Below are 72,089 nucleotides of genomic sequence, written 5' to 3' on the forward strand. Positions count from 1 at the left end.
TTTCTCTCCAATCCCCATGGCTCCAGCATCCAGCCACCGTGAGCACCAATGGATTTGCAACCTTGTTCGAGGTATATAAGGCTATGGCATGGATTATCTGTGTGGTTCCACTCCATTTGGACTGTCACAGATCAGCTACTTCACTCTCCAAAGGCCTCAAATGCCTCCCTTCTGCCCAACCAATTGCCCTGAATGCTGAGATCTCTCCCCTGCTTCAGCTCCCTGACCCCGTGGTGCAAATTGGTTCTGCTTGCTTTCCCTCCTCCTTCTTCCCTTCATCCTAGTGAGTTTTGCATGAATCTATGATTTCCTTTCCAGTGGTCAGGAACTCCTGATACATCTCTAGAGGTACTTAAATGTGCATTAATTTCTTTTTTTAACACCATCCTGTAGAGAAGGGGGACAAGAAAAGGCAAATGAAGAAAAATACGGGAAACCTATTGAAAATGTGTTAATTTCTCATTTCCCCAGTATCCCTCGACTTCCCCATCCTGCAACACAAATTAGTGCAGCTCACGTTTCCCTAGACTTTTCTCTAGGTGCAGAGAGTTGGGGACAGTCTCTAGGTGCAAAGAGTGGGGGACAGTCTCTAGGTACAGCATACGGGGTTTCTCATTGTAGTGGCTTTTGTTGTTACAGAGAACGGGCTGTTAAGTACACAGGCTTCAGTAGTTGTGATATGTGGGCTCAATATTTGCAGTTCCTAGGCTCTAAAGCACAGGCTCAATAATTGTGGTACATGGGACTACTTGCTCTGTGACATGGGAGATCTCCAGATCAAGAATTGAACTCATGCCTCCTATATTGGCAAGCTGATTATTTACCACTGAGCTTCCAGGAAAACTCTGTACATGAATTCTAGATGCATCCATGGAGAGAGATGTACTCCATGTCCACCTATTCCTCCACCATCTTGGTGTCCCCAATGTATGTATGTTTTAGAAAATATTTTCCTTTTCTATTGAGTTCAGTAACAAAGCCATCACCTCACAGGTTTACTGTTTATTTTTTTGTAAAGAATATATATAAGCTCCATTATCTTAGGCAATTTCAATTATACAGCACAATCTTATCCCTTATAATCACCACGCTCTACATTAGAGCCTCAGACCTTATTAAATGAGAATGTGTAACCTTTTAGAAATCTCTCCTTATTTTCTGCACCCTCCAGCTCTTGGCAATCACCATCCTGTTCTGTTTCTGAGTTCCAATATTTTTTAGATTCCAAATAATTGAGATCATATGGTATTTTTCTTTCTCTGACTTATTTTACTTAGCATCAGGCTCTCCAGTTTTATCCATTTGCCACAAATGGTATAATTTCTCCCTTTTTTAAATGGCTAAATAATATTCATACACACACATATATATCATATCATATTATTTTAATCTGTTCACCTGTTGACAATATTGAGACTGTTCCTCTATCTTGGCTACTGTGAATAATGCTTCAATGGACATGGGAGTACAAATATCTCTTTAAGATAATGATTTCATTTCCTTTGAATATATATCCAGAAGTAGGATTGTGGTTTCATTTTAGTCATTAAGTTGTGTCTAACTCTTGCAACATCATGGACTGTAGCCTGCCAGGCTCCTCTGTCCATGGGATTCTCCAGGCAAGAATACTGGAGTGGGTTGCCACTGCCTTCTCCAGGGAACCTTACCAACCCAGGAATCGAACCTGGGTCTGTGAGGTAAGCTTTGAGCTTTGAGGTAAGCCAGAAGTAGGATTAATGTATCATATAACATTACTCTTTTACATTGCTTTAGGAATCTGCACAGTTGCTTTCCATGGGAGTTGCACCAATTCACACTCCCAGCAACAGTGCACAAGATCTACTGTTTCTCCATACCCTCATCAACACATGTTATTTTCTTACTTTTTTGCTAACGGCCATTCTAACAGGTACGGGGTGATTTCGCTTGTGCTTTTGATTTGCATTTTCCTGGTAATTATTGATGTTGAGCATCTTGTCATATACCTCTTGGCCATCTGTATGTCTTATTTGGGGGAAAAATGTCTATTCCACAAAACTGTAGCATGTATTTTGTTTACTGTATTCCGATATACAAAACTCAGTTGCCTATCCATACACCAACAGCAAACTATCTGAAAGAGAAATACAGAAAAGTATAAATATATAAAGTAATCAAAACAATGTCATTTGCATAAAACATATACACAGGTCAACAGGCCAGTACAGAGAATCCAGAAAGAAGCACACACCCATGTATTGTCAATTAATATATGACAAAGGAACCAAGTATATCCAATGGGAAAGGATGGTTTCAATAAATGGTAATGGGAAAACAGGATAGTTGTATGCAAAAAAATTAAGCTGTACCAAAAATGGATTTAAAAATTAACATAAGACCTTAAACCATAAAACTCCTAGAAGAAAACATTTGAGAGAATCTCCTTGACTTGTGTCTTTGCAATATTTTTTTTTTGTTTCACACAAAAAGCAAAGGCAGCAACTGCAAAAATAAACGATTGAGACCACATCAAACTCAGAGGCTTCTGCACAGCAAAGGAACCCATCAACAAATCAAATGGCAACCTATAGAATGAAAGGAAATATTTGCAAATCACATATTTGATAAGGTCTTAATATCCAAAAATATATAAAATTCATACAACCAAAGAGCAAAAAAAAAAAAACATAAATAAAGCAAATTTTAAAAAAATCAAAGGAAGAATAAGGGTTTTGTTAAATCTGGAGGTTAGAATGTAGATGAGAGACACAACAAGCTTTTCCTACCAGAGCAACAAAAGCCTATGTCTTCCTTGCATTGCTTCCTTTCATGTCCACTCATCTTTTTGGCAATTATAGTTCTCAGTTCACATCCTTCATCAAAAGCAATCACCCCACAAGGAGCTGTAATATGTGCTAGTTTGTGTGCTACTGTACAAAGACTAACATTTACACAGTTACTAATTAGAAGCACAGGCTGGAATCAAGATTACTGGGAGAAATATCAATAACCTCAGATATGCAGATGACATCACCCTTATGGCAGAAAGTGAAGAGGAACTCAAAAGCCTCTTGATGAAAGTGAAAGAGGAGAGTGAAAAAGTTGGCTTAAGGCTCAACATTCAGAAAACGAAGATCATGGCATCTGGTCCCATCACTTCATGGGAAATAGATGGGGAAATAGTGGAAACAGTGTCAGATTTTATTTTGGGGAGCTCCAAAATCACTGCAGATGGCGACTGCAGCCATGAAATTAAAAGACACTTACTCCTTGGAAGGAAAGTTATGACCAACCTAGATAGCATATTGAAAAGCAGAGACATTACTTTGCCAACAAAGGTCCGTCTAGTCAAGGCTATGGTTTTTCCAGTGGTCGCATATGGATGTGAGAGCTGGACTGTGAAGCTGAGCGCCAAAGAATTGATGCTTTCGAACTGTGGTGTTTGAGAAGACTCTTGAGGGTCCCTTGGACTGCAAGGAGATCCAACCAGTCCATTTTAAAGGAGATCAGTCCTGGGTGTTCTTTGGAAGGACTGATGCTAAAGCTGAAACTCCAGTACTTTGGCTACCTCATGCGAAGAGATGACTCATTGGAAAAGACTCTGATGCTGGGAGGGATTGGGGGCAGGAGGAGAAGGGGACGACAGAGGATGAGATGGCTGGATGGCACCACTGACTCGATGGACATGAGTTTGAATGAACTCTGGGAGTTGGTGATGGACAGGGAGGCTTGGCGTGCTGCAATTGGTGGGGTCACAAAGAGTCAGACACGACTGAGTGACTGAACTGAACTGAACTGAACTGAATGATATAAAGGGCAAGGTAATTAATTGTCAGTGTTTACCACTCCATTGTTCTCTATATTCTATCTCAAAATTGAACCAGTTAGTAATGAAACATGAATTAGGGGATCTCAATAATATTTGGGTAGAATATCTTTTAAAAGTGGGAACATTTATGGATATTAATTTGGGGAGATTGATTATTACTATTTTGATTGTATTCCTATTAATTATCTGCTACATCAGGTTAAGAACTTATTATAAGTATTAATACCAATATAAAGACACATAGTACTGAAGTTACAGCAGCTAGAAAAAGACAAAATATGAGGCAGGAAGTGAAATTCTAGAAAGTCTGCAGTGGTATCAAAATAAAGGGCAGTATTGCATAGAGAGAAAGCTAATGTCTCATAGTTGTTTGAGGCACCAAGAACAGCCAGATGTGAAAATCTAGATTAATTTGAATACCAGAAACTGGACCAAAAGGAAAATGAAGTTCAGAAAAATATGGTGATGCTAAAAGCCAAAATTTAGACAGCAAGAGGATACAGTAGGACAGCTGTAGATACTGAAATTCAGGAATATATGACAGCAAATACATTAACAAGCATCAGGAAAAACAAAGAAAAGGGTCTGAAAAATAAACCATCAAGAGGTTGGGTAGTCTGATTAAAAGAACAAGAGAACTGATAGGAAAACAAAAGTACAAATACTTGTGTAAACAGGAGAACCAGATGATGCTCAGGAGAGAAAGCCTGGGACTTAGTGGACCAGAGAACAGAAGACACCAGCATCAAGAACACAAACTCTGGAGCAGGGCTCATCTATGCATTTCTGGGAAGAGCCCCAATTTCATTGCTTGGGCACAATAGCACCTAAAATTGTTATAGGCAGAGAATATAGCTTCCTGGGAAACAGTGGCTGACTTTTTTTTTTTTGGGGGGGGGGGTCCAAAATCACTGCAGATAGTGATTGCAGCCATGAAATGAAAAGACGTTGACTCCTTGGAAGGAAAGTTATGACCAACCTAGACAGCATATTAAACAGCAGAGACATTACTTTGCTAACAAAGTTCCATCTAGTCAAGGTTATGGTTTTCCCAGTGGTCACGTATGAATGTGAGAGTCAGACTATAAAGAAAGCTGAGCACCAAAGAATTGATGCTTTTTGAACTGTGATGTCAGAGAAGATTCTTGAGAGTCCCTTGGAATGCAAGGAGATCCAAGCAGTCCATCCTAAAGGAGATCCATCCTGGGTGTTCACTGGAAGGACTGATGTTGAAGCTGAAACTCCAATACTTTGGCCACCTGATGCTGATTCACTTAAAAGGCCCTGATGCTGGGAGAGATTGAGGGCAGGAGGAGAAGGGGATGACAGAGGACGAGATGGCTGGATGACATCACCAACTCAATGGATATGAGTTTGGGTGCACCCCTGGGAGTTGGTGATGGACAGGAATGCCTGGCATGCTGCAGTTCATGGGGTCGCAGAGTCAGGCATGACTGAGTGACTGAACTGAAGTGAACTGAACACTGAGAAAAGGACAAAAGTGTTTATCAGTTTATTTTGCTCAAGCTTCAGCAACAGTCCTTCCAATGAATATTCAGGACTGATTTCCTTTAGGATTTACTGGTTTGATCTCCTTGCAGTCCAAAGAAGTCTTCAAAAGTCTTCTCCAACACCACAGTTCAAATGCATCAATTCTTCGGTACTCAGCTTTCTTTATGGTCCATTGCTCACATCCGTACATGACTATTGGAATAACCACAGCTATACTTATTGTCTCCTATATAGTTTAATTTTGAAAAAGCACAAAGTTCCATGTAGGAATTAGGTGCATATTTGTCTTTATGCGTAACACATGCATATACACACAGAAATATACGTACACAAATATGCCTGTGTTATATGAACTATTATTCTCCTTGCTTGTCCCAATAAGCTTAGATGTTCAGAGATATAGTCCCACAATTCTCCAACTTAATTCTGCTTTTTGAGAGTCATTTCTTTTACTTTCGTCACTTAATTTTATTTTTTTTTCTTTATGTTATTTTTTATTATTTTTTTTTTAGTTTTTTATTTTTTAAATTTTAAAATCTTTAATTCTTACATGCATTCCCAAACATGAACCCCCCTCCCACCTCCCTCCCCATAACATCTTTCTGGGTCATCCCCATGCACCAGCCCCAAGCATGCTGCATCCTGTGTCAGACATAGACTGGCGATTCAATTCACATGATAGTATACATGTTAGAATGTCATTCTCCCAAATCATCCCACCCTCTCCCTCTCCCTCTGAGTCCAAAAGTCCGTTATACACATCTGTGTCTCTTTCCCTGTCTTGCATACAGGGTCGTCATTGCCATCTTCCTAAATTCCATATATATGTGTTAGTATTCTTAGATACCATGGCACTATATGACTAAGAGAAGAAAAAACCTTAAAAATTCTAACGTTCTACTTTTTCTGTCCCTAAGTCATGTCCAACTCTCTGCAACCCCATGGACTGCAGTATACCAGGCTTCCCTGTACTTCACTATCTCCTGGAGTTTGCTCAAACTCTTGTCCATTATGTTGGTAATGCCATCCAACCATCTCATTCTCTGTTGCCCAAATCTCCTCCTGCCCTCAATCTTCCCTAGCATCAGGGTCTTTTCCAATGAGTTAGTTCATTGGATCAAATTCTGCTCAGGGCAACGGGGAGAGATTAGGCTTCCCTGGACAGGATGGCTTTTGCTAACCTCAGGCTAATACATCATCTCAGAGTGGTTCATGTTTTTATTTATGCAGGGTCCCGCCTGCTTCTGCTGCTGGTGGTGTCAAATCTAATCTTGTGCCAGGGTCAGGCACAGCATCCACCATACTGTCGAAACCAACCTGGAAACTGCCAGATTCCCCTTCAAAGCCTGTTTGACAGAGCAACAACGGTGGCTAACTACAACTCTAAGCTCGCCGGGGAAATGGTCAACAGATTTGTAAGTACTGTACTTCTTGCTTATTTCCATAAGAAACCTTGGTGAAAGTGAGTGGGCTATTTTATCCTTGAAACAAAAAGGCTGCATCAGCCAAACTTCAAATAACACACTTCCTAAGTCAAACAAGGCATCAACTCATAAGATGTGTAAATCAAAGAAAGGATCAATTTCACGAAATCTCAAAGATTCTTAAAGAGTGAAATATCTGCTTCAATTTTCTTTTAGTCATTTTAAGTTAAAATTTTTCCAATTTAAAGCACCTGTTTGTCATCTTGAAGGTGTGTGTTAGTTGCTCAGTCATGTCCTACTCTTTGCAACCCTGCGGACTGTGGCATTCCAGGCAAGAATACTAGAGTGGCTTATCATGCTCTTCTCCAGGGGAATCTTCCCAACCCAGGGATTGAACCCATGTCTCCTGCATTGCAGGCAGATTCTTTACCATCTGAGCCACGAGGGAAGCTTGGAGTCCCATTAAATAATACCATTGACTCAGTGGATTAAACAACAGAAACGTATTTCCTCACAGTTCTGGAGACTAGAAGTCCCAGATCAGGGTGCTAGCAAGGTCTGGTTCTGATAAGAACTCTCTCTTCCCAGGTTGGCTTCTTCCTGTGTCCTCAGAGATTGAGGGAGTGGAAAAGAGAGATAGAGGCAGAGACACAGAGACAAAAGAGAAATCTCTCTGGTGTTTATCCTCATAAAGACATGAATCCTATTGATCAGTGTCCCACCCTATGAGGTCATTTAACCTTAATTAATCTTCATAAAGGCACTTTTCCAACCACAGTACATACTGAATCCATGTCAGGAAAACAAAATGATGATAGTTTTTTAAATGCTACTAAACATTGTCTTGTGTTCCCTGATAGCTCAGTTGGAAAAGAATCCACCTGCAATGTGGGAGCTCCTGGTTCAATTCCTGGGTAGGGAATATCCCCTGGAGAAGTGATAGGCTACCCACTCCAGTGTTCTTGGGCTTTCCTTGTGGCTCAATTGGTAAAGAATTCGACTGCAATGCGGGAGACCTTGGTTTGATCCCTGGGTTGGGAAGATCCTTTGGAAAATGGAAAGGATACCCACTCCAGTATTCTGGTCTGGATTATTCCATGGACAACTCCATGGGGTCGCAAAGACTTGGACACAGCTGAGCAACTTTCATTTCAAACATTGTTCTAAGACTGGCCATGAATAGGTTTAGAAGTACAATAGAAGGATTGGTTTAGAATTGGAACCAATTATTCTCTTTTTTTAATATAAATTTATTTATTTTAATTGTAGGTTAATTACTTTACAATATTGTATTGGTTTTGTAGCCCACTGTAGAGCAGACACTGATAAAAAAATTGTGCTCATGTTTCTATTTGTGGTAATTTTAGCATTTCCTGTCCTAATATTAACCGGAAAGGATGAAATTAAACCTGGGAAGAGCAAAGAAGGGAAGAGTTTCAAGTTTAGAAAAATTAGGTGAAAAACAATTGTTTATAGCAATAATGGGGAAAAATAGGGAAAAGAATGACATTCAATTGTTATGTAACCCTCATTAAAAAAATTATACATCTATCAGCTGTGTTAATATTCTGGTAATGAATTCATTTATTGAGTGCCAAAATAACCCTACGGAATTTAATGTGCTTGATCACTCCCAGGATGAACAGTATGGCCAGGGCATAAACTCCGAATCCAAGGTCATCAACTGCCACACTTCATCCATCACCACCCCTAATAACAAAGCAGAAGCTATAAATACAGAGGTGAGGATTTTACCTGGGTTTTTCACTCGAGCAACTGAGACAGTTCACTTGTGTTACTAGGCTTTAGATTATTAGAGTAATAGTAACTGCACATGTAGAGAAATGTGGAGGAATACTAAGCAATCAAAGAGAAATTACATTATGCAGTTGATAACGTATGAATAGAATCAAGTGATGACTAAAGATCTTAGTAGCAAAAAAAAAAAAACAAAAAAACAAAAAACAGATCTATCAATTCCCATGCAGATAACCTTAGTTTAACCAACGCATTAGGCCCAGGATTGCAGCTATTATACTGTATGAAAGCATGGGTTGAATGAAAATTCTATGTGTAAAATATAAGATTGGCCGAATTCATGGATATATAAGAAATACAACCACAGTTTTGAGTAATCCCTGTGACCAATGATGCCTACATACGAGTCACTCCTACACTGCACCATCTGAGACATTGCTTCTGACTTTCAAGGCTCTCCTGATTCTTCTGCTTCTCTGAAACCTACTTCATTATCATTCTCAATGATTCCTCTGTCACTTTTATTCTTAATTATGAGTCTCCTTCCCAAATGTCCTATAAAATATCATGTTTTGCTTCCTATGGTTGCAACAATTGTCTCTGTTCTGATGAAAACACAGTCTACAAATCAAGCCTCGATCATTTATCCCAGCTCAAACTTTTTTTCATTTTAATTATTCCTTTCTGATTCCCACATTAACCACAATCCTAACATTATTTAAAATATTTTCACATACATCTTCTCTTAAATACAATCTCTTCTCTTACTAAAACTTTGTTAATAATAACATTCTTTCCATCGGCTCAGCATCTTAATAATGGAGATGATAAAATGAAGGAAGAAGGTCAAGGAGAAGAAGGATGTTTTTAATTAATTTAAAATAAATTTAAAATTTACTGAGGGCTGTTACACTGCCATATAATTTATAAAGTGCTCTGTGTTCATTACTATGCTTAATCCTCACAAAAAATCCTGTAGCACAGTGACTGTTATTACACTTCCTGAGATGAAGAAACCAAGGCTCAGAAAAGTTAAGGGATTTGCACCCATCACACAGGTAATAAGCAGTGAGTCTAGCTTTCATCCAACTCAGAGCTCTCACTCTTCATCTTTAAGCTACAAAGTCCCCTTGAAAACTATGCTGCTCTCACCCTAGACTCTGTATTTAATTACAGCTCCTTAGTCTCCCAGTATATTTCTATTGCAATGTCTACTTGTCTCTTCTCTGCTCTTCATTTCCTGTACCACTAAAGTATTTCATGCCCATAAAGAAATCAAGACTTTTGATTAGAGATATTCAGCCCCTGGGAGTTTCACGCCCAATCCTTGTAGTAGTGGACTGAGTGGAGTGGACCCTCCATTGTGAATCCCACTGATGCTATTACTAAAGACAATACTGTGCCATTTTCTGCCCCTACACATGTCAATAGAAAGACTGCTCTGATAGCAAATGGGACTGGTGTTGGTATGGATTGAGGAAAATGTGTTTAAGAATGTCATGTCTTCTTCATTATCTTTGTTCAAATATCATAAAACTACCAATCAGAAAATGAATACATTAATGAATGGTTTGATTCATTAATACAAATGAATCATTGGGTGAACATGATGTGGGCACGGGTAGGATCCACGTTTCCTGGGTCCGGTACTCTTGGCACATATTGAGTTCCAACAAAATATTTAGATTTCTCTCCCTAGACAAGCAAGGCATTCAAATATAAAAGAACTCACTGAGCATATGGTCTAATTTCAGAGGGGAAAAGAAAATATTTCATGTTCTAAATTAGAATTCATCAAAAGGATGATTTGAGTGACAGTTTTTTTTAAAGAATTTCAGCAAAGTATAAACTAATAATATACATTTTATAATTTTATATCCTTAACATCTTTAAATTTTTTTGCATACACAGAGGAATAATAAAGGGTTTTTTTTTATATGCTCAGCCTCTCTGAGCAAAAATCACATGTTACCAAGCCCACTGAATTATGTTTATTTTAATGAGATTGTTTCCTGTGGTTGTTTAGGACAAAATCCTGTTTAAGTTGGTTATCAGTTTGCTACACTCATGGGATGAACCTCTGCATCATGCAGTCACAGAGCTGGCAAACTCAAAAGGAACCTCACCTGCTCTCTTGACAAAGGCTCAAGAGATTAAGGAAAAGGTCAAAGTACTTGTAGAAGGTGTGGAAGTGATACGAAAAAGGGTGAGCCATCTCCTGAAGCCTTCTTTGCTTTCCTTATGAAAGAAAAAAGATGACCTCTGAATTGAGAAATGAGTTTTGAAACATCTCACTTTGTAAGGACAAGATTCAGGCCTTCTATATTCTAATTGCTGTTATATAAAGCAAGAGCCTAATCATTCATAATGCTAGATTCTATTGTAAGTGAACTAGAATTCAGCTACAATTTTTGACAGGTGCAGCATTCCTTGCATGGCACACAGTTCCACCAAAAGCTAGCCTCTTGCTGGGCACATGTGGTTGAAATACTTTCATGGGTAAGAGAACTGGAGCATGGAATTTGTAAGATCAATGTTTTCTTAAAAGCAACCCAGGTGATCTGCTACTGAACATCTGCTCATATTCTTTCTTTGTCCTCTTCAAAGCAAAGGATGAGAGTGGAAAGGAAGGAAAGATAAAGTCAAAACCAAACTCGTACTTGAGTTCTGCTTCTTAATTTTAGATTGCTAACAGATTTTCCATACACTGGCTCCAAATCCATGTCTAGAGAGTTTCATAAGTCTTCCCCAATCTTAATTTAATAATAAGAGGGAACAAAGAAGAGCAAATACTAATAAAACTCATAAAATTCATTATCTTTTGGGTGCTTAGATTCATCCTGGAGAGAAGAACGAGCCCTATCCAGTGTGGTCAGAACAGTCCTCCCTGACATCACAGGATGAGAATGTGCGCCGAGTTGCTTTTTATAGACTGTTCCACTGCCTACACAGGGATTCAAGTAAAATTTACACCTACCTCCGGATACTTAAGTGCCGATTGACCTCATGCGAAACCTAGAATTAACCCAGCCAATCCTGAGATGGTTAGTGATGATCCATCCTGTCAAAAGCTTCTTTGAGTTTTATAGCTATTTAATGCATGTTTGGGTCTTATCTGAAACAAAATAAGCACAGATTTTGTAGAGATGTCAAAATCTAAGAAGGAAATTTGTCAATGTCTTTATCTTCATTTAATAAAAAATCTAAAGAAAATCCATCCCTACCTCTGAGAGAAAGAATTTCCTATTAAAATTGGTCACAAATAGCTTGAACTGACATGACTAAGATCATTAAACAGCTTACTAAAGAATCACACAAAATTATTCTGGGTCAAGTTATAAGAATCAAAGAATTAGATAATTACTCATTGTGCTGGTCATGCTACCAAGAAGACTGAATTCTGAGAATTCTTAATGAAAGCAAGCCACAAACTGTCAGCCGATTCTGCTTTGTCACAGTATTACAAGTGAGTGAAGTCGCTCAGTCGTTTCCGACTCTTTGCGACCCCGTGGACTATAGCCCACCAGGCTCCTCCGGCCGTGGGGTTCTCCAGGCAAGAATACTGGAGTGGGTTGCCATTTCCTTCTCCAGGGGATCTTCCCAACCCAGGAATCTAACCCACGTCTCCCGCATTGCAGGCAGACCCTTTAACCTCTGAGCCACCAGAGAAGCCCTACAGTATTACAACAGACAATACAAGTGCTTTGCACATGGCTACCTAAATAGCATGAGGTTTACTGAACTGCCTAAAAATTGTTAGGATGCTGTCTTAGTCCTTCTGGGCTGCTGTAACAAAACATCATAGAATTATAAGCAATAGAAATGGATTTTCACAATGTGATCAGATAAGGCCCTCTTTCCATCTCACACTTCTTACTATATCCTCACATCAGGGAAAGGGCTAGAGAAACTCCATGTGTCTCTTATATATAAAAGCAGTCATCTCATCCAGGAGGCTCCATCCTTCATCACCTCCATAACTTCATCACCTCCCAAAGGCTCCACCTATGAAAGACCATCACCATGGGAGTCAGGATTTCAACCTATGAAATTTCTGGGGGACACAAAGGTTGAGACTAGAGCAGACACGAAGGTGAACCAACTCCATCCTCCTCCAGTGGCTGTCTTTACTCACACTCCACTGCATCCTCATTTCCTGCATCGTCTTGCAAAAATTCCATACATTCTATCACTCTGGATTTAACAAGTCTAGCTTAGTTAAGTATTAATTGTCCCCCACCTAGGGAGTCTGGACAATTGTCCAATTGATCACATAGAAACCAAATAGATAAGAAAGCTGGATTCATAAACACATTTATCTGAGAAGTGAGATACCATTCTCTCTTACTTTTAGAGTAACTATCCTTGTCATTAATTATTTGGCCTTACACACATGCCCTAATAGGTCCCCAAAATTATAAAATCATCCAAACAGACTGAGCCTCTATTGAGACTAAAGCAATGTGATTGGATTAGGGTTGCTCTGCTTATTCAGTTGCCTCCAAAAACCTGGTAAGAAGGCCAATCTCTTGACTGGCTCTCCTAAGATTCAGTGATGTTGCTGGGCTGGTTTATAGCATCCTAGGGCTTTAGCAGTAATTCCTAGTAAACAGAAAATGGAGGGAGGGGAAGGTAGAAGGGAAAGGGGGGTGAATAAGAGAGAAGAGAAAGACAGAAGGAAGGAAAAGCAGCAAAGGGAAAGTGAGTCAAGGACTTGGGTAGTGAAGGATGAAATGCTGCTAGAACACTTTATTTTTAAGGACCCAAATATATATGATTTTTTTAATGTCCTAAAAGCAAATATCTCATATTCCCTTTTATTTCCCTTTTATCTTCTTACCTCTTTTTTCTGAAATTGTCCTTTATATTAGGAGTACTCTTTTGTTGCTACTAATTGCCATAGTTCTAGAGATGAACAAAGCTTGGCAACTCTTCAGGGCAGAATCCAGGCAACTTTTCTTCTGTTATGCAAACAGAAGGAACTTTCATCCACATACAGAACACTGTCCAGCAAAACCAACCTCTTCCTCATAGTCAGGGTTATTCTTGCCTGAATCCTGCCCCTGCCTCTACCTGGGATGACCAAAACCTTTCAGAACATGACAGAATACTCTGCCCCAAACCAATCTATCAATCCCTCCTTTGGCTCCTTCATGCATATAAAGTGTCAGCTTTTGTGTATTTTCACTTTCTTCTTACAAAAGGCAAAAGACCATGAAAAATCCTGAATGCACTTTCTAAGTCATTTACTGCCAAAAACATCTAATTCTATTGTGTTACTTGCTTAACTGTCTTTCCTTCAGTGGCTAGATATTTCCAGCAGAGAGGATGGTATTTATTAGAGGGGAAATTTGGCAATAAGAGGGACAATGCAATTGGAGAAAACATACACTCACCAATGGACCACACACATCTTCATGTATTTGTCTCTTATAAATTTATTTCAAGCATAAATTTAGGATTTTAGATCAACGACAGTGGTGGTGACATTGAAAGCTCTCTCCTTGCTTGCCTGTGACATATAAACTGAATACTGTAGATTTCAGACAATATTGAAGACAGCCACAGATATTCTACAGAGTCAGTCAGGAAAAGCCAAAGAGGGGATATTTTGACAGGATTTAACAATCAATCCTTTGCCATCCAGAATGCATTGATTTTTCCCTCTTTCACATATGTCCATGTAAGATTACATTTGAAGAAATGGCCCTGCTATATCAAGAATAGTAGCAGTGGTTAACGAATGGAAACAAACAAATGAAGTACCTTTGAAGTTCACTGACCTTATAGATTAGTAAGTCACATCCTGGATACAGTGAGGACTTAAACTGAGGTTTAAAAAATATCTATTTTCCAGAAGTAGTCTCTCTAGTGGTGGAGAAGAGGGGGTGATATAAACACACAAATTACCATTTTAAGTGGTAGAGTAAAGTAAGGATAAGAGGTGATGCCAACACAGTGCTACAGTTGATTGAAGTAAAGCTAGGAGCCATCTGAGTATGTAATAGGAGTGATGCAAATGGGATGGCTAATGGTTGATGGGACCTTGATGTGCAAAAATAGGAAGACAGTATATCTGTCAATTCATTTAGGCTCACCCTATGAAGTAAGGATCTCTGACATCCTAGATCAAGGAAACTGAGATATTAATACATATAGCATTATAATGTATCAGTGGAAAATCAAGTCTGACAAAAACAAAATAAGAAATGCTCATTTTTTAACAGACATGCTGTATCTCTCATGATTATGCTCCAGTGATATGTTGTATATATTACTGTAGGATTAGAATGGAGAATCATTTATGTCAATTTGGAGAGTTTATGTTTATTCTACAAAGCAACAGGAAATGAAGAAATTTTGGTGCAAGAGAACAGTATGTCCAAAATTAGAAAAGAGAAACCTTAACCTGGATTGAGGAGTTGTGGCTGTTGGAGTTGATAGAGAAAAAGAAGCAGACCCAAAAGAGCTGGGAATATTTTGACACTAATCAAAGAGGGCTCTGCCAAGTGAAATCAAAGAGGGCTCTGCCAAGTGAAAAGAAGCAAAGGATGTGAGAGATACAGGAAATGAAGCAGACCTTGACCACATGCAAGGAATGAGGCAGACATAAGAGTCAAAAAAAGTCATCCAAGAATATGGGACTAGTTGAGTAAACAGATGACTGAAAAGTCAGAGAGAAGGGAGGAGATAAATTAAGGTTTTATCCAAAAGCATCTGAACTCTATTTTCCTGTATTTCTTCGATTTAGTACCAGAAATAATAATTTTTAAAAAGTTTCTGCAGCAAATCATAGAAATACATACTTTAAGAGCGTCTGCTGCTGCTGCTGCTAAATTGCTTCAGTCGTGTCCGACTCTGTGCGACCCCATAGACTGCAGCCCACCAGGCTCCCCCATCCTTGAGATTCTCCAGGCAAGAACACTGGAGTGGTTGCCATTTCCTCTCCAATGCATGAAAGTGAAAAGTGAAAGTGAAGTTGCTCAGTCATGTCTGACTCTTAGTGACCCCATGAACTCCAGCCCACCAGGCTCCTCCACCCATGGGATTTTCCATGCAAGAGTACTGGAGTGGGTTGCCATTGCTTTCTTCAAGAGCCTCTGCTAGACCCTATCAAATACCTGAACCAAAGCACAACTACCCAGTGATAACAAGCAGTAAGTCACTAGTCACTTTCAACACTTAAATAAATGCCGGGAGCCGCCACGGGAGATCCCACCCATGACAGGGTCATGTGGAAGAGAACTGTTAAGCAAGGCTTCAGAACTCAAGGGGCTCCCTAGGCTTTCTCGAGCATCTACCCCAAAACCAGAATCTGTCTGTTTTACTGTTTCATGACTTTCACCAACTCCTCTGACATTAACAGGGGGCTAACCCTGACCACCTTTCTCTGGAGAAAATCAACTTAGGGCTATAGCTAATAAGTCTCCTGGACATGAGAGGAATATTTCAAATCAAACCCCTCTGTTAGCATTCTAGCTTGCTCGGCAGGTATATCCAGACTCTTACAGCTACGCATGTGATGTATAGCCTCCCAACTGTGAGAGGCACAGAAAGCCTAAAACATAGAGCCTTTGAAAGAGTTAAAAGTTATTAGAGTAATGCTAGTGCTGATGTAGGATTTCATTACTGGGCCAATGCTTGTTGCTAAGTTCCCATATCCCTCATCCACTGTGCACCTGGGAATGCATTAGTTAACATAGTGAGAATGCTAGAAAAACAAGTGTAGCCTTGAATTTAACCATATCAGACTTCTGAGCTAATTGGTTCTTTCTTGTAACTCACTGCACCTTTGCTCTGTGAAAAAACGTTAACTCTGTTTGGCATTTTCTGAGGCTGACATAGATTAGAAATATAAAGAAAAAACACTTTGAGAGAAAATAAGGTTTCTGGTTAAGCAGCCTTTATCAAAAGAGGGTCATAAAATGTTCACAGGCCTCCAAGGCCAGAAGATACTGTACACAACATCATTTGTGAGAAAGGTATGCAGAAAAAATCATGGTTTCGATAAGGCCAAAACTGCTGGAATGTTGGGCTGACTCTATATGACTTTGCATCTTTCATTTCCCTCTGTGTACAAAAAAAGTATATAAGTGTCATTTAAAAATAAAGCTATGGATCTCGCCCATCAAAGCAGCTTGATCTCCTCTTGTCAATCATTTTCCTCCTCTTACTCTCTCCTTCAGGCTAGTTCCCATCTGGAGTACAGAGATCCGCCATGTCTACTTATTTGCCTGGGTTTCTAAGACCTGAACGGGAAGGCACCCTGTGCCTTCACTCCCTCAGGAGACCAGGAAGGCACCTGTGGCTTCACATAGACGGTGCAAGTCTCTTGTCTTGAGACTCTATTGATTTTCTGTATAAACCAAGGAACATCAGCCTCTTTTCTTCTCTCCTGTTTTCTTATCTACAACATTCTTAACTGTCTCTCTCTCTCTAAATGAATTGCAATAGCCGACACCGTTTCTCCTTCGGGTTTCCCTGGATCCTGTAGGGGCTGGACCCCGGCGAATAAGATAAACGTTGTAAAGCATAGAGGATGAATGGAAATAAAATGGAAACAATCCATACCTTTACAAAGCCAGCCTAAACAAAACCTTAAACGTAAACAAAATAGAGGTTATGCTCTCCCTAATAATGTTTCTACTTCCTCCAAGAGTTTCTCATTCCTTTTGCCTGAATCCTCCCTTGTTTACTATCCCTTCACTCCCTTACTCTTAGAATATGGTCGGCTAATCACTAATCAAATAATTAAAAAGTGTTCACTCCTGGAATAATATTCGTATTGATGGACTCTTCAAACAGAAAAGATTTCTAATCCCCTGAAAGTAAAACTCTCATACTAGAAAGACTCCTTCCCAGCCTCTTTCCAAAATGCCTGCAGGGATGTAATTGTGACTCTAGCTACTTAGACTTCTTGTGTTGTAATTATAACCTATTTGGATAGCGAAGACAGGAGACAGATGAGGCAACGAAGGATGTTGAGAAAGAAATGCATGGACAAGTTGAAAAGATAGCACAAGCCTTAAACACTGATCTCTACCTGTACACGATACCATGTGTGATGGAGCCAGGTGGGCCTAATCAGGGGTGGTTTTTTCAAGAACTTTCTGTATGAATTGGCAATAAGAAGTTTTATTCAGCTCAACTGTTTCAACATGATTCTTTGATTCTAAGACTCAGAGCCACTTGTCTCATTTAACTGCACTAAGTCAAAAAGGGAATATATTTATTGCCTATTTGTGCTAAGAGATTATAAAAGCTCTCATCACAAGAAAAAAATTGTAACTATTTCTAGTGACGGATGTTCAACAGACTTATTGCAGTAATCATTTTTCAATATATAAGTGTAAGTGAAACTCACTCAGTCATGTCCCACTTTTTGCTACATCTTGACTGTAGCCCACCAGGCTCCTCTGTCCTTGAAATTCTCCAGGCAAGAGTACTGGAATAGGTTGCCATTTCCTTCTCCAGGGGATCTTCCTGATCCAGGGATTGAACAGGGTCTCCTGCATTGCAACTGGACTCTTTACCATCTGAGCCACAAGGATGTATATATTGCAATATATACACATATCAAATAATTAAGTTGTACACCTGAAACCAAAATAGGTCAATATTATATATGTATAATTATACCTGAAACTAAAATAGCATTATATGTCAATGTTACATATGCATAATGACCATATAGTCATTATGTTTTATACATAACACTTATGCATAGGTTCAGTTCAGTTCATTTCAATCAGTTCTGTTTCAATTTCATCGACTGAGGCACAGCAGGCTTCCCTGTCCATCATCAACTCCAGGAGCTTACTCAAATTCACGTCCATAAAGTTGGTGATGCTATCCAGCATCTCATCCTCTGCCATTCTCTTCTCCTCCTGCCTTCATACTTTTCTAGCACCAGGGTCTTTTCCAGTGAGTCAGTTCTTTGCATCAAGTTGCCAGTTATGGATCTTCACCTTCAGCATCAGTCCTTCCAATGAATATTCAGCATCAGTCCTTCCAATGAATATTCAGGACTTATTTCTTTTAGGATTGACTGGTTTGATCTCCTTGCAGTCTAACGGGCTATCTGGAGTCTCTCCAACACAGAGATCGAAAGCATCAACTCCTCAGTGCTCAGCTTTCTTTATAGTCCAACTGTCATATCCATACATGGCTACTGGAAAACCATAGCTTTGACTAGATCGAATTTTATTTATATATATAAACATATATGTACACACACCTATGTAAGGGAAAGTTTTTGAAAAGGAATATAATTATATATTGGATAAAGAAAATAAATCAACTACTATAATTTTTTTCAAATGTACATTTCAGCTAGCATGTTGGGTCTAAAACCTTATCTTCAAATGTAGTCTATGTTTATGCTGATAAAGGAAACAGAAAAATGTCTTAACCTGTGACAGTAATTGCAGAACAGCTTATTTTCAATAGCTATTCGAAACCACAAAATTCTGAAACCTATAGGCCTGCCCAGTGCTCTGCTATTGGTCATTTAACCAATTGATCATTGACTTAATTCCTCCTTGACTCAGAAACTCTTATAGGTGCTTAGTTTACATCAGTAAACAAAGCTGGCAGACACTTGTCTTCACAGACCATATAGTTAGCTGGGAGAAGACAGATAATCTGCAATAAACATGAATCCAAGTATATTATATGGTATGTTAACAGGTGATCTGTACTATCGGAAAAGAAATAGCAAAGTAGAGGATGGGGCTTAGGGAATAAAAGTGAAGAAAGTATACTACTCAAAGCAATTTACAAATTCAATGCAATCCCTATCAAGCTACCAGCCATATTTTTCACAGAACTAGAACAAATAATTTCAAGATTTGTATGGAAATACAAAAAACCTCGAGTTGCCAAAGCAATCTTGAGAAATAAGAATGGAACTGGAGGAATCAAGTTGCCTGGCTTCAGGCTCTGCTACAAAGCCACAGTCATCAAAACAGTATGGTACTGGCACAAAGGCAGACATATAGATCAATAGAACAAAATAGAAAGCCCAGAGATAAGTCCACACACATATGGACACCTTATCTTTGACAAACGAGGCAAGAATATACAATGGAGTAAAGACAATCTCTTTAACAAATGGTGCTGGGAAAACTGGTCAACCACTTGTAAAAGAATGAAACTAGATCACTTCCTAACACCGCACACAAAAATAAACTCAAAATGGATTAAAGATCTAAATGTAAGATCAGAAACTATAAAACTCCTAGAGGAGAACATAGGCAAAACACTCTCAGACATAAATCACAGCAGGATCCTCTATGATCCACCTCCCAGAATTCTGGAAATAGAAGCAAAAATAAACAAATGGGATCTAATTAAAATTAAAAGCTTCTGCACAACAAAGGAAAATATAAGCAAGGTGAAAAGACAGCTTTCTGAATGGGAGAAAATAATAGCAAATGAAGCAACTGACAAACAACCAATCTCAAAAATATACAAGCAACTTATGCAGTTCAATTCCAGAAAAATAAACGACCCAATCAAAAAATGGGCCAAAGAACTAAATGGACATTTCTCCAAAGAAGACATATGGATGGCTAACAAACACATGAAAAGATGCTCAACATCACTCATTATTAGAGAAATGCAAATCAAAACCACAATGAGGTACCACTTCACACCAGTCAGAATGGCTGTGATCCAAAAATCTGCAAGCAATAAATGCTGGAGAGGGTGTGGAGAAAAGGGAACCCTCCTACACTGTTGGTGGGAATGCAAACTAGTACAGCCACTATGGAGAACAGTGTGGAGATTCCTTAAAAAATTGCAAATAGAACTACCTTATGACCCAGCAATCCCACTTCTGGGCATACACACCAAGGAAACCAAAATAGAAAGAGACACATGCACCCCAATGTTCATCGCAGCACTGTTTATAATAGCCAGGACATGGAAACAACCTAGATGTCCATCAGCAGATGAATGGATAAGAAAGCAGTGGTACATATACACAATGGAGTATTACTCAGCCGTTAAAAAGAATTCATTTGAATCAGTTCTGATGAGATGGATGAAACTGGAGCCGATTATACAGAGTGAAGTAAGCCAGAGAGAAAAACACCAATACAGTATACTAACACATATATATGGAATTTAGGAAGATGGCAATGACGACCCTGTATGCAAGATAGGAAAAAAGACACAGATGTATATAACGGACTTTTGGACTCAGAGGGAGAGGGAGAGGGTGGGATGATTTGGGAGAATGGCATTCTAACATGTATACTATCATGTAAGAATTGAATCGCCAGTCTATGTCTGACGCAGGATACAGCATGCTTGGGGCTGGTGCATGGGGATGACCCAGAGAGATGTTATGGGGAGGGAGGTGGGAGGGGTGTTCATGTTTGTGAATGCATGTAAGAATTAAAGATTTTAAAATTAAAAAAATAAAAATAAAAAAATAAATCAAATTTAAAATATATATATATATATATATATACTTTAAAAAAAAATTAGAACCCACCGAGGGTGGCAAACATGCTTTCTTACATTCAATATTCAAGTTTTCCCCTGTCCAGTCAGGTCTCCTGGTCTTCTGCACAACTTCAAAAATCTTTCCATCTCTGAGGCTCCATGCAAACTCATGCAAACATTAATATTCTGAACATTCTGCCTCTCTTCAGTTGAACTGATTTCATAAATTCAGTTCAGTTGCTCAGTCGTGTCCCACTCTTTCAGACCCCACGAACCCAGCACGCCAGGCCTCCCTGTCCATCACCATCTCCCGGAGTCAACCCAATCCCATGTTCATTGAGTCAGTGATGCCATTCAGCCATCTCATCCTCTGTCATCCCCTTTTCTCCTGCCCCCAATCCCTCCCAGCATCAGAGTCTTTTCCAATGAGTCAACTCTTCACATGAGGTAGCCAAAGTACTGGAGTTTCAGCTTTAGCATCATTCCTTCCAAAGAACACCCAGGACTGATCTCCTTTAGAATGGACTGGTTGGATATCTTTGCAGTCCAAGGGACTCTCAAGGGTCTTCTCCAACACCATAGTTCAAAAGCATCAATTCTTCAGCTCTCAGCCTTCTTCACAGTCCAGCTCTCACATCCATACATGACTACTGGAAAAACCATAACCTTGACAAGATAGACCTTTGTTGGAAAAGGAATGTCTCTGATTTTCAACATTCTGTCTAGGTTGGTCATAACTTTCCTTCCAAGGAGTAAGCATCTTTTAATGTCATGGCTGCAATCACCATCTGCAGTGATTTTGGAGCCCCCCAAAATAAAGTCTGACAATGTTTCCCAATCTATTTCCCATGAAGTGACGGGATCAGATGCCATGATCTTCGTTTTCTGAATGTTGAGCTTTAAGCCAACATTTTCACTCTCCTCTTTCACTTTCATCAAGAGGCTTTTTAGCTCCTCTTCACTTTCTGTCATAAGGGTGGTATCATCTGCGTATCTGCAGTTATTGATATTTCTCCCGGCAATCTTGATTCCAGCTTGTGTTTCTTCCAGTCCAGCGTTTCTCATGATGTACTCTGCATACAAGTTAAAGAAGCAGGGTGACAATATACAGCCTTGACATACTCCTTTCCCTATTTGGCACCAGTCTGTAGTTCCATGTCCAGTTCTAACTGTTGCTTCCTGGCCTGCATACAGATTTCTCAAGAGGCAGGTCAGGTGGTCTGGTATTCCCATCTCTTTCAGAATTTTCCTCAGTTTATTGTGATCCACACAGTCAAAGGCTTGGCATAGTCAATAAAGTAGAAATAGATGTTTTTCTGGAACTCTGGCTTTTTCCATGGTCCAGCGGATGTTGGCAATTTGATCTCTGGTTCCTCTGCCTTTTCTAAAACCAGCTTGAACATCAGGGAGTTCACGGTTCACATATTGCTGAAGCCTGGCTTGGAGAAATTTGATCATTACTTTACTAGCATGTGAGATGAGTGCAATTGTGTGGTAGTTTGAGAATTCTTTGGCATTGCCTTTCTTTGGGATTGGAATGAAAACTGACCTTTTCCAGTCCTGTGGCCACTGCTGAGTTTTCCAAATTTGCTGGCATATTGAGTGCAACACTTTCACAGCATCAGCTTTCAGGATTTGAAATAGCTCTACTGGAATTCCATCACCTCCACTAGCTTTGTTCGTAGTGATGCTTTCTAAGGCCCACTTGACTTCACTTTCCAAGATGTCTGGCTCTAGATTAGTGATCACATCATCATGATTATCTGGGTCGTGAAGATCTTTTTTGTACAGTTCTTCCATGTATTCTTGCCACCTCTTAGTATCTTCTGCTTCTGTTAGATCCATATCATTTCTGTCCTTTATCGAGCCAATCTTTGCATGACATGTTCCCGTGGTATCTCTACTTTTCTTGAAGAGATCTCTAGTCTTTCCCATCCTGCTGTTTTCCTCTATTTCTTTGCATTCTGCCCCTGGCCTCGGGCTCGAGGTGGCTCCTCAGGGTCACCGCCCCTGGCCTCGGGCGCGAGGTGGCTTCTCCCGGCAGCCCCTGACTTCGGACGTGGGGTGTCTCCTCCCGGCCGCCACTGGCCTCGGACGCTGGGTAGCTCCTCCTGGCCGCCGCCCTGACCTCGGACGCGGGATGGCTTCTCCCGGCGGTTCCTGTGCCGTTGCAGCCTGGCAGTCTGGGTCACTGTCCCTGACTTTGGACGGGGGGTAGTTCTTGGCCGCGCTTAGCCTGCTGCCGCCGCCTGCGCTTAACGCGGCGGCCCGCTGCCGCCTTTAGTCAGTTGTAATAATTTCTATGGTAAGTATAAGTAAAACCTAGTATAGTAACCAAAAGGACAGAAGAGCTGATTTGTCCAGAAAAGTCATGAGAATTTTCAAAAAGGAAGTGAAATTGAATCTGGAGGAGCTCTCCAGGAGTGGAAGGGAACAGGACTCCAGGGTGTAGAAGAGCTGATACAAAGACATTTAAAGCTAAAAGAGTGCTGGTTTGGGGAAAGATGATGACTTCCTTCAGCTCTTTCCTATCTTTTAGAGGGACAGGCAAAAGCAGCAACGGAGCTCTAGCTTGTGACTTACACATCTTCACTTGCTTCCTGTAGTTGTGTCCCTACTATGAGTGGACTTCTGGGCAGACACACTGACACATGAGCTTAGGAGTGAACCCTCCATTACCATCATCCCAGAGACAAGCCTCCTCATATGGCCTTGGGAGAGAGTGTCTGGCTTAGTAGGCAGAAAATTCCAGTGTTTCATTGGTTTAGGTATAGAAAAATGGAAGCAAAGATACTGAGAAGAAACATCCTCTTGGTCTAGGGGAGAAGGCCTGAGTGGGGCTTTCTACTGCCATGCCCAGGTCAGAGGTCATGTGCCAGGTCTGAGGATGGAGCTCAAGTTCCTTATGGCTCATAGATAGATTGCTTACAGTTGGGTGGGCATGGAAGATGAAACTGGACATTTGGATTAGAATCAACTGAAATTAGATTTTTTTTTTAATCTGACATCCGGCAATGCCAGACCATTGCTCTGATTATATAATTTGTGCATCTAATTTTTTCATGTAAGATCAAAAATTTAAACCAGAAGATTGCCACTACTCAGTTTATGACATGTTATAAGTGAATTTTGATTAGTAGTATTACTCGTTTTCAAAGAAGGGAAATACAGGAACTATTCACAAGTCAAAAGTTGTGTTAGATATAATTATTTTTTTTTCTCTCCAAATTTCACTGTTGGTAGCATTTATAAATTTATAATGATTCAAAAAAAATTGTAAGCATAGTTTATTAGGTACTGGTGGGCTTCCCTGGTGCTCAGTAAAAAAGAATCTGCCTGCCAATGCAGGGGACATGGGTTTGACCCTGGGTGGGGAAGATCCCCTGGAGAAGGAAAAGGCAACTCACTCCAGTATTCTTGTTTGGGAAATGCCATGGACAGAGGAAACCAGTGAGCTACAGTCCATGGGGTCCCAAAACCATCAGACAGGACTTAGTGACTAAATGACAACAATGAACTAGTTGTTGTTGTTCAGTCGTTAAGCTGTGTCCAACTCTTTCCAACCCCATGGACTGCAGCACACCAGGCTTCCCTGTCCTTCACCATCTCCACCAGTTTGCTCAAACTCATGTCCGTTGGGTTGATGATGCCATTCAACCATCTCATTCTCTGTTGTCCCCTTCTTCTCCTGCCTTCAACCTTTCCCCATCAACAAATGAAGGGATTGTGATTACATTGGGCCTTTTAATTGTCCTGGGATTAGCCTTTATTATAACTCATATGTATTAAAGTTATTCTATATGTGTAATGTAAGAGTTGGAGAAGGCAATGGCACCCCACTCCAGTACTCTTGCCTGGAAAATCCCATGGACGGAGGAGCCTGGTAGGCTGCAGTCGATGGGGTCGCTGAGGGTCGGACACGACTGAGCTTTTCACTTTTATGCATTGGAAAAGGAAATGGCAACCCTCTCCAGTGTTCTTGCCTGGAGAATCTCAGGGACTGCGGAGCCTGGTGAGCTGCCGTCTGTGGGGTTGCACAGAGTCGGACGCCACTGAGGCGACTTAGCAGCAATGTAAGAGTGCTTGTATTTCATAAATATTAAACTTCATACCCACAGGTGAGGCCTACCAAATATGTAACTAAAACTTTCCATCAAGGTAAATATTGTGGTTAAAGAACTATATAGCCTTAGGATAACCATATCCCACGAGTTTTTAATTGTGTGTGTGTTTTTTTTTTTAAACGCCAATTACCATGTTTCTTTTAATAATTCTGATTTGTACCTCTAAGTGTTTTTCTCATGGAATATGACTCAAATTTACAATGAATCTAATATATTTGCTAAGAAACCTTGTGGCTAATGACACAATAGGGGAATAAAATGGAAAAAAAATAAGGTGGTTAAAGCTGAAACAGGAAAAAAAGAGAACAAAAAGACATTTAAAGCTATGCATTGGATAAAGTGCTGAGTAGTAGGTGGGAACAGTCAGTTGCCTCTTTATGAATAGTAGCCATGTGTAGACACCTCATATTAAGACAGGGTATTAATTTTTCTATAAAGCTTACACTTCCTGGGGACAGTGGGTATAAGAAATTAAAAATTAGAACTTATTTTGCTGAAGTAAATTTAGTAAAGAAGAGATACACTGGGTGTGGTAGGAAAAAAGTCACTATTCTTAGCAAAAGACATATCTCAGGGCATAATCTAGAATAATCAAGGTTATTTAAAAAAAGCTGTACTATCTTTTAAAAAAATGAAATAAAAGATTTTAATCAGTACAGACTCAGAATCTTTAGTGTTAGGTAGATGGAACATCCAGATACTATATAAAAATCAGCTTTGTTAGATTGTCCAGCTATTTAGGCAAAATATGTAAAAGTCTTAATTCCATAAAGAATAAGTAAGATGTCAGAATTTTTTCTGCTAAATTAATAAATGCTTCCTAGATACCTGGCTGAAACATTAAAATTTTTGTTTAAAAAGTAATGATTTTGTTTTTCAAATACATGAAAAATTTAAATGTTTTCTATTGGGGTCGATATACTTGTGTGTTTGTGTGCATTTGGTCATGCCAAGAAGCTTGCAGGATCTTAGTTTCCCAACCAGGGATTGAACCTGGGCCCTCCACTGTGAAAAAGTGGAGTCCTAATTCCTGGAGCACTAGGGAATTCCCGGTGTCAATCTGTTCTTAATTTGTTGGGACATATATAAAAATGAAAATAGTAATAACAATAATAATTATAATTACACTTAGAGGGAAAAAAGCTATCCAGAACAAGAGCCATTTCTCTAGTGATATGATAATATTCTACAATTATGGAGTTCCCTGCATTTCTCACAGCTTCCATATATATTTTCTCATTTAATTCCCCTATTTTTTGAGAAATTTAAATCACATCTCCTTGCTTTATTCACTATGCATGCCCTTGTACTCTGACTGAGCTTACTCATATGATTGCTTTGGCCCCTCAAACAGCAGCAAATGTGATGCAAACAGATCCTGGCTAAGGGTTGTGCATTGCACTTACCCTTTCTTCCTGCTGGAAGTCTATCTGCCTGAAGGTGACAAGACCTGGGCTGGCCTCCTAGAGGCCCAGATAAGTCCTAAGACGTGTGATAAGGTGGTCCTATATCAGCCAGTTCCAGCAAGCCACTCGAGGGGATAGAACCACAAGATAACCCATATAATCGTATACCAGTGATTGTTTTTTTATGGTACTGAGTTTTAGGGTGATTTATTAAACTGTTGCTATCAAGGCACTAAGTCGTTCCAACTTTTTGCAACATCATAGCCTGTAGCCCACCAGGCTCCATTGTCCATGGGATTTTTCAGGCAAGAATACTGCAGTGGGTTGCCATTTCTTTCTCCAGGGGATCTTCTCAACCCAGGGGTCGAACTTGCATCTCCTACTTAGCAGGTGGATTCTTTACCACTGATTCACCTGGAGAGCTCAGCAAATACTAGTTTATAAACCTAGCATCAGAAGCGGGAAAACACAGGACCAAAACCCATATGTTCGTGGTTCAATTTCAGCAATCCTTAGGAAATCCTGGGAAGAAGTGGGTGTTTTACTCATATGATGACTAAAATTGGTCTATAGGTTTTAAAAATTGAAAAGAGAGAAATAAAATCCCTTTACAGTGATATCAGAGGCTTTATTTTGGTTTTTACAAAATTCTTTTATTTTTTTCAGTTAAATAGCTGTCTTCTACAGGCTCTCTTTTCTTCTACTTTTCGAGTTGCTCTGCATTCTGTTGCATTATGGTATGTGTCTTTTATTATGGGTTAAATTTTCTAATAAAAATGTAAGATACAATCATTCAGGTTTATTTATTTTTTGTCTTGACATATTTGTAATTCATGGTATATGTATTTTACCTTCTACAGGCATATGGAGTTGAATAAAACAAACAAGGTAATTTAAAATATCATTCTTTATTTTCCAAACTTCTTTTGCAATGGTTTTGCACACTCCTATCAGGCATTCACAACTGCCTTGCAAAAAAATGTTATTTTTGCTGTTGTTTCTTTAAATGACACCCAAAGTCTTGTACAATGCAGAATATCCAATATTTTCAGTATTTTTTGTCTTTGTTGTTGCTTTGGTGAATTTCCTTCAACTCTTCATCAAGTTTCTTCTGTTGTTTTGGTATCAAGATTGATCCTTTTCAAGCCTCATGTGATTTTAAAAAACTAAGATTTCATTCCAATGGGGATGGGGGAAATGTAACACAATGGCTTTTCCAGTGAAGCTGGCAGTAACTTTGAAGTCCAGACCTGTAGCCATGGCTTCAGAATGACCCACTGGGAAAAAAAAAAAAAAAACCTACAAAGAAAAGTAAACATTCTGACAAGGATCTAGACATCAATTGGAGCTTATCCAGTATTAAACAGAAACACATGCTTTGTTCAAGGCATTTGCAGAAACAAAACCATCCTGCCTTCTTTAATTAATTAGTTATTTAAGTTCAAATCTTCTATTTATGCTATGTTATGGCTAAAGGTAAGTGCCAAAGAATTGATGCTTTTGAACTGTGGTGTTGGAGAAGACTCTTGAGAGTCCCTTGGACTGCAAGGACATCCAACCAGTCCATTCTAAAGGAGATCAGCCTTGGGTGTTCTTTGGAAGGAATGATGCTAAAGCTGAAACTCAAGTACTTTGTGTGTGTGTGTGTGTGTGTGTGTGTGTGTGTTTAATTTAAATTTATTTATTTTAATTGGAAGCTAATTACTTTACAATATTGTATTGCTTTTGCCATACATCAACATGAATCCACCATGAGTGTACATGTGTTCCCAATCCTGAATCCCCCTCCCACGTCCCTCCCCGTACCATCCCTCTGGGTCATCCCAGTGCACCAGCCCCAAGCATCCTGTATCCTGCATCAAACCTGGACTGGCGATTCGTTTCATATATGATATTATACATGTTTCAATGTCATTCTCCCAAATCATCCCGCCCTCTCCCTCTCCCACAGAGTCCAACAGACTGTTCTATACATCTGTGTCTCTTTTGCTGTCTTGCATACGGGGTTATCATTACCATCTTTCTAAATTCCATATATATGCATTAGTATACTGTATTGCTGTTTTTCTTTATGGCTTACTTCACTGTGTATAATCGACTCCAGTTTCATCCACCTCATTAGAACTGGTTCAAATGTATCCTTTTCAATGGCTGAGCAATACTCCATTGATATTTCTCCCAGGAATCTTGATTCCAGCTTGTGCTTCTTCCAGCCCAGGGTTTCTCATGATGTACTCTGCATACAAGTTAAAGAAGCAGAGTGACGATATATAGCCTTGACGTACTCCTTTTCCTATTTGGAACCAGTCTGTTGTTCCATGTCCAGTTCTAACTGTTGCTTCCTGACCTGCATATAGCTTTCTCAAGAGGCAGGTCAGGTGGTCTGATATTCCCTTCTCTTTCAGAATTTTCCACAGTTTATTGTGATCCACACAGTCAAAGGCTTTGGCATAGTCAATTAAGCAGAAATATATGGTTTTCTGGAACTCTCTTGCTTTTTCAATGATCCAGCAGATGTTGACAATTTGATCTCTGGTGCCTCTGCCTTTTCTAAAACCAGCTTGAACATCTAGAAGTTCACGGTTCACGTATTGCTGAAGCCTGGCTTGGAGAATTTTGAGCATTACTTTACTAGTGTGTGAGATGAGTGCAATTTGCAGTAGTTTGAGCATTCTTTGGTATTGCCTTTCTTTGGGATTGGAATGAAAACTGACCTTTTCCAGGTCCGTCTAGTCAAGGCTATGGTTTTTCCAGTGGTCATGTATGGATGTGAGAGTTGGACTGTGAAGAAAGCTGAACACCAAAAAACTGATGCTTTTGAACTGTGGTGTTGGAGAAGACTCTTGAGAGTCCCTTGGACTGCAAGGAGATCCAACCAGTCCATTCTAAAGGAGATCAGTCCTGGGTATTCTTTGGAAGAAATGATGCTAAAGCTGAAACTCCAATACTTTGGCCACCTCATGCGAAGAGTTGACTCATTGGAAAAGACTCTGATGCTGGGAGGGACTGGGGGCAGGAGGAGAAAGGGACGACAGGGGACGAGATGGCTGGATGGCATCACTGACTCAATGGACATGAGTCTGAGTGAACTCCAGGAGTTGGTTTTGGACAGGGAGGCCTGGCGTGCTGTGATTCATGGGGTCGCAAAGAGTCGGACACGACTGAGCAACTGAACTGAACTGAACTGAATACTCCATTGTGTATGTGTACCACAGCTTTCTTATCCATTTGTCTGCTGATGGACATCTAGGTTGCTTCCATGTCCTGGCTATTATAAACACTGCTGCGATGAACATTGGGGTACATGTGTCTCTTTCAATTCTGGTTTCCTTGGTGTGTATGCCCAGCAGTGGGATTGCTGGCTCATAAAGCAGTTCTATTTGCAGTTTTTTAAGGAATCTCCACACTGTTCTCCATAGTAGCTGCACTAGTTTGCATTCCCACCAACAGTGTCCAAAGAAGACATACGGATGGCTAACAAACACATGAAAAGATGCTCAACATTACTCATTATCAGAGAAATGCAAATCAAAACCACAATGAGGTACCATTTCATGCCAGTCAGAATGGCTGCAAGCCAAAAGTCTACAAGCAATAAATGCTGGAGTGGGTGTGGAGAAAAGGGAACCCTCTTACACTGTTGGTGGGAATGCAAACCAGTACAGCCACTATGGAGAACAGTGAAACTCCAGTACTTTGGCCACCTCACGCAATGAGTTGACTCATTGGAAAAGACTCATGTTGGGAGGGATTGGGGCAGGAGGAAAAGGGGATGACAGAGGATGACACGGCTGGATGGCATCACTGACTCAATGGACCTGAGTCTGAGTGAACTCTGGGAGTTGGTGATGGATGGGGAGGCCTGGCGTGCTGTGGTTCATGGGGTTGCAAAGAGTCAGACACGACTGAGTGAATGAACTGAACTGAACTGATGGCTAAAGGAGTCCATGGAATTGGAGACAAAGGCAAATTCTTTCAAATAAAGATGAAACCCTCCCACTCTCCCTGCCCCAGAGCCTTTTTTCTTGACCTATCCAAGACCTATTTTCTTCCCATCCTGCCCTACCTTACTCCTCCATGAATACTATCAAAGCACTTTATTCAAGTATTAATTATAAATGTAAATAAAAAGAAAGCTTGACACACACTCATGCTATGAGTCAATCCATTTTTGTTTGTTTATTTTATATCCTACCTTATCTAGCTGTAATTGCTGGTGCTGGAGGTTTCCAATTCTGGAAACAGGGAGCCCACTTCATCCTCTAAATTAAAAATTTGAAAAGTTACCTCATATAATCCACAAATTTGAGGGACTATGATATATTACATAGCATGTGTGTTTAGTTGCTCAGGAGCATCCAACTGTGGCCACATGGACTACAGCCTACCAGGCTCTGTCCATGGGATTCTCCAGGCAAGAATAATGGAATGGGTAACCATTCCCTTTTCCAGTGGGTCTACCTGACCCAAGAATTGAACCAGGATCTCTTTTATTGCAGGCAGATTCTTTTACTGCCTGAGCCCCCAGGGAAGCTCATTAAGTAACATCAGTTCAGTTCAGTAGCTCAGTCGTGTCCGACTCTTTGCAACCACATGAATCACAGCACGCCAGACCTCCCTGTCTATCACCAACTCCCGGAGTTCACTCAGACTCATGTCCATTGAGTCCGTGATGCCATCCAGCCATCTCATCCTCTGTCATCCCCTTCTTCTCCTGCCCCCCCATCCCTCCCAGCATCAAAGTCTTTTCCAATGACTCAACTCTTCACATGAGGTGGCCAAAGTACTGGAGTTTCAGCTTTAGCATCATTCCTTCCAAAGAAATCCCAGGGTTGATCTCCTTCAGAATGGACTGGTTAGATCAACAATGGTCAACACTAAGTAAAACTAGATGGTCAAGTGATTGTCAATCCAATAGGATCAACCAGCATAAAACCGAAGCAAATGCCCCCCACATCCAGTATAGTTTTGGGTTTTTAGTAAGAATGGTACAATTGGTTGATTAAAACTTTTCACTTTTCAACTCATTATATTGATGTGAATGAGGTGCCTTTCTTGTTTAATTAAGAACACAACTTTGGAGTATCTGCAGAATGTCATTACAATGAAGTGCTGACAACGTTTTGGCCAAATTTGATTATGGGTCATTTATTTTCTAATCGGCGTAAAATAATCCTCGGAATAAGGCAGTTTTACATATGAAATCTCACAATTACCTATTTATGAAATTTAAAGGCAGTAAATAGAAGAACATTTGTATTTAGTATTTCTTTAAAATCACAATTGTAACTGCTGTTTCCAAGGCCACCCATTTGAGGGGTGGGAGACACAATATCCTCATAAAAAGGACGCTAGACCCAAATTGAAATTCCATGGCTCAGGCTCCCCAGTTTGCTTCCTGGAAGGAGTTTGAGCTCCTATCCTTCTTCTTCCAGGAATCCTTCTCTGAGACAAAGGTAGAACTATGAGTGTGTATGTGTGTGTGGCGGGGGAAGGGGGGTGGTGGTGAAGTCATTGATATTTTCCCTTTAAAAGCAGCTTTTGTTGCTTATAACTGGTCTGTGGTGCTCTTCCATCACTGTGTCATTTGTATTGTTGCTGATATTCTATTTTGAACACCACTGGCTACAAAAGTTCACTTTCATTAATGAAGGTCTGTAGGCTGAAACACTCCTCTATCATGCTACCATAGCTTAGACTCCATCTTTTAGGAGTATGACTACATTTTTTAGATTAGCTGAACTTCTGCTGAGAGTAAGAAAATGCAGGGATAGTGAACAAGGATGGATTTGGGCAAAAGGAATGAGAAACTCTTGGAGGAAGTGGACACATGTTTAAGGAGAACATTGCTTACGTTTTGTCTAGGATTTGGTTCAGGCTGGCTCTGTAAAGGAATGGATCGTTTTTACTTTATTTCCATTCATCCTCTATACTATACAATGTATGACTTATTTACGTGTTGAAAGTGACCAGAGATTGACTGCTTGTAATCACTGAGTAGTGATGCTTTGGTTCCGGTATTTGATAAAGTCTAGCAGAGGCTCTTGAGTGTACTTATCTCTGTGATTTGCTGCAGTAACTTAACTTTTTTTTTTTTTAATGTTTTCTGGTACAAAGTCAATGAAATACAAGAAAATGATGCTTGTGTACAAAACCTTAATTTATCTCTTTCTTTTTCTCTGACTTTTCAATCGTTTAGTTACGCATCTAGTCCCATGTTTTTTGATGCCTTTTTGACTCTTATGTCTACCTCATTCCACCCGTGTGGTCAAGGCCTATTTCTTTTACTGTATCTTTCATATTCTTTGCTTCTTTTTGCTTGGCAGAGCTATCTTTGATTTTCTTTTAGTGTCATAATATTCCAAGCTGTTTCTGGACTGTTTCTTTTTCTCTATAAGCCCCAACATCCACAACTTCTCAATACAGATTAAGATTTCTCTTTCTTAATTCTGGACATGCTATTCTCTTGCATTAAAATGTCCTGGTTTCCTATTGTTTTAGAATAAACACAAATTTCCCAAATTGTCATAAGTGATCCTCCACAGTGCATAAACTATCCTTATAAGATTTTCTCCATTCTAATCCTACAGTAATCTATATAGCAAATTCTGGGAAAATAATCCTGAGAAATATTACATATGTATTAAATAAGTAAACATTTATTGTGTTTTGGTTAAGCTTGATTATTCACTGGCAACTTAAAATGCTATATGCATTAAGATCTCAGTTCCCTTGGTGCAAGATGTATGAAATATTTACTTCATAAGATGATCCTAAGTGAGTTGACAGATATGTTTTCTTCCTATTTTTGCGTATCAGTATCCCATCAGCCTTTCAAAACTCCATCATAAAGCTATCACTGTTTGTTACTCAAAAAAAAAATCCTGCATATCCAGATAGCTCCTAGCTGTACTTCAATCCACTCTAGCACCTTGTTTCACCTGTTAGTCTTACTTTGCTCTTCCATATAATATAGCAATTTGCATGTTTATGTGATTTTCTGTTGTTCCACAACTTGAGAACCAGTTTATGGAAAATAGAAATTTTTTTAAACCTACATCCTTCCCAAATATTTCAGCTACCCCTTGCTGATTCTACAGAACACATATGACTCTGCTCAAAATTGTCTGGAATCAACAGTATTCAGTTTATATGTCATGGTTAAGCAGGGAGAGGCCTTGCAATGTCAGCATCTCTGTTGATCTAAAGTCCTAAATTATGCTTAGAATAAAATTTGTAAGAGACAAATGGGAGATGATGTGTGTGAGCTAGTGGTGAGTATATATTTCCTACTATTGCATTGTCCCCTTCTTGCCAAATTCCCCTCTAATAAACATGAAATAGTTGGATGGCATCACTGACTCAATGGACATGAGTTTGAGCAAGTTCTGGGAGATGGTGAAGGACAGGGAAGCCTGGCGTGCTTCAGTCCATGGAGTCACAAAGACTGGGACACAACTGAGTGATTGAACAACAACATCCTTATTTGGAAATATATAGGCATTGAAGGAAAGAAAGTTAAAAAGGTAACACAATTGAATTAGATGTTTTAGGCAATAAATAACTTAGAGAGTGTATACAGGTTTTTTCAGTCTTCTGCCTTTTAAAAGAAAAGGTGAAAATCCTAGAATAATGACTTTTTGCATGCATTCTAGAGCCAAAGGAGAGACAGACAGATTGTTTGGGGCAGAATATTCTGTCATGTTCTGTAAGGCTGGGGTCATCATAGCTAAAGCCATGAGCAAGACAGGCAAAAATAACTCTGTCTATGAGGGGAGAGGTTGGTTTTGCTGGAAATTGTTCTTGTACGTGTGAAAGGTGTCTTTGTATAACAGAAGAAAATTGCCTTGAATTCTGAGCTGAAGAGTTGACAAGTTTTGTTCACTTGTAGAATCATCACACTCAGTAAGTAGCAACAAAAGAATATTCCTAAACAAAGGAAAATTTCAGAAAAAGAGAAGAGGAAATAGAAGGAAAAGGAGAATATGAGATGCTGTATAGTCAAAGCTATGATTTTTCCAGTAGTCAAGTATGGTGTGAGAGTTGGATCACAAAGAAAGCTGAGCACCAAAGAATTGATGCTTTTGAATTGTAGGACTGGAGAGGACTCCCAAGAGTCTTCTTGTCTGCAAGGAGATCAAACCAGTCAATCCTAAAGAAAGTCAACCTTGAATTTTCATTGGAAAGATTGATGCTGAAAGTCCAATAATTTGTCCACCTGATACAAAGAGCCAGTTCATTGAAAAGGGCTCTGATGCTTGGAAAGATTGAAGGCAAAAGAAGAAGAGAGTGGCAGAGGATGAGATGCTTAATGCTATCTAACCATCTCATGGACATGACTGAATGGACATGAATTTGAGCAAAGTCTGGGAAATAGCGGAGGACAGAGGATTCTGATGTGCTGCAGTATCGGGGATCACAAAGAGTAGGACACGACTTAGTGACTGAATGACAACAAAAATGAGATGACATTTGCTCTTAGAGTATAAAATTGAAATCTTATGTCTGCATTGCGTCCAACACTTTGCGAACCTAGGGACTATATAGCCTGCCAGTCTCCTCTGTCCTATGGAATTAACCAGGCAATAATACTGGGGTGGGTTTCTATGCCCTTCTCCAGGGGATCTTTCCAACCCAGTGACTGAACCCATGTCTCAAGTCTCTTGCACTGGCAGGCAGGTTCTTTACTGCTAGTGCCACCTGGGAAGGCCATATGTATTTGAGAGTTTACCAAATAGAGTGTTTTAATAACATTTTATCCTTCACAAGTTTTCACTCATTTTCTATCTTTCTCTTCTTTCTTTCATCTTTATCCACCTTTCCATCTACCGTTTTATTTCATTTCTACCAGGATGTTGGATGGAATATTTCCCATTGTCTGTTGTCTAGGAATTGTTGCTAAAGCCCAAATTATGCTACAAAACCAGCCCAGCAACATCATTGCCTTCTTCAGGAGAGCTCAGCCCTCATTGCAGGTTATCTGGAAGCAGTTGAACAAGTTGAGCAACCCCAATCCAATCACTTTCTCTAGTCTCTATAGAGGCTTAGTCTATTTGGAGGGTTTTGTAATTCAGGGACCTAATAGGGGATGTTTGATAATTGACAAAGATAGTTTAAAAGAAGAGAATATTTCACTTCCCAGTTTGTTTATGAATCCAACTTCCTGATCTACTCTGTGTCTATGTGACCAGGCAGAGAATTGTCCAGAGACCCCAAGAGGGGATCAGATGCACACCAGTATTTTTGCCATTCAGTTGTTTGGAGTGTTGATGATACATGGGTTTCTGGTGAGTCAGCTAGTAGGCAGCTGAACTTAAGCCAATTAATTTTCTCCAGATGGTGTTTGCAGAGTGAGGGAAACAGAGAGGCTGTGGGGAGTTGTGGGTGCTAAAACATTTCCCCAGGTTAAAAAAGAAAGTATGCTGCTGAGTATCCACAACTTATGAATGTCCTGGAAAATCACAAGGGTGCCCCACAAGACAGATGTTTGTCAGTCAGGGGGAATTGCAGATCAGTCTCTCTTAACCATGAGAAGGCTACATCAGCACCACATAACTCAGAGATGTCAGAACTTTCCCATTTTATCACCCCTTGCCTACTTCTAACATGGCCCAAAGAATAAAGATCTAGAGAGGGAGAGACGGAACCTTGCAGAAATGGACGTATCTGCTTTCCCTGGTAGGTCCCCCAGGGCCTCAGGAGGGGAGAGAGCAACATTAAATAGGCTGAATATGAGATGGAGTTGACACTTAACTGAGCTGGACTTGTTAAACCCAGAGTGATAGAATGTGTGGAATGGCTGCAAGATGATGCAGGAAATGAGGATGCAGTGGAGTGTGGAAAGCGCACTGGAGGAGGATGGAGCCAGTTCACTTTTGTATCTGCTCTGGTCCCAACCTTTGTGTCCCCCAGAAATTTCATAGGTTGAAATCCTGACTCCCATGGTGATGGTCTTTCATAGGTGGGGCCTTTGGGTGGTGATGAAGTTATGGAGGTGATAAAGGATGGAGCCTCCTGGCTGAGATGACTGCTTTTATATATAAGAGACACATGGAGTTCTCTAGCCCTTCCCTGACGTGAGGATACAGTAAGAAGTGTGTGATCAGAAGAGGGCCCCACCTGATAATGCAGTGGAAATCCATTTCCATTGTTTTCAAATGTTTTTAGGTCTGTGATATTTTGTTATAGCAGCCCAAAAGGACTAAGACAGCATTATAACAATCTTTATACAGTTCAGTAAACCTCATGCTCTTTGAGCACACTAGTTTCATAGCATTTACATTGTCTGTTACAATTCTGTGAAAGTTGGCTGACTTTCGTAAAAAAATCCTGAGAATTCAGTCATCTTGGTAGCATGACCAACACAATGAATGATTATCTAATTCTTTAATTCTAATAAATTGACCCAGAGTAATTTGCTGTGATTCTAAAGTAAGTTGTTAATGGTCTTTGGAATGTCAGTTTCTGCTACTTGTGACAAATTTTAATCAGAACTTCTTTCTCTCGATCATAAGGAAGGATTTTCATTTGATTGTCTATTAAATGATGATAAGAAACATTGACAAAATTGCCATCTTAGATTTTGACATTTCTACAGAGTATGTTTTTATTTAAGATGAAACCCATTAGAGCCAAGCATGCATTAAAAAGCTATAAAGCTCAGAGAAGTTTGCCAGGGAATGGATCATTAAGAACCATCTCAGAAATGGATAGGATGAATGTGGGCTTAGCAGTTGTTGTTGTAGATGATTCTGCAATTCAGGAGCTTAAGGTAAGTGTCAATCTTGCTTGAATCCCTGCGCAGGCAGTGGAGCAGGTTGTAAAAAGCAGAATGACGTGCATCTTCATCCTTAGTTTGCAGGGATGGGAGTCCTGACCACACAGGGTAGGGCTCAGTCTCTTTGGCTCCAGGAATAACCTAAGCATCCAAAAGATAATGAATTGTTATGAGTTTTAGTAGTATTTGCTCATCTTTGTTCTTTCTAATTATCAAATTAGTAATTGGGGAAGATACAGGAAAGACTCTACACTTGGATTTCAGAGTTAGTGTATCAGATATCTGTTAGTAATTTATTAATAAAAACTAAAAGCAGAATTCAAGTATTAGTTTGGTTTTGACTTTCTCTTTTCTTTCTTCTCACTCTCATCCTATGGTTTGAGGAGAACAGAGGAAGAATACAAGCTGAATTTCAGTAGAGGATATCTTTGGATATTTTGAAGAAAACATTTATCTTGCAAATTGTATTCTCTAGTTCTCTTATCCTTGAAAATATTTCAGCCATCTGTACCCAGGAAGAGGCAAGATTTTGGTGTAACTGTGCAATTCAAGAAAGACTATACCTGTCAAAAATTGCTGTGGAATTCTAATTCACTTACAATAGAATCTATCACTATGAATGAACAGATTCTTGCTTTGTGTAATACCAGTCTAGAAAAAGAAGGTCTGAATTGTGTTCTTGTACAGTGAGATAGTTCAAAACTCATTCCTCCTTAAAGAAATCACCTCTCTCATTCATGAGAACAGCAAGGAAGATTTCATGAGGCTGCTCACCTGGCCAAATATCATCTCCATGCCTTCCAGAAGTCGTTTGTTTTCTTCCTCAATCTCTATGGCCCTCGATAGGATAGCATCTGGGACTCCTTTCATACCCCGCACCTCTGTGACTAGGTGATACAGAGGGTCATTCCAGGAGCGCAGCAACCCAAGAATCAAGCTCATAAGGACTTCATGCTAAACAGCCACAGGAAACAATCTCATTAAAATAAGCATAATTCAGTGGATTTAGTAACAGGTGATCTTTGCTCAGAGTGACTGACCTAAAAAAACTCCAGGTTTTCCCTATATGTATTGAAATTTTTTTGAAAGTTGCAAAATTATAAAATGTAAGCTATTGGTTTATACTTTGCTGAAATACTTAAAAATCTGGCTTATTTTAGTAACCAATGTTTCTGATGAGTTCTAATTTATAACATAAAGAATTTTATTTTTCCCTCTGAAATTCTACCATCCACTCAGTGAGTTCTTTTGTATTTGAATGCTTTGCTTGTCTGGGGAGACAAATCTAAGTATTTTGTTGGAGCTTAGTATGTGCCTGGAGTACCTGACCCAGGAAAGAAGGAATCCACCTGTGCCCACCTCATTTTCACCCAGTGATTCATTCATATGAATGAATCAAAGTATTTATTAATGCATTTTTAGTTTTTGATTGGTAGTTCCTTTTATAATATTAGAACAAAGAGGCAATAAAGAAGATATGACATTCCTAGCCACACTTTCCTCAATCCATCCCAACAGCCCCCAAGCTGATATCAGAGCAGTCTATTTTGTTGACATGTGTCTAGGCAGAAAATGGCAGTGTTGTCTTTATTAACAGCATCAGTGGGATTCACAATGGAGGGTTTTGCCTCCCAGTTCACTACTACCAGGACTGGACATGAAACTCCCAGGGGCTGAGCATCTCTAATTAAAATGCTTGATTTCTTCATGGCCATGAACTACTTTAATGGTACAGGAAATGAACAGCAGAGAAGAATCAAACAGGCATTGCAATAGAAACATGATGGGTTGTGAGAGTAAGAGAGCTGAAATGAAATTCAGACTCTAGGGTGAGTGGCAGCATGGTTTTCCTGGGGGTGTTGTAGCTTAAAGATGAAGACTGAGAGCTCTGAGTTGGAAGAAACCCAGAATCACTGCTTACTACCTGTGTGACTGGTGCAAATTCCACTATTTTTCTGAGTCTCAGTTTCCATATTACAGGAAGTGTAATAATGGTCACTGTGCTGCAGGAATTTTCGTGAGGATTAAACATAGTAATGAAAAAAAAAAGCACTTTGTAAATTGTATGGCAAGGTAATAGCTCTCAACAAATTTTAAATTTATTTTAAACTCATTTTAAAAGTCCTCCTCTTTTTTCTTCTTGACCTTCTTCCTTCATTTTATCATCCTCGTTATTAAGGAGATTAGCAGATGGAAAAAATGCTGGTATCACTAAAAACTGTAGCAAGAGAACAGATTGTACTTTAGGGGAGATGCATGTTGAAATATTTTAAATAATGTTAGCACTGTGGTTAGCTCAGGGAATCAGAAAGGAGCGATTATAATGATAAGAATTTGGACCTGGGATACATGATTGAGGCTTATCAGTAGATGGTGAGGTCATCAGAACAAAGGCAATCATCACAGCCATGAGAAGCAAAACGTAATGTTTTTTAGGACCCGTTTTGGGGGGAGACTTATAATTAAAAATAAGAGGTAATAGAGGAGTCAGTCAAGAATGAAGTAGGTGTAGAAGAGAAGTAGAAGAATCAGGTGAGCCTTGAAAGGCAGAATTGGTGGCTCAAGTGGTACAGTGTAGGAGTGACTCCCAGGTAGGAGTCACTAGTATCAGGGAATACTCAAAACTGGGGTTGTGTTTCTTACATATCCATGAATTTTTTAAATCTATATTTTAAACATGGACATTCCATTTATTTCATGTTTTCATACAGTATAATGGCTGCAACCTTGGATCTAATGCATTGGTTGAACTTATGTTGTCTGCATGGACAATTTATAGATCTGTTATTATTCTGCTGTTACAGATCTTTATAGTCATCCCTTGATTTTACTCATATTTCATCAACTGCATAATGCAATTCCTCTTTGATTATTTACTGTTTCTTCACCTTTCTCTGCATGTCCAGTTACCATTACCTCTAATAACGTGAAGCCAGGTAACATCAGTGCACTGTCTCACTTGTTCTGGTGAAAACCCGAATAAAAGACTCACGTGGGTCTGTTGGGCTTGTTCTTTGTCTTCAGGGGTAGGAAGGGAGGAGGTGTGGCAGCTGTTGAGGGCCATGGTAATGAACCCTTTGCCCTGGGCATACCGTTTATCCTGGAAGCGATCAAGCAAATTCAATTCATTAGGGTTGTTTGGGCATTCAATAAATGAACCTTTAGCAGAATATTAACACATTTGATAGATGAATAATTTTTTTAATGAGGGTCACGTAAAAATTGAAAGTAATTCTTTTTCCTACTTTTTTCTTTCCATTATCTCTGAAAACAGTTGCTTGTCATCTAAATTCCAACCTCTTTCCTTCTTTTTTTTCCCTTGTTTCATTTCATCCTTCCCATAGTTACTATTTGGATAGCAAACACTAAAAATAACCCAAATATGAAATAGTAACTGCTTTATCAAGTATCACCTTTTTTTTAGTATTTGAACCAAATATAGTGCATATGTGTGATACCTATATAGACATTTAATCTCTTGTTTACTTTGGGTTGGAACCAATATACTCCCTTAAAAGAAGATATATAATTATAACTTTTGTTTGACTAATCTGAATCCACAAACTTATAGCTTAGTATGCTGCACAGATGCAGAATTCAGTGTCATTGATGATGAGAAAATGGTAAGTCAGAAAAACATGGCATAAAATTTTTGAAAATAGTAAGCAATGGACTGAGAAGGAGAGTAGAAATAACTAGCTAACACATTGCTAAAGAAAACCTAATCTTTAGCCAAAGTTGTGAACATGTAAAGAGATTACTTCGAAGATCTGGAAAAAAAGATGACAGTCAAAAATGGAAGATGAAAGGAAAACTAGTGAATAAAAAGAACTATATGAATGTAATAGAAACATTGAGCACCATTTTTTATCAGTTCTCTGCTCTACTGTGGGCTCCTTGAGTGACATAATAGAGTATACAACTTTCAAAGTAATTTCATCAGAAAGAGAATAATTTTGTTTCCAATTATAAGCCAAGCATTCTATTGTAGTCATAAACCCATATATTGCACATCTTAGAATAGTAATTTGTAGCATTTAAAAAACTATCGTTATTTGTTTTCATTACAGGAATTCAGCTCTGTCTAATATGTCCCATCCACCCAGTTCACTGAAGTGCAATTCCCATTTATTGGCTATTTACTGTGTGCTGGGTAGGGACACTGAAGGACCAGAAAATCAAGATGCTTCTTTTTCCCAGCCCCACCTAAGAGTGCTTTATGTTGGGTACTGTTATGAACTGAATGTGTCTCCCCCAAATTCATGTGTTGAAGCAAAAATCTTCAAAGTACTGTGTTTGGAAAAGGGCCTTTATGAAGACTGTGTGCAAGCTACGTCGCTTCAGTTGTGGACCACTGTTTGCAACCCTGTGGACTATAGCCCGCTAGGCTCCTCTGTCCATGGAGATTCTCCAGGCAAGAATACTGGAGTGGGTTGTCATGCCCTCCTCCAGGGCCTCTTCCTGACCCAGGGATGGCACCTGCATCTTTTATGTCTCCTGCATTGGCAGGAGGGTTCTTCCCCAAGAGCGCCACCTAGGAAGCCCTTACGAAGACTGACAATGAAAGTGAAAATCGCTCATTTGTGTCCCACTCTTTGCGAGTTCATGGACTATACAGTCCATGGAATTCTCCAGACCAGAATACTGGAGTGGGTAACCTTTCCCTTACTCTAGGGGATCTTCCCAACCCAGGGATCGAACCCAGGTCTCCCACATTGTGGGCGGATTCTTTACCAGCTGAGCCACAAGGGAAGCCCAGAAGATTATGAAGATTAATTAAAGTTAAATGAGCTTGTAGGGTGGAACACTGATCCAATACGTTTAGAGTCTTTATGAAGAGAAACACCAGAGAGTTTTCTCTGTTGTCTCTGTGCCTTTCCTCTGTTTCTCTTCCCTTCCCACAACCCTGAGAGGACACAGGGAGAAGCCGGCATGGGTAGGCAGAGCCCTTAGCAGAAACTGACCTTGCTGGCACCCTCATCCAGGACCTCCAGGCCCCAAAAGTGCAAGGAAATAAAGTTCTGTTGTTTAATTCACTGAGTCTGTGGTATTCTGCTATGAGAGTCCAAGCTGACAAGTACAGGTGCTTTAAATTTATTTTGGAAACTTAACAAATAAAAGCAAATTGAAACAGGTATGTCACTCTTTAAGAATCATTGAGATTTCATGAAACGTCTTTTCTTCAGCTACCACATCTTATGAGCTAATATCTTATTTGACCTAGAAAGTGTATTCTTTGAAGTTTGGCTGATGCAGCCTTCTTGTTTAAAGGATAGTATAGCCCAGTCACTTACGCAAAGGTTTCTTTTGAAAATAAGCAAGAAATACAGTACTTACAAATTCATTGAACATTTCCGAGGAGAGGTTATGGATGTAGTGGGACACCATGACTGCCCGGTCAAACAGGTCGCGAAGGGACACCTGGCAGTTGCCAGGCCCATTGGGACAGACAGGAGTGGAGACCACACCCTGACACAAGAGTAGATTTGACACCACCAGCAGCAGGAGCAGGCGGGACCCTGCATAAATAAAAACAAGAGTCGCTCTGAGATGACGTATTACCCCAAGGTTAGCAAAAGCCATCCTGTCCAGGTAGGCCTCATCTCTCCCTGTTGCCCTGAGCAGGATTTTGTGCTATAGCAGCTGGGGTGGGGAAGCAACACCTTCCATTGTGTAAATTTAGATGGATGATGATATTTGCACAGTTATATAGTTGCAGAAGTAGGTTACTGCTTGCATTTCTGTATTGCTCCCAGAAGTGCTCCTGTGTTCTGCAAACATTTGGAATTTAAATTAATGGGAGTCAGAGTGTTTAGGTCATTCTCCTACAATAGTTTAATGTCTTGGGATTCTCTGCAGATTCTCAGCAGCTTGTAGGAGTTTGTAATTTTTTCAATGTACACTGACTAATGCTTGCATTTTAGACACCGAAATGGCAAGAACAGCACAGTTGGTCTATATGGTTTACCATCATGGTGGGTAAGAAGAAACACATGACTGCCTGAACCCTATTATTGAATACAAAGAGAATTCTCAGAGAAAAAGGATACTGCATCTTGGATCTGCTAGCTCAACTTAATAACCCCATCCGTTTCCTTGATACTCTGCTAAAAGCTTTTTAAAATGTGTAAAATTTTTGTTTCATGACAATCCTCTGAGATAGCCTTGGCCTCATTGTTGTTGTGCATAGCTGAGTCCCAATCTCTTTGTCACCCCATAGACTGCAGCACTCTAGGCTCCCCTTCATTCATTATATCCTGGAGTTTGCTCAAATTCATGTCTGTTCAGTCAGTGATGCTATTTAACCATCTCTTCCTCTCCTGCCCACTTCTTATATTGCCTTCAATCTTTTGCAGCATCAGGGCTCTTTCCAATGATCTCTATTATTATCATCAGATTTTATTAATAAACAATGACTTAGGGCAAGTGATTTTCCCCCAAGCCCCATGATTAGCAGATGGAGGTGACTGGGGACCACACTGTCACCTTTTCGCTTCCTCATGTCACAACACACAGGCAGCTGGGCTCTTGGTTTGCACGTGTGTAACAGGGACCGCATCAGTAGCTGTGATGACCTTGTGCTTACAGCGATCATTGCCGTTACTAGTAGAGAAAAATATTTTGCCTTTGCATGACAGCAGTGACCCTAGAAAGACGATTTTATCCACTCATTCTGCTCTGTCTATAAAACATTCATTTTTAAAGTCTTTACAATTAGCAGAGACAATATAGTCACCAATTTACTATCTCAGCAGATAGACTGATATGAACCACTAACATATCAATAACTTACACTTTCAAAAGGAAAAAGGCAATGATTTAAATCATGTTTAAGTTCAAATTGCTCCAAATAAAATAAAGAATATAGAAATGTGTTTACCAAAAAACTCCTTTCCTCTGGAATCTTGAATAAATGTAAGTGGAAGTGTCCAAGACAAAACGAGGCAAGGGCTAAAGATTTAGGGTGAAAAAATACCTAACCCTCAACACCTGAAAATACCTAAAAGACTATTTAGTATAGACTGTAGTGTAGAATGAACAACCTTTTAGTTGCAAAATATTAATATCAATATTGTGAGATAATTCATATAACAGTCTTTTAATTTTTCAAAGATATATTTCCAAAGAGATTATTTTAGGTACTTTACAGTCATGTAACACAGCTGATTAAATGTTTTATCTACAAGTATAAATAAAAAGTACTTTACAGATAGAGAAATTAGAATATTGGTTCTAGGAAATTCATAACTGGATAGATATTCTTTAACTCTGACTACATTTATCTGAACCTTTATCATCTGAAGGATTTTTTCCCACAGCCTAAGATGAGATAAAAAAGAAATGTTTTTGTTGTTTATAAAATAAATTTTATAATTAATTTCTTTGTCTTACAATTTCTTTTGTTAAATTAATTTTTATCAGGATATATTTGCTTTAGAATATTATGCTAGTTTCTGCTGTAGAGCAAAGTGAATTAGCTATACGTATACATATATACCCTCTTTTTTGGATTTCCTTCCCATTTAGGTCACCAGAGAGCACTGACTAGATTTGTCTATGCTATACAGTAAGTTCCCATTAGTTATCTGCAATTTATTTTTCTAGCGAACGTCAACCAAGAAAGTAAAGGCGATTATTGTTACTAGCCTGTGTTTTCTTCTAAGATATCATTTGGATTAAACCCAGTCAACAAAGTATTGTAGGAGACAACTCTGCTGTCACTGTCTTTATTATAGCTTCAGAGTTAAAAGTTTCATCAGACTGATGCATCTTAGCCACACCACATACGAATCCTGGTAGCTAGAAAATGTTTGTTTCTACCTTCTGGAGTTGTGATAAATTGGACTCAAAGACACTTTTGGTCTTATTCCGGTCTAAGGTTTCTCAACTTTGACATGATTGGCACCCTGAGCTGGATAAGTACTTGTTCTGGGGCTAACTTGCGCATTGTAGTATGTTTAGCAACATCTCTATTCTCTGCCCCCTGGGTACCAGTAGCACCCCTGCCCCATATTAAGACAACCAAAACCATCTCCAGACATTAACCAAATGTCTCTGGAAGACATTCTTCCATTCAAGAACCACTGTCCTATTGTGCTCCTACACAGTTGACTTCTAGAGCAGGATTAGCTAGTTCTTCTAAACTCTGTAATCCTGAAACCTAAGAGAATATGTCCTCAAATTTCAAATTGATACCCCCATTGGAACATCGAAAAAACCCAACAACTCCACAAGCTGCTGTACATACCTTTCTGCGCTGAACCTTTGCTGTCCATGGTGGTGATGATTTCAAGAAACACACTTCACCAGGAAGCTCTCGTCCTATAGCTTTCTCTTCCCCAGATGTTGGCTTTATAAGGCTTTGATATCTTCATGAATATATTTAATCAGGCATTCCCTTCCCTTTTGCCAGTCATTTATTTCCATCATTGAGATTACCCCCATAATTTCAAACATTGAATGGTATTCTATTTCTTATTCATATTCAGGAAGACATGCTGACCAGAAATGAACATGTAGGAAGGATTTTGATTAATTAGACTGAAAGGAAATGAGAGAGATAATGATGGTGAGATCTAGAGACTAGTTTGAGTTAGAGGAACTATAAAATTATAGCAGTCATTTATTGTAACATTTACCTTTATTTCTCTGCAGTTTCTTGAATATAGCATTATCTTTCATTTAGGTGTCTCATGTATTATCAAAGAGTATTTTTTTCTCATTCAAAATTACTGGCTGAAGTCAAGATTTCAAAATTTACACACAAAATACTAAGAAATATAGAATAAGGATGAGTAAGTAAGATTTTCAGTTCCTGTTATACTCTCAATACATTTTCCTCATTTTTTTTCTTGATTTTTACACATTCTGTTTTGTCCTTTCTAAAAGGATATACCTCTGTGGTAAAATGTGCATTTTCACATAAGTCTTTTGATTTTAACATGTATGTAAAGTTATATTTTTCATCCCCAGTTTACAGAATGAGAAACAGTGGGATGGCAAGTTTAAAGGATATAGAAATAATTAGTCAAGTTAGATGCTGAAAGGTTTATTACAAGAGGAATCAGGAGGGATGTGAAGAGGGCTGGAAAACGAATCCTCTAACATGCATTGCCCTCTCTTCTACAATGAACACAAAAGTCACCCCTAACTTTAGGGAGTTCATACTGGGGAAGTGACACAGTGGTTTTCAAGGGCAAACACATACACACAAACACACAAACTCTGGTCAATGATGCAGTAAAACAAGATTCTAAGCAGTCACGTTCACTTTCCTTAAGGATAAGGTTACACAAACTGTTATTAACTTATGATAGCTTTAATTCTCTGACCTCAAGCCACTCTAGGGCCAAGGTGACAAAAATTTATCTTTCATGGGCTCAAAAGTTCCACTTGCCTTTTAGAGATTTCCTGAATGAAATGACTGTAATGAATATAAACCAAGTTGTTGATGACTTTCTTTAATTTTTAAGTTCATGCATCTCAAGCAGCCTGTGACCTTTAGTTTCAATTCTACCATATGTCTCTCAGAGTAAACTGACAAGTGAGTTGTATTAAGAAAATAATCTCTTTTTATTGCATTCATGTTTTCTATAGTTTCTCCTCCTGTATTTATGCTTTAGCAATTATCCAAGTGCATTTATGGGGACTTAGAAATCTTAACAAAACTAATATCACTTAAAAACTATCCTCCATGTTGATGTATGGCAAAACCAACACAATATTGTAAAGTAAAAAAATAAAATAAAATAAAATCTGGAAAGAAAAAAACAACAACTATCCTCCTAACTTCCTTAGCTTAAGCAATACTGATATTGCATCAAATGAATCAAGTATGATGCTATATAGACTCCATCAACTTAAAGCTGGGTCAAAATTCCATACTGTCATGCTTGGTATCTGTTTTTCCCTGGACAGTGAAAGTCTGAGTTGTTGAGAGCAGTGCCATTTGTAAAGAAATTAATGCTGCCCCAATTTCCCCTCCTCTCCTGAAACTTAGTAATAGGAAAATCTGCCCTAAGAATTGACAACTTAATCTTAAAATTCAAAGGTGCTGCACCTTTTGTAGATAGCCAGGAAAAAAGTAATTTTAAAAGCCTAAGTTGTTTATTCAGTGGAAGCCAACTGATCTATTTGATTCCAAAGAGGTCCATATTTCTCTGTAAAATTTCTTGTGTGCTTTATTGCTGCTTCACAGCCCTGTATTTCCTGTTAAAGGGATACTGCGATAGCTAAATAATGCAAACTGCTGCTGCTGCTAAGTTGCTTCAGTCGTGTCCAACTCCGTGTGACCCCATAGACGGCAGCCCACCAGGCTCCCTGGTCCCTCCAGGCAAGAATACTGGAGTGGGGTGCAATTTCCTTCTCCAATGCATGAAAGTGAAAAGGGAAAGTGAAGTCGCTCAGTCATGTCCGACTCCTAGGGACTCCATGGACTGCAGCCTACCAGGCTCCTCCATCCATGGGATTTTCCAGGCAAGAGAACTGGACTGGGTTGAAATAATGCAAAAGGCTTATTTTATATAAAAAGTCATAACTGTCTTATCTTTCTTTTTCATATGTCACTGCCTACCCACCTTAATTTTTATATGTGCTCTTTTGCAGATCTTCCTCTTTATCCAAACTTGCCATTACATTAGAGCAATCAAGAAGTTCACTAAGAATGGACTTGTCTGTTTCTATTGACAAATATTCATTCATTGCCATTTTGGGGCTGACAGTTTAGGATTAAACTCGGTGATTGATTTCTGTCAAGTGGCTGAATAAATAGCTCAACTAATGCTCAATTCTCCATGATATTTTTAGTTCCTAAAACTAACAGATATATTTGCCATCCTTTCTAAAAGCCTCTAATACTAAGTAACATCAGGTTGGATTTCATCCCTAATTAGAAACGGAGCTTATACGCTCTTTATATTTTCTTTTGTTCATCTATTTTTAAGACTGGAATAATATTTTTTTCTTTTTTCCTTAATGACGTAGAAATATTTAAAATACTTCACATAACTTGAAAGTTGTCTGGATATAGTATGGAATATTAAAGAGCTAAAGAAATTTAGGTGGTTAAAACATCAGAATAAATAGATCACAAGGACATTTCAACTTACACTAGAATGAATTGTCTTTTATCATTATTATTTTTGATTGAAGTATAGTTGACTTATAAAATTAGTTTCAGATGTATAATATAGTAATTAGATATTTTTAGGCTATGATCCATACAAAGTTATTACAGTATAGTAACTTTGGCTATATTCCTTGTGCTCTATATTACATCTCTGTGACTTATTTATTTTATAACTGAAATAAATAATACTTTGAGTTTGTACCCCCAAGTTCCCTTCACCTGTTTTGCTCATATCCCTACACCCTCCCCTCTGGCAACCACTAATTTGTTTTCTGTATCTGTGAATTTGTTTTTGTTTTGCTATATTTGCTCTGTATGTTTTCACTTCTATGTGGAGTGATGGTCTTTAATTTGGAAATGACTACAGGCATAGTGTTAAGGATTGAAAAATTTCAAAACATCAGATAAGAAGTTGAATCTGGGATATGCTCATTGTAGTGCATTAGCAAGCTAAATGACACACCCACCAATGCCATGACAGTTCTGAGGCCAAGCATAAAAGGTCAAAAGTGGACAGGGGCCCAATTCCTGGAAATCTGCCCCCTCTCCAAAATAGTTGGAATAACACTCCCACTCTAGCCTATGGAATTACCCAGACCATAAGAATGTACCAGCCCATAACCTTCTGAGGGGGCTTCTCAGGGGGTGTTAGTGGTAAAGAACCCATCTACCAACACAGAGACATAGAGATGTGGGTTTCATCATGAATCAGTAAGATTCCCTGGAGTAGGAATTGGCAACCTGCTGCAGTATTCTTGCCTGGAATAGTCTATGGATAGAGAAGCCTGGCTGGTTACAGTCCTTGGGGCTGCAAAGAATCGGATATGACTGAGCAACTGATCACATAACACAGCACCTTTTGAGATGGCCCACTGTGTTGAGTGTGCTTCTCTCTAAATAAATCGATTTCTCCTCTCCAAAAGAAAATCAGATAGGATATGTGTTGTTTTAGTTTGTTTGGGTTTTCTGTTTTATTTTATTTTCATTTTTGTTGTAGTATAGGCATGAAATTAAAAGACACTTACTCCTTGGAAGAAAAGTTATGACCAACCTAGATAGAATATTGAAAAGCAGAGACATTACTTTGCCAACAAAGGTCCGTCTAGTCAAGGCTATGGTTTTTCCAGTGGTCATGTATGGATGTGAGAGTTGGACTGTGAGGAAAGCTGAGCACCAAAGAATTGATGCTTTTGAACTGTGGTGCTGGAGAAGACTCTTGAGAGTCCCTTGAACTGCAAGGAGATCCAACCAGTCCATTCTGAAGGAGATCAGCCCTGGGATTTCTTTGGAGGGAATGATGCTGAAGCTGAAACTCCAGTACTTTGGTCACCTCATGTGAAGAGTTGACTCATTGGAAAAGACTCTGATGCTGGGAGGGATTGGGGGCAAGAGGAGAAGGGGACGACAGAGGATGAGATGGCTGGATGGCATCACTGACTCAATGGACGTGAGTCTGAGTGAACTCCGGGAGATGGTGATGGACAGGGAGGCCTGGCGTGCTGCAATTCATGGGGCCACAAAGAGTCGGACACGACTGAGTGACTGAACTGAACTGAACTGACTGACCTGATTTACAAGGATGTGTTTCAGGTGAATGGCATAGTGAACCAGTTATTCATATGCATGCATCCATTCTTTCTTAGATTCCTTTCTCATATAGGCTATTACAGTGTATTAAGTAGAGTTGCCTGTATTGTTTTTGATATAAAATATCAGAAAATGTAAAGAGTACATTGGAGAAAAGATGGATCATAATGGGGCTTTCTTTAATTACATTGTTTGCAGGGTAAACAAAAGCACTGATTTGATTACATTCTGTTATTTCCATTAACTTCAGTTGTATTAACACATATATTTTTTCCCCATAAGTTCAATGCTTGTTGCTTTACTAGAGCTTTGCAAATCATCAGCTTCTCTAAATAACTCCAGAACACAAGTTCTTGATTTGTCAACAGTGTCTTGAGGGCATTTGCTCCTTAAATAAGAAAGCAATACTGGAAGCATTTGGAAATGAAAATTTCCCCTGTAATTTCATGTTTCTTTGTCTTTTTTATCATTTACAGGATATTCATATCCTCTGATCTAGATCTATGAGTTGTGTTAGCTTATTCTATGAGTTTCTTATCATATGGGTGTTTTGAATCATCTATACCTTTGGACAAGTTTTAATGCCTAATATAAAATAATGCCAGACCCAAGGATGATATGCCTAGAGATTTCATAGATTCTCTCCTTGAGATTTCATTTTTTCAAGTAAAAGCATCAAATATTTCACTGTATGCTAACGTTATGTGGGGCAGATTATTACCTTGCAAAAGATTCTTCATATTTAGATGTGGTTGTGTGTATTCCTTGTCTACAGGCAACTGGATCTGAAGCATACATACTTCAAGCGAGAGTCAGAGGGAAAAGGAGATTGTCTAATAGGAAATGGGACTCAGCCATGTCTTCTTCCAGGGATAATTTTAAATTTTATCATTAGCCTGAGTACCATCAAACAGAACAGGAAGCTATAGCAGTAGATCAGGGTCCTTGAGGCTCCCTAATCTGATATGTTTCATTTCTTTAATCATTCCATTGTGGTGAGAGAGTAGGAGTCCCTACGACGAGGCAGAAACCTTCAAAGGAAGTCAAAGAGCTTGGAAATTCAGGGTAACATATCTGTGCCGGTCTCAGGAGAAGTATTTTGATATTGTAATAACTCATAAAGCCATACATGTGTTGACGACCTATCTCTCCTGTCTTTTTTCACTGTTCATCCCTTCCAATATATAGAAAGAATTCAGATTGGGAAATAGGAGTGGTTCTCCACAGGAAATAATATCCTCCAGTTCTAGTCTGCATTCCCATCCTCCTTCATCACATTTTTGTATTAAAATTTCTTTACAGTATCTTAGCTGTGACATGTCCATCCATCTTTTTTTCTTATTTATTCTTTAAAGGCAACATGTCTTACTAGAGTAATATAGGTTTTGATATTTAGTAATTAACTAAAGTGACAATTGTTTGCAAACCCCTTTTTATCATGTGGGGTTAAAATATAAATAAGAATGAATTCCTTGATGGAATGCTCTATTGATCAAAAGAAATATATATATACATGTGTGTATGTATAAATTTATATACACACATGTGTTTATATAACAATATAAAGTATGTCTACCTATATAGACATATTCTGTACTCACTTGCAAACATCCTCTTTCAACAACACAAGAGACAACTCTACAGATGGACATCACCAGATGGTCAATACGAAATCAGATTGATTATATTCTTTGCAACCAAAGATGGAGAAGCTCAATATGATCAGAGAAAAATAAGACCAGGAGCTAACAGTGGCTCAGGTCATGAGCTCCTCATTGCAAAATTCAGACTTAAATTAAAGAACATAGGGAAAACCACTAGGCAATTCAGGTATAACCTAAATGAAATCCCTTATGATTATACAGGGGAAATGACAAATAGATTGAAGGCATTAAATCTGACAGGCAGAGTGCCTGAAGAACTTTGGATGGAGGTTTGTAATATTGTACAGGAGGTAGTGACCAAAACCAACCCAAGAAAAAGAAACCCATTTATATACAACTATGTAAGTAGATAAATGATAGGTAGGTATATGCTATTATATATTACATATGAGATATGAGAACAGATTATAAATTCTTTAGTTTCTCAGTAAAAAGGAAATATCAAACACACACGCACACATAAAAACACATAGGAACACACAAAATGTATTTTCCATTTAACAAAACCTAGAAAACAAAGGAAACATAAGCAACAAAAAATATAGAGACCAGAATAGAATCAAACATCAAATGCATTATGGGATATGTTTACTCACTAAAGGAAATATGACTCAATTTCTTTAAAAATAGCAAATCCCAACAGGCGTTCTTTCCAAAACAAAATAAGTAATATATCTGAAACAGTTGTTTTCAAAAGACACAGATCTAGGGGTAGATTTTGGCCTCTCCCCCAGAGGACATTCATCTGTGTCTGAAGGCATTTCTGATTGTCATAACTGAAGGTGGCAGTGCTCCTGGCATCTACTGATTAGAGGCCAGAGATGCTGCTAAATATCCCAGAAGATACCACAAAACCCCCAAAGCAAAACGGAATGCCATCCAAAATGTCAGTAGCTCCGGTGATGAGAACCCTAATGTTGAGATCTAAAATGAAGTAGCTAAGCAAAGTTAAAGTACAAAAAACCACATCAAGCAAATTATTTAAAATTGTTGGGTAGCATTTCCTGTGCTATACAGTAGGCCCTTGCTGGTTATCTCTTTTAAATATAAATGTATGTACATGTGAATCCCAAACTCCTTATTCTTTTATCATAGCCTGATAATTCTTTATATTATACTTCTGTTTAATCCACAAAAAATAAAATGAAAAAAATTTGCTGGAGTAGTAAATTTACTAATGGTGGTGGTTTAGTTGCTAAGTCATGTCCGACTCATTGTGTCCCCAAGGACTGGGGACCACCAGGCTCCTCTGTCCGTGGGATTTCCCAAGCCAGAATACTGAGTGGGTTGCCATTTCCTTCTCCAGGGAAATGTCCCAACTCATGGATCAAACCCAGGTCTCCTACATTGCTGGAAATTTTCTGCTTTGCAGGTGGATTCTTTACTGAATAAGCCACCAAGGAAGCCCTTAGGCAAGTTTAAATGTAAAGCAAAAATTGTTAATGCAAAGGGCCATGTGATCTTGCTGTGGACAATCTATAATGGAGACAAAGCTATCAACAGTCCAATAAGATCCAAAACATAAAACATATACTAAGAAAATGTGAGGGGAAATTAATAAAGACATAAGAGTAGGAGTAGATATGTGTGTATGTATTTCAAACACCTATGAAACATCTATGATAAATGACATTATGCTTGACTATAAAGAAAATGTAGCAATTTTCTAAAAGAACATGGTCAATAAGAATATAGAAGTAGACTTTTGGATCGCTGCCATTCTGACTGGTGTGAAATGGTACCTCATTGCAATAAATTCTGGAGAGGGTGCGGAGAAAAGGGAACCCTCCTACACTGTTGGTGGGAATGCAAACTAGTACAGCCACTATGGAGAACAGTGTGGAGATTCCTTAAAAAACTGGAAATAGAACTGCCTTATGACCCAGCAATCCCACTGCTGAGCATACACACCGAGGAAAGCAGAATAGAAAGAGACACAGGTACCCCAATGTTCATTGCAGCACTGTTTATAATAGCCAGGACAGGGAAACAGCCTAGATGTCCATCAGCAGATGAATGGACAAGAAAGCTGTGGTACATATACACAAATGGTATTACTCAGCCATTAAAAAGAATACATTTGAATCCGTTCTAATGAGGTGGATGAAACTGGAGCCTATTATACAGAGTGAAGTAAGCCAGAAAGAAAAACACCAATACAGTATACTAACACATATATATGGAATTTAGAAAGATGGCAATGATAACCCTCTACACGAGACAGCAAAAGAGACACAGATGTATAGAACGGACTTTTAGACTCTGTGGGAGAGGGAGAGGGTGGGATGATTTGGGAGAATGGCATTGAAACATGTATACTATCAGGTAAGGAACGAATCGCCAGTCTATGTTTGATACAGGATACAGGATGCTTGGGGCTGGTGCATGGGGATGATCCAGAGAGATGATATGGGGTAGGAGGTGGGAGGGGGGTTCAGGAATGGGAACTCATGTACACCCGTGGCTGATTCATGTCAATGTATGGCAAAACCAATACAGTATTGTAAAGCAAAATAAAGTAAAAATAAAAATTAAACAAAAATTTAAAAAAAAATATTGAAATAGTTCAGTTTGTTTTGGAGAAAGAAATGGCAACCCACTCCAGTATTCTTGCCTCGAAAATCCCATGGACACAAAAGCCTGGCAGGCTAAGTCCATAGCATCACAAAGAGTTGGACACAACTGAAGTAACTTAGCACAGTTTGTTTTATTTGGTTTTCCCTTACTAGCCACCAGTGATTTTTTCTTTAATCGCTGAATCTAAATAACTCCCTGAGTCCTCTTGCCAGGGTCCAGCCCCGGTGGATCCAGGGTGATTCGAAGGTGGGGGAACGGAGTCGGCGTCTTTGGAAAAATACATATTTAATTACAGATATAGAGAGAGATTAGAAATGGATAGTGTAGTAGGAGATAGTGTAGTGGAGAAAAGGAGGCTGAATCCAGATGGGAATTCAGCCAGAGAAACGGGAGTAAGAAGGAAGCGACATGGGGGAATCAGTCTTTCCGGAAACTGATCCGATATCTTTATTTTTGGGTTTGCTTATATACCTTTTGTTACACATAGGGATGAATACAGAGTCATGCAGGGATCAGCAGTCCTGACCTTTATCAAAATCAGGTGCTTCACATAAATGTATAAATAAAAGGTCTTAGGGATATTACATCATCTTCTGGCCATGAGTGAGACCTGCTGACATTTTATGATCCTTTCTTTCTGATAACCAAAAAACTTATTTCTTCCAAGGGTGTTTTTTCTTAAACCAGGCACCACCCTCCATATGAAGTTACATTCCTATAGGATGAGGGTGTAGTGAGTTACAATCAAGAAAGGAATTTATTTAACCCAAGGTTAACATGATTAATCTTCAAGGTTAATACTTATTTCTCCTATATGCTTAAAGGTTAATACTTATTTCTCCTATATGTTAGTTATATTCATTATAAGGGCAGGGAATATGGAGATTTAGCAGCAAACATCAGCCCAACAAATGAAAATCCTTTCACCAATGCTCCCCTTAAGATCTATTTAGTCTTAAGATAGTGATAAAGTTACATTTTTACATGGCAAGGACACAGTGATTTATAACAAAGTACAGTGATCTATTACAAAAGAGAAAATCCATTAACTCAAAAAGTCTAGTATTGCTAACCTTAAAACTACTATATTTCCTTTTCTATATTCCAAATACATTGATTAATATATTCCCAGGTGCCTAAGGATATGGAGGCCTGGCGGCAATCATTGACTCAACAAGAAGAAAAAGCCCTATGCTAGTTAAGACTCTCAAAATACTCCAAAACTCTTTGTGCTGTATATGGTTGAGAGGTAGTAAACAATCATGTGTGTAGTGGCAGGAGTATGGATAATCCTGTCACACAAGCTAGTCTGTCAGCAGAGAGGTTTGACCTAAGACATCCTTGTCCCACCCAGGGGAGGGAATTAGCAGCAACTATTGACACAACAAATGAAGAAACCCTTCACCAATATAATTCCTAACCAACACACTATACTAATAATTTCTAACTCCCCAAAAGAATTCACCTTCAGTAAGTCTAAAACATCTCATGCCTCTCAGGTTGGGAGGCTGTAAACAATCACATGTGGCCGGACGAACCTATACAGGCAGGCTAGATAAACTTCAGAGGAGTCCGTAAGCTGAAACACTCTTATCACGCCCAGGAATTTTTATTGACTTGGAGCTGCAAGTTAACTCCTTCTCCGAGAGAAATGGTGATGGGGGAGAGCCCCCCGTAAAGTCAGAGGTGTAGGTGAGAGCATAAAACAGACTCTGGTTTGGGGGTTAGATGCTTGGGAACAGGGGGTTTCCTGAGGCTTGATCACGCCTTTGCGTATGCCAAGCCTCCTTCCTCATGACCTTTGCCATGGGCAGAGTTCCTCACGCTGGCCCCCGGCATCCTTTGAAATGTCAAACATTTTTCTGGGCATTCAACACTGCCAGCGGCATTCTTCCCATTGGCCGTCGCATTCAGTGTCATGACTTTGTCATATCCGTGAAGACGATCCAAACTCTCTCTTTCCCTGACGCTCTTCCGAGCTGCCATCAACTTGTTAGACATTTCAACCTATATGTCTTCAACCAAGATATGATGAATTATTTAAAAAAAAATCTTTACCCATCTTTTGTCTTAAATATGTTCTCAGTCACCTACACTTAACGTCTCAGGGTTGTGTTTCTTTCCTTTTCTTCTCTCTCTCTTGACTCACACTCAACCAGTTGGTCTGTTGCAATTACTCTGTCTCTCTAACACTCATAACATTTTCTTTTCTCCTCTCTCTAGGTTATCTTGACCTGAATATTTATAATAGCTTCTTTTCTATTTTCTCCTGATTATGTCCATTTCAATTTCAATCTGTTTATCCATCAGGAAGACTAATCATCCTGAAGGGCAACTTCTGAACAATCTGTAATTTGTCTAAATCATAGTATTTTAGATCAGAGGACCCATAGAGTCAATCTAACCAATATCTCATTTTACACATGAAGAAAATGTGTTGACCATATGTAGTTATTGACAGAACTGGCATGGGAACTCTAGTATTTTTGTCATCCCATTATATTTCTTTTTGCCTCCTATAACCACACCTGTACCCTCTGAACTTACTATGCAGGTGATGGTGAGTCTTGGTGAGAAAATGCAGATGTGACCTTGAGGGGAAATTGAGAAACACATTACTTCAAGGGAAATTGCCTGGGTTCCCAAAGAGAGAGAGATAGAGAGAGAGAGAAATAGCATGTTGTAAACTCTTTGGAGCCATTAAGGAAACATTACCACTGCCAAAGAGAATTTGAGAATGATTTTAAATTATGTTATAAAACAATACATTTGTTTGAGTATGTCTTAATGAATTATGTAGATAAGGGATGAAAAGCTAGTAATTTTACTACTTCTTCAAATTAGTCTTTGGTTTGTCTGCCATTTTGGCCTCTAAGAATTATTTTACTGATTTGAGTATTGTATACATCGCAACATCTTCATTTAGTTTTTACACTTGACAACTCTACATCATTAGTAGAATGAAAATCAGAGACTTTTTGTAGATTAAAAAAAAGGTTATATGTTGGCCACTTGAGAGAAGCAATATTATTATTACCACTATAGGTGATACGGTATTTGAATGTTCTATCTTTTATAGGCTATTTTGTATTCATATCTTATAAATTAACTTAATAGATAAAAGAGTGTTTCTTCTTGGAAGGGACATTAACTTCATAAAGAAAGAAAATGCGTATAAGCTATAAGTTTCTTTTAATAACTGCAAAATAAGAATTTGACTTTACTTTCAGCTGTACCTGACACGAATGATAATGTCCATTTGGATAAATAGAAAATCAAGGAGGCATATATTGGATACAGCTATGAAACTGAGGAGGTTTTCAAGTTTGGTTTAAATAAAGCTTTCCCATTAAGGTCACATCAAGAATATATGAACACATATTTTATCATTTAAAAATGCTTTTTTAAGATAAGCCTACAAAATAACTAGGTTTTTAAAGCTCCTGTGTACATAAATGAAGTTTAAAAAATTAAGAAGAATTTATATGATTCGATTGAAGGCAGGAGAAGAAGAGGATAATGGGGTTGGATGGCATCACCGACTCAATGAACATGAGTTTGAGCAAACTCCAGTAGATGGTGAAGGGGAGGGAAGGCTGGCGTGCTGCATTCCATGGGGTCGCAAAGAGTAGGACACGACTTAGTGACTGAATAGCAAGACTCTAAAGAGAAATTCAGTCTCAAATATCCAGACAGATTTGTTCCTGTTATTTTTTCAAACAATCTCAAGAAGTACTGTTTTCCCTCAATATGCAGCGGGCATTGGTTCCAGGACCTCGACGGATATAAGATCCACAGATGCTGAGGTCCCTTTATAAAATGGTGTTGTAATAGAATTGCCCTCCATATGTACAGGTTCTACATTCCCAGATTATGAAGGGCTAATGAAATTTATTGTATTTGCTTGCCCAGATCTGTGTCTTATTTGTGTGTAGAAACTTCAAAATTTTTGTTTACACATGAGCAAATCAGATAGTTAAAAGTGGTCAATCAAATTGTTTGGTAGGTTTTGTAGATTCTAAGCAACTGTTAGTGAAATTAGTAATATGTTTTACTTTTCAAGTACCTGATGACCCAAACAATGATGATTAAAAAAAGTGAAGCCAGTATTTTTAGTGCTCTAAACAGAATTCTATAATATACACACCAATGGGTAGATTTTATCAGTGTTACCTGAATATTTTCACTTTAGAAATTCAGTAAGTCATTTTTACTCACTGTATTTAGGGGGTGAGCCATAGATGTGTATGTGTGCCTGTCCTGATATTACTCAGATAACTGTCATAGTCTCACTGTGCACCTCATATGTTACATGCAAAATATATCTTAATTCCTAACCAGTGTTTTAAAGTTTTCAGAAAATATATATTGTTAAAAATTACATGTAACATTTCCATCATATGAAGTTTTCCTAGCAATACAACTCAAAATAAAAATTCTGTAAAAATGATGCCATCGGAGCTTTGACTCTGCGAAAAAGTCAAGGGTATGAAAGTAGAAATAAGGCAGATTTTGATGTATTTAAAAATTTTATATAACATGTATGTAAAATAAAAGGTGAAAACTTAAATCTAGATAACGTCTTATCATCCAGGCCCCTATCCACTGATAACCACTGCTTCCTTTAAAGGTTAATTAAATTATAACCACACACCTGCAGAATATTTGTGTGTTTAGAAAGTTCATTAAAAATGGAATATAACTTCCTATTTGGCCAATTCCTTAATGAATATATTTGCATTTAATAATAGCAGCCTACCTTTAGAGTACTCTTGTTCATTTTCTCTGCCTTTATCCTAAGCATACAGATTTCCTGGGTTAAGACCAAAGGCTTTGTGAAAATGTCATGAGTTTTTCCTCATAAAAAAAATAAAGGAAAAACCTCAGAAAGTATTTTCTTTTAGTTTACTTCAGTGTCATCCCAAGCATAGGAAACTTCATCATCCCAAACATAAACTCCCCCAAAATTTTTGTAATGTAATGAAAGAATTATATATATGCATATTCTCTCTTTTGGCTGACACATTTTAGCACAGTATAAAAAAAAATGACATTAAAACTGTTTTGCTTCCATTATAAATCCAAATTACAAGTTTACATCTTAAGTCTTATTTTTTGAAAGGGTTATTTCAGAGCAAACTTCAAGATTTAGAATGAAAAATAAGCTTGTTCCTTAGACCAAATTGTATGTAATTGTTAAGAAGTTATAGAGACTTACATAATCATCGAACATGAAAAAGGAGTTTTGGATTAGACTATTGACCACATTTCTGGCTTACTGAGCCTGCACCAATATGGTTGTGATAAAATGCTTTATTACCAAATTTAAGGAACATGATTTGTCGTGGTTTATGATAGCTCCTGATTGTTGCATGTTCTCTTCTGTTCACGAAGCTCTACAAGGCAGCAATGGCGAGCAACTTCTAGTTAAATCTAGTTCTACTAAGGTATCAAGAAATTGGTGTTGATGTGGTTTACTTGATAAGTCCTGTCTGATTCTTTTATTACCCCATGGACTGTATCCTCCAAGTTCCTCTGTTCATGGGATTTCTTAGATAAGAATACTGGACAGGGTTGTCATTTCCTTCTATTGGGGATATTCCCCACTCAGGGATCAAACTCATGTCTCCTGCACTGGCAAGCATATTCTTTACCACTGAGCCACCAGAGAAGCCCATTATGAAATAAGATAGGTCAAATAACTCATCTCAAGCAGTAACCTCTCTACACAGGACTAATTTCATGATATATTGAATAATGCTAAGAATATTTTTGAATCTTTCATTAAAGACAATATAAATAGTTTTGATTATCTATTGTTGCAAACCCCCTCCCAACCCCTGCAATTTAGTGGCTTTCCAACAACTACAATCCGTTTCTTATTTCTGATGGTTCCTGCTTATGGTCGGTCTTTCATGCAGGTTGAGGGCAAGTGGTAGATAGAGTTGAGGCATCTCAAAAGCTTCTGCACTCAGATATCTGGTAGTTAATGTTGGCTGTATGCAGGGACCACAGCTGGGGTACCCAGCAAAACAACTGCTCTTCTAAATGAATTAAGTTCTTGTGTAAACATTCAATTTCACCACGATTTTCCAGTACGTTTTGTAACAAAATGCAGGAATTTACAATAGCAGTTACTGAGATACCGATGATTTTGTAGTCAAAATATTTGGGAAATGTTCAATTAAACAAAAGTAAATTGGTTTCACTGCAATAAGACATTTCAAGATCTTTAAGATGTTACTATTAAATGTGCATCTTTTAGAGAAGTATATTATTGCAGAATCTGTCATAAAAATCCCATCATGAAATCATCGAGGAAGGATGAAACATTAGAAAAGTGTTTTTCAACAGAGGTCATTTACCCACAAGGGAGCATTTGGCAGTGTCTGGAGACTCTCAATTGCCACAAATGGGTGTGTGCTATTGTCATCTAGTGGTAGACTTTGGAGATGCTGCTAAACATCATACAATGCACAGGACAGGCCTCCACAACAAATAATTATCCAGCCCCAAATATCATTAGTGCCAGAGTTGAGAAAGCCTTCTTTAAACTCACCTTATGAGAAGCTAACCTTGGTAAACACTGATTTCTATGATTGAGATAGATTTTTCTAACTCCAAATAATAGTATGATTGTCTTATTTTCAAATGTCTCACCATCAACTTGACCTTGTGAACAAACAATATTGCCTGCCTTATCAGTAAACAAAGGATACTGCAGCCACCAAGCCACCAAACCACCCCCAGCGGTGCCCCTTGAGGGGACCCAGGATGGGAAAGAACAGGGTAGTGACTCTAGATGACCAAGGTTCATATCAAAGGAATGATTTCAGTAAGACCAGACTCTTGCATCTTCCCATACTTTGAAAAGTGCTAAATTCATTAACTTGACATATCTGGTTTCTTTTCATTAATAGTAATGAAGTTCTAATTACCTGGTCTTTGTAGAAAAGCTCCTACATATCCTGGCTTCTCTCTTACCTCTGCAGAGCAATCCCTCAGAACTATCTGAGAGGCAGCATTTCAGGCTTAAGGCCTCAGTTTTGTCCACCAAATAAAACATAATTCTCAACTTTTAGGTTGTGTGGTTTTGTTTTTTTTTTCCTGTTGATAAGCTTTATTCAATGTGAGGATGTATTACCCTAGTAACTTAAGTCTACCAAAACAGAGCAAGGTTAAATCTTAAATTATACCTAACAGGTTACTGTAATGAATTATATTTATTGTATTTATTACAAACTTTGTTATTATGCTGAAATCTTTATCATTTATTACACATTTTTTCTGAAATTAGTCAAATTATACTTTCAAATAGCAGCAACTACATACTAACAGTTTACCTTTGAAAAACCAATCAATCATTTCCAAAGAACTTTTAGATCTCTGTTCTTAGTTTTATCATTCATCGTTATTCTTGACATAAATTCCTCTTAAGAGGAATTTGATCTTAATTCAGTACAACTTGGTTGTGTTCTGGAAATATGATAGAATAGTTCAATTGGAAAGTTTGCATTAGTCCCATAAACTTCTATCTGATGCAGTTTTTTCAGTTGCTCTTGTTTGAGACTTTTTGCCTACAGTTAAACAAATATTATTTAATAATATATAATATTAAGAGTAAATATTTGGTGTTAAAACAAAGTTTTCCAGGATTTAATCTATTGATTGAAATTTAAAAAGGAACTTCCAGGGCAGTCCAGTGGTTAAGACTCCATCTTTCAGTACAGGGGGCGTGAATTCAATACCTGGTGAGAAAACTAAGGTCCCGCATGCTGCAGGATGTGGCCAAAAATTTTAAAATAATTAAAATGTAAAAGTAATAAAAATGTAAGAACCCCAAAAATGAGTAAGTTCAAGGGAAACAAGTTAGAATTGAAACTTGCTGAAAGCTCTTTGTGAGTAGATATCACTGCCCTTAAGATGTACTGACACTGAAATATTACAGTGAACATGTGATTACCTGGCCAGTCTCAGACTGGCTTGTCTAGAAAATTCTTACTTTAATATAGATATAAACCTAAAGTTTTGAAAACAAACAAGTAAACAATGATGCCCCAAATAACAATAATAAAGTCCTGTGACATCTCAGCTTTTGTCTTCATCTTTCCAAAGGTTAAGCATGTGGAGAGACGGAGCGAACATAAATTTAACACATGAGGCAATCAAAGCTTCAAGAGCTTGATCAGTTTTTCAGTATCATGTGTCAGGTCAAGAACAGCTCTGTCAATCACTAGTCACTGCTCTTTCCATCAGTGTATTGTCTTAATTATGGAATTCCTGGAGCACAAGCATGATCTAATTTAGGAAATTTTTATGGAACTTGTTCATCCTTAGTGGCTCACATTACAAAGTAGAAGGGTGAGTATATATCATATAGGATCACTCACCACTCTTGTTTCTTCCTCATCTTTTTCTGGTTCCTTTTTCTCCTAGAAGAAAGACATGATTAGTAATGAGAGTAAGTCAAGTGAGGTCATAAAAAACTGGCCTATTCACAGGACACATACCAGGACTGTAGTGGAAATTCCCCAACATTGTAATTTGGTAAGGCAAAGGTATCTGGCTTGGATTTTTATAACTGGCTGTATCCAGCTTTTGTTTGCAAACCTGAAAAGACAATAGTGATGTAATGTTATTTCCCTCACCAAGAGTATATCTTGACTTTCTAAACCTTATGTGGGCTGGAATACTCAGTCTCAGGGGACTAGTCAAGGAAATCCCCATCATTTGTTAAAACTAATCTTATTTCCTTATCTATTTATAAAGATATAGATACATATTTCTTAATATCTAATTTAATCTTAATTCTTGGCAAGAAAGCTATGACAAATCTAGACAGTGTCTTAAAAATAAAAGACATCATTTTGCTGAAAAAGTTCTCTATAGTCAAGGCTATGGTCTTTCTGGTAGTCATGTATGGATGTGAGAGCTGGACAATAAGAAGGCAGAGTGCTGAAGAATTGATGCTTTCAAACTGTGGTGCTGGAGAAGAGTGCCTTGAGAGTCTCTTGAGAGTCCCTTGGAAAGCAAGATCAAACCAGCCAATTGACTAAAGGAAGTCAACCCTGAATACTCTTTGGAAGGACTGATGCTGAACCTGAAGCCCCAATACTTTGAACACCTGATGAGAACAGATGACTCATTGGAAAAGACTCATTTCCAGAGACTCATTGGAAAGACTGAACACAGAAGGAGAAAAGGGTGACAGAGGATGAGATGGTTGGATGGCATCACCAATTCAGTAGACGTGAACTCTGGAAATGATAACGGACAGGAAAGCCTTGTGTGCTGTAGCCCGTGGGATCGTGACGAATCAAACACGACTTTGTGATTGAACAGCAACAATAAAAACTAGAATATCTATCTATCTATTTTCTTCATTACCAAAAAAGGTAAGAAATACCAGATAAATTTGTTATAAAACAGCATGACAGTTTTGTTTCTGATGAATATTTTAATATGTTTTTCTTCAATATCTGAACACCTTTTCAGATGAAGCCCTTCCAAATTTAAATCAATTGGTCTAATTATGAATCTGAAAAAGCCATAACAAGTGTCTTGAATTTGGGGACACACTATAATGTATTTATTTATGATACCTTCTCCTCATAGAAATGAAGTCAGATAATAACAGTGTCAAGGATCTGGCCAGAAGCCATATCTGTACTTCTTCACTTTTGGCTTTTTAGAAGTTTGGGCTAGTGGTAAAAGTTCGGTCTGGACTCAGATGTAAGACTAATTCAGGCCATTAAAATCCTTATAAGGCACTATGATAAGTTCAGTTCAGATTAGTTCAGTCGCTCAGTCGTGTCTGACTCTTTGTGATCCCATGGACTGCAGCACGCCAGGCCTCCCTGTCCATCATCAACTCCCAGAGTTTACTCAAACTCATGTCCATTGAGTCGGTGATGCCACCCAACCATCTCATCCTCAGTCATACCCTTTTCCTGCCTTAAATCTTTCTCAGCATCAGGGTCTTTGCAAATGAGTCAGTTCTTCACATCAGGTGGCCAAAATATTGGAGTTTCAGCTTCAGCATCAGTCCTTCCAATGACTATTTCAGGACTGATTTCTTTTACAATGGACTGGTTGTATTTCCTTGCAGTCCAAGGGACTCTCAAGAGTCTTCTTCAATACCACAGTTCAAAAGCATCAATTCTTTGGCGCTCAGCTTTCTTCACAGTCCAACTCTCACATCCGTACATGACTACTGGCAAAACCATAGCTTTGACTAGATGGACCTTTGTTGGCAAAGTAATGTCTCTGCTTTTTAATATACTGTCTAGGTTGATCATAGCTTTTCTTCCAAGGAGTAAGCACCTTTTAATTTCATGGCTGCAATCACCATCTGCAGTGATTTTTGGGCCCAGAAAAATAAAGTCAGCCACTGTTTCCACTGTTTCCCCATCTATTTCCCATGAAGTGATGGGAACAGATGCCATGATCTTCATTTTCTTAATGTTGAGCTTGAAGCTAACTTTTTCACTCTCCTCTTTCACTTTCATCAAGAGGCTCTTTAGTGTGTCATCCACATACCTGAGGTTATTGATATTTTTCCTGGCAATCTTGATTCCAGCTTGTGTTTCATCCAGCCCAGCATTTCTCATGATGTACTCTGCATATAAGTTAAATAAGCAGGGTGACAATATACAGCCTTGACATACTCCTTTCCAGATTTGGAACAAGCCTGTTGTTCCACATCCAGTTCTAACAAGTTATTTGCATGTAATCCTTGTAGTCATCTGATGAACCAGAAAGCACTGTGATCTCCATTTTATTGTTAGGAAGACTGAACCAATTGACTCAAGGTGACACATCTAGGAAGAAGTAGAGTTTGTTATTCAAACCTGAGTCCATGTGATTCCAATTTGAATTCAGAATCACTAGGCTGACCTGGGTTTATACTCTAGTGGCCCCACTTTAATGGTACCACTTTCACAAATTAAACCATGTCTTTCAGTCTCTGTTTCCTCATTTGTAGGAAAGAATGTAACACTAACTATTTTAAATCGTTCTTATAAAGATAAAATAAGACCATGTTTGTGCAATCACCAACACAGAGTATGCCTTTAAAAACTATTCATTTCTCATTCTTTACAACTCAATAAAAATGAGACATTGCCCTAGAAAACAATTAGCAATTACCAGAGTGGTTCTCCTGCTTAGATACACATTAGAATCTGCTGAAGGACTTTTGAAAAGTACTAATGCCTACTAAGAAGGAAATGTGAGTGGGGTTTCTAAGACACTGCTGCTGCTGCTGCTGCTGCTGCTGCTGCTAAGTCGCTTCAGTCGTGTCCAACTCTGTGTGACCCCATAGATGGCTGGTGATGCTCTATTTACCAGGGTGGTGGTAACACAGGTGTGTTCATTTTATAATTCCTTAAGCTGTACACTTATGGTAGCTGCATTCATCTGTATGCTTATTTCACTTTGATTAAAATGGATACTTAAAAACACTACTTCCCAGGTCTCACTCTTCAGAAATTCTGATTTAATAGCTCTGTTCAGTTCAGTTCAGTCGCTCAGTCGTGTCCAACTCTTTATGATGTCATGAAGTGCAGCACACCAGGCCTCCCTGTCCATCACCAACTCCCGGAGTTCACGCAGACTCACATCCATTGAGTCGGTGATGCCATCCAGCCATCTCATCCTCTGTCATCCCCTTCTCTTGCTGCCCCAAATTCCTCCCAGCATCAGAATCTTTTCCAGTGAGTCAACTCTTCGCATGAGATGGCCAAAGTACTGGAGTTTCAGCTTTAGCATCATTTCTTCCAAAGAACACCCAAGACAGATCCCCTTTAGAATGGACTGGTTGGACCTCCTTGCAGTCCAAGGGACTCTCAAGAGTCTTCTCCAACACCACAGTTTAAAAGCATTAATTCTTCGGCACTCAGCTTTCTTCACAGTCCAACTCTCACATCCATACATGACCACAGGAAAAACTATAGCCTTGACTAGATGGACCTTTGCTGGCAAAGTAATATCTCTGCTTTTCAATATACTATCTAGGTTGGTCATAACTTTCCTTCCAAGGAGTAAGCGTCTTTTAATTTCATGGCTGTAGTCACCATCTGCAGTGATTTTGGAACCCAAAAAAATAAAGTCTGACACTGTTTCCACTGTTTCCCCATCTATTTCCCATGAAGTCATGGGACCAGATGCCATGATCTTAGTCTTCTGAATGTTGAGCTTTAAGCCAACTTTTCACTCTCCACTTTCACTTTCATCAAGGCTTTTTAGTTCCTCTTCACTTTCTGCCATAAGGGTGGTGTCATCTGCATATCTGAGGTTATTGATATTTCTCCCAGCAATCTTGATTCCGGCTTGTGCTTCTTCCAGTCCAGCGTTTCTCATGATGTACTCTGCATAGAAGTTAAATAAGCAGGGTGACAATATACAGCTTTGACATACTCCTTTTCCTATTTGGAACCAGTCTGTTGTTCCATGCCCAGTTCTTACTGTTGCTTCCTGACCTGCATATAGGTTTCTCAAGAGGCAGGTCAGGTGCTCTGGTATTCCCATCTCTTTCAGAATTTTTCACAGTTTATTGTCATCCACACAGTCAAATGCTTTGGCATAGCCAATAAAGCAGAAATATATGTTTTTCTGGAACTCTCTTGCTTTTTCCATGATCCAGTGGATGTTGGTAATTTGATCTCTGGTTCCTCTGCCTTTTCTAAAACCAGCTTGAACATCAGGAAATTCACGGTTCACGTATTGCTGAAGCCTGCCTTAGAGAATTATGAGCATTACTTCACTAGCGTGTGAGATGACTGCGATTATGCTGTAGTTTGAGCATTCTTTGGCATTGCAAAACTGAGTTAAATGGTATACTCCACCCAAGTACCTACAAACGCAAATGTTTTTAAAATATCCAATGATAGGAGACAAAGAAAGTGATAATATTTGCATTGTTCTTCTTTTCCCGAACAGACTTAATCATCCTATTTGTCCCTTTTATTTGACACTGATCTTTTAGATCATGCTGTTACCATTTGCTCCTCTCTCTCCTGATCAATGCATGTGCAAACATATATGTAAGTATGTACATGTATGTCTGCATGTGTTATCATAGAAAAACATTTTATAGAAATATAAACAGATTCACTTTACAAACTTTAAATTCATTAACATTAATCAAAAATATGCTACACAGTAATTGCTTTGTGAATTTTATTATAGTGAAAATTTTAAGTAAACTACTCATTTTGCTGAAATTTTTCAAAACTGTCTATAAAAACAGTCATACGAGATGAAATTTCAGGTATTTATTGTATATATTTAAAGCACTCTGACTTGCTTTCACAGGCAAAACTGTCATTCTTAACTGAATTGATTCTCTTGCTAGTAAGAATTTTTTGCTCATTCAGTACCTAACTAATAATCAAGAGCATGTTCAGACATCTTCATAAAAAGAGGACCATTTGTATCACTGACTGAGCCAGCATGACTTAATGATTGTGTGTAAAAACTGAGTTATCAGAAGAGTAAACTTGATTATTGACATGATTGTAAAACTATAAACTTCAGGTTTTGGAGTATGCTCAAAAAAGGCATATGCTTATAAGTTACACTAGCTGATGGGAGAAAAATAAGAGAATAGGAAATAAATTTTTAGTCTCATGCTCAACTGACAAACCTACAATGTGAATATTAACTATATTGTCTTTAGCTGATGGACTATAGACACCAGTAGATTATTATACTTTCAAATCTGCTGGAAAAACTTTGGGTTAGAAAACTTATAAAAGTAAAGCTTGCTGAAATATTGAAAAATAATGATTATTCAGTATTAAACCATCTGTGGTATTAAAGGTTGGAAGTACAAATAAATCTCACTGAGGATAGCATACTAATGTAAGATTTAGGCTGTCGATAACTATTTGCAATTAAGTGTACTGTGCAAATACCATGGGATTATATGTTTCAAGTTGTGAGGAAAAAAAGCATTCATTTGGGGCATTTCCTAAATTTAATAAAAGCTGGTGTGCTAGAAAGAAAAATGAAAAAAAATATTTTCTCTGGATTAGCGGAGAAAGAACTAGTATCTATCAGTGATTGCCATTATGATTTTTATACATGCCTCTGGTTTGGATTCATTCATAGATTGTACAGATATTAATTAAATAAGACTTCAAGAGGGAACATAGATTTTTGAAAATGGGGATTGGTTTCCAATGTTTTGGTTGCTAAGTAATAGATTAGCCAGCTGACAGTGTGAAATCCATTCATTTCTTCTTATCACTCAGGATGCAGGTATTCTGTCACTCCCTGCTGGCTTACAAACTTTCACAGAAAGGTAAAGACATCACAGTGGCAGCACTAAGTTTCACTTATAAGTAACACTATTCTGTTTATGACATTTGACCTTTCCTATCAAATACCTATATTATTTTAATTAATATCATTAATGCGTTCACACATTTTAGTTTTGCTTTTTAATACATTGGTGCTAATTTGAACCATATGGAGTTACCATTATGTAGTTTCAAAATGATCAAATAGTGACAGTTTCACAATTTCATAAAGTTCAATGTGTTATTAATTTACTTTAGGATTAGTAAAGGGGCAGGGGTGAATTTTATAGCAAGTAGTATAGGAAAGATTGTGTGTGTACGAGAGAGAGAAACAATATATTTGTGTGTGTGTATATAAGTGTGTATGTTTACTGAGAGTCTGTTGTGTGGGCCCTATCACATGCATCAGATATACAGCAAAGAGCCAGGTAAAGCCACAGCTCTCATGAAATGTGTGTGTTCATATGGGAGACAAAAAACAAAGATAATTCCAGATAAGTGCTATGAAAACCCGGGATATTCAGTAAAAGTAATTATAGAAAAAACGGGATAATAAGGGAGCAGCTATTTTAGATAAGAAAGTCCTCCATCAGAATGAGAGTTGAATAAAAACCTGAAAATAGAAGATAACTTTAGCAAAGAATTGTGTTCTTTGCTAATGGACAAGCAAATGAAAAAGGTCCTGATGAGCGAAGGTATTTGGCCTTTGTTGACGAAGAACAAGGAAAATGGTGTGTCTGGAGCAGGAGGACAGTGGTCCCAGTTGAAGGGAAAAAAGGCCACCAACTGGGCTTGCGCAGGAGTGGCCAGTGATATAGAAGGAACACAAGAGAAGTGTGTTATCTGTGAAGCTAAATTAAAAAAAAAAAATTCATGAAGGGAGGAAGAGTTCACCTTGGTCAAGTGCACTGAAAGGTCAGATAAGGGGTGAACTTAGAATTGACCACTGTATTATTTATGAATGGTAATCAAGTTCTTATAGACATTTATGAAGTAATTGTCCATGGAATTTTTTTCTTATTTTTAAAAATAAAGTATAAGTACAGGAAAAAGTCATCCTTTTCAGTGTACATTTATGTAAGTCTTGAAAAACAAATACAGTTTTGTTATGACTACCCTAATTGGGACCCAGAACTTTTCATCAGAACCCAATATTCTTAGTGCCTCTTTAAAGTAAACACCTTCCACATCCTCTGCTATAGATATGTTTTCTGCCCCTCTATTTTGCAAGCATGACATATATATGGGATTATACCACATGTGGCTCTCTAAATCTGGCTGCTTTCATTTAGCATAAAATATTTGAGATTCATCCTAACTGTTACAAGTATCAGTAGTTCTAATCCACTTACTGCTGAAATATATTCCATTGTACCCATAAACCAAAATTTGTTTACCCATTTTCCTGTTGAGTGTTGGTTTCAGTTTTTGGAGATTACCAATAAATTTGCTATAAGTATTCACAGAGTTTTTTTGTGTGTGTGTGTCTTGAGGTTTTTATTTCATTTTGGTAAATACTAAGGAAGCTGAATGTTGAGCCATATGGTAATTGCATGGTTAACTCTTTAAAAAAACATCTAAACTGTTTTCCAAAGTCATTGAACCATTTTTTTCATTCCTACCAACAATAAATACAGTTCTACTTGCTTCATAGTTATTTTTTCCCTTTCTTTTAATTTTAGCCATTCTAAAAGGCAATATATCATTGTGGTTTTAATTTTCATTTCTCTAATGTCTGATGCTAAGCACAATTTCAGGTACTTATCTGCCATCCCTACTGTCCTCTTCGAAGAACTACCTGTTCAAATCATTTGTCCATTCCTTAATCGAATTGTGTGTTGCCTTACTATTGAGTTATGAACGATCTTTAGGTATTCTGCATACCAGACTTTTATCAGATATGTGCTTTGCAAATATTTTCTCCCAGTCTGTGGCTTGTCTTTTCATTCTCTTAACAGTGCTTTTCAGAGAGCAGAAGTTTCAAACTTTGAAAAAGTCCAAAAGATCATTTTTCTCCCATGAATTAGGCTTTTCCAGTCATATTAAAAAACTCTCTGCCTAACTAATCCAAGTTCACAAAAGATTCCTTCTCTGTTTCTTCTAGAAATTTCATAGGTATAGAGTTTATACTTTATGGCGTTGTAGATTTCATAAGATGGAAATCATTGGGTGACTTTTACATGAGTGAGTATTAATTTGTGCAAAGACCTAGTCAGAATAGGTTAAAGAGAAAATGAAAGATAACAGAACTGGGACCATCTTTGGAGGACTTCTGCTGGGGCTTCCCAGGTGGCACTAGTGGTAAAGAACCCACCTGCCATAAGAGATGCTATCCCTGGGTCGGGAAGATCCCTTGGAGGAGAGCATGGGCATGGCAACCCACTCCAGTATTCTTGCCTGGAGAATCCCATGGACAGAGGGGCCTGGGCAACCCCTCTTTCAACCATCCATGGGGTTGAAAGAGTCAGATATGACTGAAGCAACTTAGCATGCATGTTAGCGAACCTCTGCTATAAAGTGTAGGTGAAAATTGAGATTTTAGTTGGAGAGAAATCTTATAGGTGGAGTATGATGGCTGGTTATGTGTAGATAAGCAAAATTCAAAGCATTGGCTTATGTATCTATAAATTAAAATGATACAAATTGAGACAAATCAGAGGAGAGCAAACCCCGTGAAACCTCACTTGGTAGCAGGTTAAAAGCTCCAAGCCAGAGAGTGGTTATTTAAGATGAAAATAACAGGGTTTCTAGGGCAAGTAAGGATAAACTACTATGCTTTCTACATTAGAGCCAGTGAAATGTTTGGCTTGGAAAAAATAAAGAGAGGTGGGAAAAGAATCTCAATTCGACCTTAAACTCAGCAACTTGTCTGATTGAGTCTTTTTCCATGGATTGAGCAAGAGAGAATTAGGGAGTGGGAGTGTCTTTCCCTGGGCAGAGCCTAAGTGGGTTTCACATTTCCTCAGAGCTCTTCAAACCTCCTTTAAACTCAGTCTGTTTATAAAGTGACCTCAGTGGCTTTGCTACAATTCCTCCCATCCAGGTATTCTCTTTCCCCAGCATCCCAGAAAGTAGTCAGGGGCCGTGATGACATACGCATGGGGCAGGGTAGAAGATGAAGCTGAACGAAGGGCATTTTGGGGGTAGCCCATTCCTTTAACTGTACAATATTCTCCAGGCTTTCAAAGGGAAAAGAAGAGCATGGTTAAGAAGTTATGGAATTCCACGGTGGCCAAAATTCATATATGAGATTTGATTTCTAGCAGTAGATCGGATTCCATAAAACAATATTCTGACTTTCTGAGGGCAGAGTTCTGAGTCTCCCCTTCATAGCCATTCAGATTTACATGGAGAGGGACCTCTGCTATATACACATAACTCAGTTAAGTGCCATCAGTAGGAAACCAGGGCATTCAGGTTTGACAACTTTAAAGAATTAGGAGATAAGTGTTGAGTTTTCATGGTGGTTTTAATCCTTCTTTTGTTTGCTCCCTTATATTGTCATAAAACTAGTTTCTTTACAGCTATAACTTGAGCAATATATGACAACCAGCACTAAATGAAGTAA

At 38.5% G+C, this 72,089-nt stretch overlaps 2 protein-coding genes across 2 annotated transcripts in view; one reads left to right on the forward strand and one right to left on the reverse strand.

Annotated features, from left to right (window-relative positions):
- Positions 1 to 11,521, forward strand: part of LOC138425392 (chorionic somatomammotropin hormone) — an 11,610-nt gene extending 89 nt beyond the window's left edge. Inside the window, exons 1-5 of the mRNA XM_069563206.1 lie at positions 1 to 71; positions 6,551 to 6,735; positions 8,382 to 8,486; positions 10,529 to 10,708; positions 11,336 to 11,521. The exon at positions 1 to 71 is cut by the window's left edge and continues 89 nt beyond it. Coding sequence (XP_069419307.1) covers positions 17 to 71; positions 6,551 to 6,735; positions 8,382 to 8,486; positions 10,529 to 10,708; positions 11,336 to 11,521 — 711 coding nt within the window. The 5' untranslated portion in view covers positions 1 to 16. The remainder of the gene's footprint in view (positions 72 to 6,550; positions 6,736 to 8,381; positions 8,487 to 10,528; positions 10,709 to 11,335) is intronic.
- Positions 11,522 to 37,065: 25,544 nt separating this feature from the next.
- LOC138425756 (prolactin) lies at positions 37,066 to 45,803 on the reverse strand. The gene is made up of 5 exons (XM_069564037.1): positions 45,511 to 45,803; positions 42,600 to 42,781; positions 40,255 to 40,362; positions 38,037 to 38,216; positions 37,066 to 37,403 (listed from the first exon to the last, which is right to left on the reverse strand). The coding sequence occupies exons 1-5, from the start codon at positions 45,536 to 45,538 to the stop codon at positions 37,212 to 37,214; spliced, it is 690 nt and encodes a 229-aa protein (XP_069420138.1). The 5' UTR covers positions 45,539 to 45,803; the 3' UTR covers positions 37,066 to 37,211.
- Positions 45,804 to 72,089: the final 26,286 nt, after the last annotated feature.

Source organism: Ovis canadensis, chromosome 20, assembly GCF_042477335.2.
Source record: "Ovis canadensis isolate MfBH-ARS-UI-01 breed Bighorn chromosome 20, ARS-UI_OviCan_v2, whole genome shotgun sequence".
Classification (NCBI taxonomy): Eukaryota; Metazoa; Chordata; class Mammalia; order Artiodactyla; family Bovidae; genus Ovis; species Ovis canadensis.

Bases quoted from the DNA above. Each gene is read 5' to 3' on its own strand.
- LOC138425756 (XM_069564037.1), bottom strand. From the start codon at position 45,538: ATGGACAGCAAAGGTTCAGCGCAGAAAG. The intron at 42,782-45,510 runs GTATGTACAGCA...TTATTTATGCAG, and splicing joins CAAAGGTTCAGCGCAGAAAG to GGTCCCGCCTGCTCCTGCTG. The intron at 40,363-42,599 runs GTAAGTACTGTA...GATCGCTTCCAG, and splicing joins CGGAAATGTTCAATGAATTT to GATAAACGGTATGCCCAGGG.